At 41.6% G+C, this 60,948-nt stretch overlaps 1 protein-coding gene across 3 annotated transcripts; it reads left to right on the forward strand.

Annotated features, from left to right (window-relative positions):
• Positions 1 to 17,344: 17,344 nt before the first annotated feature.
• Positions 17,345 to 56,776, forward strand: ncalda (neurocalcin delta a). 3 transcript variants are annotated; one of them, XM_052065605.1, is made up of 5 exons: positions 17,349 to 17,641; positions 43,981 to 44,387; positions 47,826 to 47,931; positions 55,233 to 55,352; positions 55,974 to 56,776. In XM_052065605.1, the coding sequence occupies exons 2-4, from the start codon at positions 44,010 to 44,012 to the stop codon at positions 55,328 to 55,330; spliced, it is 582 nt and encodes a 193-aa protein (XP_051921565.1). In that variant the 5' UTR covers positions 17,349 to 17,641; positions 43,981 to 44,009; the 3' UTR covers positions 55,331 to 55,352; positions 55,974 to 56,776. The 3 variants fall into 3 exon arrangements, with proteins under 3 accessions (XP_051921567.1, XP_051921565.1, XP_051921566.1); XM_052065606.1 differs by lacking the exon at positions 17,349 to 17,641 and adding an exon at positions 40,400 to 40,559; XM_052065607.1 differs by lacking the exon at positions 55,233 to 55,352 and having other exon boundaries at positions 17,345 to 17,641.
• The last annotated feature ends 4,172 nt before the right edge of the window (positions 56,777 to 60,948 follow it).

Consider the following 60,948-nt stretch of genomic DNA (forward strand, 5'->3'; position numbering starts at 1 on the left):
GCAAGTTAAAGATAAGGTGCTTGTCAGAGATTAATCCAGTCCTGCTTGATTGTTTTCTTTAATACCAGACCTGCTACAGCAAGCGATAAGTTTGCTGAGTAATTTGGTTTTCTAGGGGACAGGCAGGGACTGGAGTGGCGCGGGCTGGCTGCTCGAAATAATATTCAGGTGTGCTCTATAATTGATTTCTTTTTTTTCTACACCGTAGTTCTCAAAGAAAAATGAGATGAAGCTCAAAACTGCTTTGACAGGCTTTTTTTCGTTCAGCCCGCTACCCCCTTCTTTTCTTTCTTGTTCACTTTCTCTATTTCTTTTACGTCGCCTTCCCCCGTTGGATTAATAAACTGGCTTTGTTGAATACAGTAAGGGAAAAGGAAGAGCGTGCTTGAAGAAACATTATCTTCTTCACTAGCGCCTCAATGTGATTTCGGGGTGAGTTGGGGGAGGGGATTGAATCAATGAAACCCACAGCCGACTGTGTCACATTCTCGTTAGTGTTACAAAAATGAATGCAGAGAACAATAGATTAAAATCTATTACAGTAGGCTGGTAATGAAATGCAACTACAGCCACCCAGCGGTAATTGGTCTGCTGAAATAAATATGCAAATGTGGTACAGAAGAGAAAACTAGTTAAAAAGAATATCCAACTCATCAGAAAGGTTTCTTTTCATTTTCTGTAGAAATGTGTCCCTTTCTTTTTGGTTTGTTTGTTTTTCAACCCAATTTTAATAGCAGACAAGGCAAAATTCATCATTCATGTTAGGGGGCGTTATGGCTGTTTCTCCTTATTGCATCCGTGTGTGTGTGTGTGTGTGTGTGTGTGTGTGTGTGTGTGTGTATGCGTCCAAGTGCGGTAATCGGTCACATGGGAGGTTGGTTGCTTGAAAATCTTGAAGATCTTCAGTCCAAAAAGGTTGGACAGTCCAAAAAGGTTGGACAAAGGTTGGTTACGAAAGGAAAGGAGATATATTACCCAGAAACCTTTAGGACAGCAATATTTATCATTTTATGTGGCCCGCAAAAGCAAATCAAACATGTCAACTTCCATGATTGATGCTTGCTAAAATCTTGCAACATTTCAAATTGTCATATGTAATAAAAACATATTGTAAGCATTTTCTTGTGACCAAAGTCCTCATCACAGTCACTTCAGCAATCATTGAATAAACCCATTATGCTTCATATGATTTGACAGTCATAATGGCCCTCCATGAGAAACAGTAACCCCAATGTGGCCTGCAACAAAAATGAGTTTGACACCCCTGATTTAAAGGAACAGACCATCAACGAAGTTTACAGACCACATGGACTGTTTCCAGTCCATGTGGTCTCAAGAGTTTCATGCTAGAGATGTAGATAAATAAAATAAATCAATACATATTTCGCCCGAAGCCCTTTACAGAGGCTCACATTCACCTATTCACACACCAATCGACGGCAGCTGCCATGGAAGCCGCTGCCAGGGACACTGGGAGTAACTAGGGGCACACTGCCGACGGACACTGAATCACTTGCTCTAGCAACTGAGCCACAGTTGGCCCAATGAAACCACTTCCAGATGTCATTTTCCTGGCACAGAAAAAAAAAATAGAATAAAGACTCCATAGAAAAATGGTATGTCACTGCACAAACAAAATATTATACAGTATCCAGAATTAGCCACATCCAGCCAATCAACACATGAAGTCCTGTACCAGCGTTTTGGTTTCTCTTCCCCATAAACAGTACTACTGTACATAATCCACTCAAATGAGCAGTCACACTTTAAACGTTCAACACAACTAGACAGTAAAGATAATTTATTGCTAATTGTTTTTATTAGCAAGTCGAGCACATAGAGGGAATTCGCACAAGTGTGTGCACACATGCATGCGCGCACACACATACACACACACACACACACACACACACACTTCTCGTTGTCTTGTTTTCTCCCAAGGGTCTCTGTTAAAATTGACCTTCTCTGCCTTTCATCACAGGAAAATATCACCCTCAAAGGATAATAAGGCCGCCAGACACATTAATTAGAGGGCGTCTATTTAGATAAATGTCTAAGAGAGAGAAAGAGAGAGTGAGGAAAGAGCCAATGTGGAAAAAAAATGTATGTCATTCTGCATACATAAAATACATCAGGGTGCAATGTAAAGAATTCTTTTGAAGTGATGGGGCCAATGTTTTACATTAACAGTAGCTGATATCTGGGTTTCATCAACAGCGCACATTTAATAGACCACCAAGGATGGTTTATGCCTCAGCTGCCCTAGTTCAACAGTACCCAAACTAATTGTGTCTGTAATGTAATGTTTAACTGATATTTTCAATTTTAAAATATAATTACAGTATCGTTTCTGTCTCTGTCCTCGTGAATTTTCAAATTTGACGTCAACTCATTAAGGTAAAATTTGAACAGATTACTAAAATAGACATGCATATTTTTTGACAGGACAGGGATGATATAATTGAACATGTACGTTGTCGGCCTTTGCTCCAAATGAGATGTATTCGTGATGTTCACCCTGACTTGAGTCTCGCAATCAGTGGCCAGGGTGGTTGAAAAAAAAGAGAGGAACAAGTTGAAGAATTAAAATCTCGTCGAACACTTGCCAAGGTGCAACTCTTTGGTTGTAGTCTGCTACAATCTTCAGGGCGAGAAGAGACACAAGACAAGGTCCGGCGTCCTGGCGGTGCGTGGAGCCAAGAGCGAGAACAAAGAGGGAACGCGGGCTCTTATCTTTGGCACATTTGGAAATCAGAGGCCCAGTCCAACGTCTTGGGTAACATTTTATGGAATAATTATTCAAAACGTTGCTGTCTTTGAACAAAGAGATTTTAGCAAGGGTTGAAGTTTACTTCATGTATAATAAATCTTTGAAAAAAAAAAGAATCCATCCGTGACTGATTCTGAAAGAAAGTACGGGTAATAAATTGTAATTTATAATTGTGACTCTTACTTAATGCTGACAAACTAGTTTAGATAATGCAATTTACAGACATGAAACACACTCACAATATTTGATCTATTTAAATTGCATATGCATAATATTTCATGATTCCATTGTCCTGTTGCACATTAAGACATTTACAGTTCTAATCGTTGAGTTGGGTGGCGAACGGGGCGTTTGGCTCCTGTCTCTTTCCATGTTGACGGATAACCAACCTAGAGTCTGGTTCAGCAGGGGTCAACAAAAACAAGGGGGCCTCCCCCTACGGCAACCTTTTTTGAGACTTGATTTGTCGACAAATTGATTGAATTACTGGTGGTTGACTGTGGTCACATGTCACTGGAATGTTTGCATTTTGCAATGGGGATTTTCATCGCTCCTTGGAGACGAACCAGACTCTCCAGTCCTCTTTGGAAATGACCAAATACAATGCAATACAATGCATCTTTATTTATAAAGTCTTATTTATCTTAATGAATATCTGGAAAACTGTCCACATTTTTTACAGTTTGAGAAGTTTGTTTTAATTTCTAAAAAAATGTAAATATTTTATAAATTTTGTTTTACATCACAATCATGTCACACTTGGTGGTGATTTTAAAAAATCCAATTTTATTTCTTGAGGTTTGAAACCTGAAATATGGCAAAAGATCAAAGAGTTCAAGTGGGCCGAATACCTTCGCAAGCCACTGTGTTTTTATATTTAAAACACATGTCGGGTAGTACTTATTGTCACCAAATATGTCTATTCATTGTGTGTTAAAAGTAAAAAGAAAAAGGTGACAACATCTAATTTCTATGCGACAGTCGTCTCTCAAGACACAATCTACAGCTCAAGTGTGAGATGTGCTAACAAGACAGTTAAAAATAATGGCTGCTTGCACATGTCACCGGCACGTACTTTGAAAACAATAGAGAATTAAACGCTATGCAGCTCTCTGCTAGCTCATTGTTAAATCACTTGGTGTCTAGAGGCTACGCCTGCTGTCATCGTTTCTTTACTCTGTCTTCAAGTTTGTAGCGTCCCTTTCTGTCTGTTTGCAAGTGCTTCTTTGTTTGCATGAATGTACGTGTGATGTCGTACATCTGTTTGCTAAATACTATTGATGCTGAATTAGTGAGTCAGCTCTTTTATTGCATCCTTTAAGTGTGCGCGTGATCCTAATATCGTGCTGCTGGTGCATGTCAATTATCAATAAGAATGTCAAATATACACAAATTTATGGACAAATGTGAATCATGCATGGGTGATGTGTGTGTCACTGCATTAAAATAGTGACCCTAAATCAAGTCATCCATGCAATTTATCATGAAGAAAGGAAAACCGAAAGACTTTTGCACTCATAAAAACAAACAAAAGGTCCCAGCCGATTGCAGATCACTCAAGCACATCTGATTGAATTACCTGATGGTACCTTTCATACCTTAACTGTGTAAATGAAGCACTTTCGTGCTCACTGATTTTAGCCCATTGCATGATGAATATGACAAGAAATTTGCGATAAATGTCAAATCTGTTTGACCGACAGAAAGTGAAAACCTACCTTGATAAAATGGCTTCGGAGCTTATTTGTGATGCCCTGTCCTGGGTTTAATATATTAGCCTGATGCTTATAAAGAGCAATTTTACCATGTAAATGTAAAATCTATTTTACTCCATTTTCAATTATGTGTGGTCATAGACTTGTTGGTCCAGAAGTTGGCTTTTTGCCTTTTCGATGTAATTTGGTTGAGTGCAGTTTGTTGCCTTTGGGCTCATTAAGGACAATATAAACAGTAATTACTGTGCCTAATTAATTCATTGAGGGGAAAAAAGGCCGTGTGCCTTTGAAGCCTCCAGTAAATCTTTTTGTGAGATCACAATTTAACAGATTCATTATGGCTGACATAATTTGCATGTTCCAAAATAAGCTGTAACAATGATTATTTTTGTCTCATTCAATGCATTTTCCCTTTCATTGTTCAAATTCTATCCCATTTCACTAAGCTCACTTTCTGTGAGTTATCCCTGTCTGATTACGTCACTGTCTGCAGACTTGAATTGCAATCCCCCTATGGGCACGTTCTTTTGTCTTTTAGACCATTTCCATGCTTTGCTTTCATCCCTGAGCTTCACTTATAATAGAATTATTTGCTTCATTCTCTTGGTGTTGTCGAATCTTAAGATATCATTTGGTCCGAAATTATGCAGTCATGTATTATGTTACTGGTCTGCTCATTTTAGTTTTGAGCAATTATAGATTCCTCACAAACAATAACAGTTATTTGTTTTAGACAGTGCATGGTGTACAATGGAAGCAAAAAAAAAAAAAAAAAAAAAAAAAAGAATCAAATCCCCCAAAACAATAGGAAACGTGGTGGGGTTTTGTTAATGAAGTGGTTTCGAGGACAACCCTAGCAACTGCTTTTTAAATGGCTTTCTATTTCTTCAAATGATGTAACCATGTACAGATGCTGTACATATTTTGGTTCAAAATATAGAAATTAAGTAAGTCTCTTCCACAGTAATGCTTGTGAGGTTAGTGTATATATGATAGATTTGTCTTGTAAGTAAATGAAGAAGACGTAAAGAGCCTCTACCCTCCGAAACGTTGAAAAGTTCACTTGCTATTTGTGCAGGATTTTTGTCCATCTTAAATCATCTTTTGTTGAAATTCTCTCTCCTCGTTAGATTTATCGACACATTTCACTTGCGTCTCGTCTTCAGAAGAATACTCTAGCTTTTATCCCCACCTAGTGGTTTTTGTCTCTTATTGAAGTCATGTCACTTGTGAGGTCTGAAAGACCTCTCCATCAACATGAGTCGACACAAATATATTATCCAACACAAGAAATCAACATCAGAGTTAAATTCATTCAAACACTGAATATCTTCCTATGAAACTGGATCATTTAACGTTCTTTGGTGTGTTTTTGTAAGAACGTGTCAATTGTAAACCTCTAAGAAGCAGCAAGGTTTGTACACTGATCAATCGATGGAGCTTCTGAAATGTGCGCTGACAATAGAGAGCAGGTGGACGTTTAGAAAGGTGGAAGCATATGCTAGAAAGGAGAGGAATGCAGAACACAGTATACAGAACCTCACAAAAGTCAATACACACCTTACAATTCTGCAGGTATTCATAATTGTTTAAATCATTTCATGGAACAACACTGAAAAAAAGACACTTTGACACAATGAAAAGTAGTCAGTATACAGCTTATATAACAGTGCCGATGTATTGTTCCCTCAAAATAACTCAAACAACTGCCATTAATAGCTCGGCCCCTGGCAGTAAATATTAAGTACACACCTAAGTAAAAATGCCAAAATTGATCAGTCATTTTCCCTGCCTGGCGTCATGTGACTCATTACTGTTATAAGATCTCAGGTGTGTATAGGCAGCAGGTGTGTTAAATTTGCTCTCCCACGCTTTCATACTGGTCACCCAAATTTCAACATGGCACCTCATGGCAAAGAACCTACTGAAGATCTGAAACAAAATAACGTTTGCTCTACATATACATGGCCTACTCTTGTCAAAGTCAGCCTGTCTGTGCTCAGACCATACGCTGGTCAAAACATGGCTGTCGTCCCAGATGAGGCTCTTCTAAAGATGATGCTCAAGAAAGCCTGCAAACAGTTTTCTGAAGACAAGCAGACTAAGAGCATGGATTACCAGAACCATGCCCTATGGTCTAATGAGACCAAGAGAAATTTATTTGGTTCAGATGGTGTCAAGTGGTGCCAGAGAAGCATGGTGGTGGGAGCGTCAAGGCTGCAAGAGTGCTGCTGGCATTGGAGAGCTACGGTTCATTCAGGGAACCATGAATGCCAATGTGGACTGTGATAAACAGATCCAGTCCTTCCAGGGAAGTATTCCAACATAATAATGACCTCCGACCATACCTCCAAGAGGACAACTGTCTTGCTAAAGGGGCCAAGAGTCAAAGATGACTGACTGGCTGGCTTCCGCAACACTGATCCAAGTAGGTTGGAACTGGTGGAACAAAGTGTCAGGGGTGTTATGTGATAAGAATCTCTGCTAGGATGAAGGGGAACGTTTATAAGACATGAATGAAGAAAAACAAACAAGATACAAAGACGAGTAGATCACTGAGTTTACTTTCGTGGGAGACCTGGCACAGGAAGGCAGAGGAAGGTACCGGTATGTACTTTTGTAGAACGTACATAGTCATTTTTGCAGGAACATAACCTATTGTATAGCTGTCATGTGCCATTTTATTCAAATGCCGCTCCAGATTCCTTTTCTTTGTCAATGTTGCATTGGAAATCACTTAAACAAGCAAGCTTTGAATGAGAGTGATAAGCGTGCAAGATGTAGTGCACACTAACACATGTATGCTAAATATATGATCAAAAAACAAAACGTGCAATTAAAAAAAAATATTTCCGTTTTAGTTTTTCCTCCTAACAACCTTCGCGGGCTACTTATGATCAGTTTGCATTCTACCAGTAGAGCACGATCGACTGGTTGTTCTCGTCTAGAATATATGAAATTATATTTCATTAACGGTTGAATTGATATCATATACATAAAGTATATGAGTAAAAAATGATAAGTATACCAATGTGAACAGATTTGTGCTCTGAATTTTAAATGTCTTCAAGTGTATAAACTGCTCTGTGAGAACCTGCTTTCCAAGACAGTTAATTAGTTAGTTAAATAGTTTAGTTCGATAATTCCTGAGTTTTGGTGAGACGTTTTTACATAGAATACTTTATTCTTTGTCCAGTCAATTTTTTAATTATAAATGTGTTGCATAATGCCTTGAGTGAATGTATTTATTTTATTTTGGAACAGTTAATGGCCAATAGAGGACGCCGCAGACTAAATATGGAACTCAACCCACATGCACGAACAATAAACTGTGGATTGGAAAGACAACATGATGCTAGTTTCGTGAGTCTGTTGGATTAGGCCTCTTTGGGGCAAACAATTAGGTTATTTGAGCTAGAATGTTGTGTCCGTCCTTTCCTCCTGCCTTGGCAGCTTCCTATCTATCCGCAAACACACTACCAATGAAGTTGATTTGCAAATCATGTTGAGCCTATATTACTGTAATTGGATACATAAGAAAGACAAGATATTAAATGTTCAAACTGATCAACTTTAGTGTTTTTGTAAATCACGAACATGTGGAAATTCCTCAGGACGAATAAAAATGAGGCTCAGTAGTGTGTGTATGGCCTCCTCGTGCCTGCATTACCTCCCTACAATGCCTGGGCATACTCCTGATGAGATGGTGAATTGGTTCATGAGGGATCTCTCCCAGACGAGGATTAAAGAGTCAGCCTGCTCCTGTGGTGCAACGTGGCGTACAGAATAAAACATGTCCGGGTGTGCTCAATTGGATTCATAACTGAGGAACGTACCTGCTAGTCCCTTGCATCACTGCCTTCATCATGCAGGAACTGTCGACACACTTAACCCACATGATGCCTGGCATTGCCATTCATCAGAAGGAACTCCACTGCTCCAGTATGAGATCACACAATGGTTCTGAAGATTGCATCAGGCTACCTAACGTCAGTCAAGGTACTCTGACTCCCACAAGGAGAACTGTGCGGCCTTCCAAAGAAATGTCTCCTCAAATCACTACTGACCCACTGACCAAGTGGTAATTCATTCATTCATCTTCCTAACCGCTTGATCCTCACTAGGGTCGCGGGGGGTGCTGGAGCCTATCCCAGCTGTCTCCGGGCAGTAGGCGGGGGACACCCTGAATCGGTTGCCAGCCAATCGCAGGGCACACAGAGACGAACAACCATTCGCACTCACACTCACACCTAGGGACAATTTTAGAGTATTCAATCAGCCTGCCATGCATATTTTTGGAATGTGGGAGGAAACCGGAGCACCCGGAGAAAACCCACGCAGGCCCGGGGAGAACATGCAAACTCCACACAGGGAGGCCGGAGCTGGAATCGAACCTGGTACCTCTGCACTGTGAAGCCGACGTGCTAACCACTGGACTACCGGGCCGCCCCCAAGTGGTAATGCTAGATCATATTGCAGGCAGCATAACGTTTCCCCACGGCGTCTCCAGACTTTAAATTGGGCCGGCAAATTGCCGCCTTTTGTTAAAGTCTGCTTCGTTCATTTTAAGCAGCTGGCTAAAGTAAAGACTCTCCTTTCTCAAGGGCACTTTGAAACCGTCATTAATGCCTTTGTCACATCTCGGCTGGATTACTGGAATGCACTCTACTTTGGAGTCAGCCAATCCTCCATTAAGTGTCTCCCGTTGGTCCAGAATGCTGCTGCTCAGCTCTTGATTGGCACTCATAAGAGGGAGCACATAACTCCTACTCTGGCATCTCTTCATTGGTTCCCTATACATTTTAGAGTTCTTTTTAAGATCCTATTATACGTTTTCAAATCTTTAAATGGCCTCATCCCATATTACCTGTCAGAGCTCCCACGCACCTGCGGAGTGCCTTAGGTCGGCGGACCAGACACTTTTAAAGGTACCGAAGAAATGAGCGGAGGCTCAGAGGGGATCGAGCCTTTTCGGTTGCTGGTCCCCCTCTTTGGAATGACCTCCCACTGAATGGTTGGCCAGCCCCCTCGCTGCACATCTTATAAACTCATTTTGACACTTTGGCTTTTGATTCAGCATGAGGCTTGATTTTTAGTTTTAGCGTTTTTGTGATTTCTACTGTCTTTACTCATTTGTTTTGTTTGTTGTTGTTTGAATTATTTTTGCTCCATGTACAGCACTTTGTATACAGCGGTGGTTGTTTTAAAGTGCTCTATGAATCAAGTTGAGTTGAATCACTTCAGTCACATCTGCTCAATGTTGACCTGCTTTCATCCGTGAAGAACACAGGGTGGCAATGGTGAGCTTGACAATCTTTATCTTCTCTGGCAAGTGGCAATGCTGCTGAACCGTTTTGGGCAATCAGCAGAGGACCCATTTGTGGCCACCGGGCCCTCATTCCCCTCATGGAGTCTGTTCCTGACTATTTGACCGGAAACATGCACATCAGGGGCCTGTTGAAGCTCCTTTTGCAAGGCTACGGTTGTCGTCCTCCTGTACCTCCTTGCGCAAACGTGGTAGCGGTTCTGCTACTGGGTTGCTACCCTACGACAGTATGACCATTTCCACGTGTACTGACCTGCCTTCTGGTATCTCCTCCTTGCTCTGGACACTGTGCTGGGAGACACGGCAAACATTCTTTCCACAGCTAGCATTGATGTGCCATCTTGGATGAGCAGCACTACCTGAGTGATTTCAGCAGTTGGGTGGACACCGCCTAATGGTACCTCCAGGAATGGGACACTTTTTCTGTCTTCAAGGAAATTGTCTGTGGACACCACAGGCAGTAGCCTTATAGGGGTTGTCTTCAAAAGTGCCTTTCATTTCCACCTGTTGGCTGTTCCATTTGCAGCATGGCTCAGGGTGGGTCATTTCCCAACCCATAGGTTGGTGGTTTGATCTCCACCCATTATGGCCATGTCAAAGTGTTCTTGAGCAACGTACTGAACCCCCAGTTGCTCCTGATGTTGTCATCAGGAGGTAAATAAGGTAACAGTGTGAAGCGTTTGGAGTACACAAGGTAGAAACATGAATATGTGGCATCTTGTCATTCTGTATTTGAATCCACATTTTGTTTTTAATAATTGCCATTTTAGATGTGATCATCCTCACGTTCATTATTTTTCCCCGCAGTCAGCTGCACTCTCCATCTGGTTGATTTGTCTCCACTTACGAATGTGCTTGTGCGCATCTCAGCCTGTAAAATTCCGTCTGTGTCCATCTGCTTGATTGGCATCCTTATTACCATGTCAAACAATGAGGTCGTGCATGGGTTTTGCAAAATGGAGGACACTTTTCTTCTCATACATGAGTAAAAGTCAGTGGATCATTTATTCAGCTTTAATGTTTGCAAAACAATTGTTCCAGTACAGGGGTGCCCATTAGGTCGATCCTGATCTACCGGTAGATCTAAGACAGATCCCAAGTAGATCCGAGGAGTAAAAAAAAAAAGACAACTTGTGTGTCTTTGTACATGTTAGTAATGTATAATTTTTTTTGTGTTAATGTACACTGCACCCTAACCATCTTATCAGTCTCATTTTCACCCAAAAATATTTAAAAATAAAATAAAGCAGGTAAATCTTGAATTTACGATGGCGCGTGATTACGTCACCGGATGTTGTTAGCTCTCAGCAGTCTGCAATTGCAGCTTGTGATCAGAATTGTTGCGCTCTATCTTTTATCGTCATTATTCTCATTCAGAGTTTGCTTCATGTACAATTCACAGAGGGCACAGGCAAAGAATAGGAATCTAGCAGGGCCCAGGGAAACACTTTAAAACGGTACGTTTGAGCTACGATAGTTAACAGGCTGCAAAAGTGAGTCGCATGCCTCAGTTTCAGGCTGTTTCTCATCATGGCGTGCTTGTGTTTGTGTGTGTGTATGTGTGAGTGTGTGAGTGTGTGTGTGTGTGTGTGCGCGCGCGCGTGCCGGTAAGTCTAGATCACGGGAGGTTATTTGATCGAAAAGTAGATCTTCGATGGCTTTAGTGCTTCAAATGTAAACACCTGTACATATTACCATCATAATACCTCCATTGCACATTCGATTAAAAAAGATTTTAGTATTCTTAGCAAATAAAACAAGTGTAAATATAAGTGAACAGCTGTCAGTTGAGAAACTTGGGGGGGAAAAAAAAAAAGACTTGGGGCCTCATTTTCATGGCCAGCACAAGCCTTCGAAGGGGCGCCCGTTTTTTTAGGGTGGTACATTTTATCAAAGTTATATAAGACAAAGGCAGGTTCATTCTTATTTTGATTAAGGTTTTTTGTTATTTTATTTTCAACATACGTTATTTCATTCATAATTTGAGTTTAAAAAAAACTAAAGAATTTATGTGTTCAAATAAAGGAATCAAATACATAACATTATACTTTTGGAGAATCATCAACACGTATGTGAGGGATTTACTCATGGTATGACAAAAAGGTTCAGGGGCACACAAGACAAAAATGGTTAAAACGTGTTTTTTTTTTTTTTTGGTTTTTTTTTTGGGTGGGGGGAGATTGCCTTGTCCAGTTGGTTCGAGTGAACAGACTACAAAGCTCCTAATTTTTGGTCAGAAATTGAAGATGGATGAGAATAGCTCCCAAAAATTGCTGGATTGCTGCCAGTCATTGCTTTCAGCGCTACATACCAAGTGTCAACAGTTTCCTCCTCCACCCAGATTGTGCTGAAGGAGTGGTGGGTTGAAAGCGTCTTGGAGCGATCGTTATATGAGGGAGCAGCAGCAACGAGTGGGATGGTGACTGTGACTGTCATTTTGCCGCAAGTGATTAAGCGAGTGCACAAGAGGAAGAGGTTACATGTGGGAGTATACCACTGTGGAAATGCTAGCGAGACAACACATTGCACTGCCTAGATTTATTAAGTGGATGAGCCAATGCGCAAGTAAGCATGTCTGGTTCAGACACACACACTGCATGGGATGGTGTCCTAGAAAATAAGCAAAATATGGTTGCCTTGAGTTTTATCTGCTGAACAGTATGCAATGCGTTGTTTTCACCCTTTCGCTTAAAATCATGAATTGCCTAGGATAAATCTTGCTGTATATTTCCTAATAATGGACACATTTCAATTTAGAATACAGGAGGTACTGTACATTTAATTGTATTGACACATGTCTGAGCATTGAGACTCTCTTTGTAGCGGTTCAAGACTGACTTTTCTTGGCGGCGGACACACAGTTGCTTTTATGCAATATTCTTTGCTTTGACACAAAACTCGACTCAGCAGAAGAAAACAAATTAACAGACATCAACACAATTACACAGTCTGAGAGATTAAACGTACAGTATGTTGTTGAAAAATGTTAGAAAGATAAATGCCTGACTTAAAAGCAAGAATGTTCGATGAGACGTTTATCTGAGAATTATATTGAGTCGCCCTTCAATATCGGTCAAACCTTGTTTGTTCCGGTGGAGAAGACTGCTCAAGTGATTGAGCATGCAAAACATGCTCGAGAGCAGGTTAGGTTCACGGAATCTGTTACGGCACAGCCCGAGTTGGAATTTCGTTTACCCACCCTTCGCGACAGCAGTGAAGTTCACACAATGTCATTTTTATGACTATTCATCCACTTTCTTCACATGAGGACTGAGCAATTAATTTAAAACGTTTTACAAGATTTATAGCACTTTTATGCAAAATACAGTAAAACAACCATTCCAGAGTCGAGAACACCTTAAAGCAGGGAAGCTGTAATTCCAAGGATCCAAGAATGCCAACAACACATATCATTCCTGGAAATCAATGCTCATTTTCTATTAGCCTGTCAATGAGATTTTACATTGCTGGCTTTAGCACTGGCGACAATTTGTAGTCTTCTACTAATTTACCAAGCTTGTCTTGAAATGATGGAGGAAACCAGAATCACTGGAGAAAGCTCGCACAAATGCCACACAGGAAACGGACTTGGGTGCTTGACGTGCTAACTCATAGGTGTCACATTCAGGTCCTGGAGGGCCGCTGCCCTGCATTTTCCAAGTCTCCCTGTTACAACACACCTGATTCAAATGAACAGGTTCAATGTCAAGCTTCCGCAGAGCTTGCTAATGATCTGATCATTTGAATCAGGTGTGTTGCAACAGGGAGACTTGGAAAACATGCAGGACAGCGGCCCTCCAGGACCTGAGTGTGACACCTATGAGCTAACCAGTCAGCTACTGTGCCGCCATATTAGAAACAATCACTGAAAATGGGAAGCACTATAAAAGCATCCACTACGATATATCCTTATTGGGCTACTTTAAGGCGACAGATTCTTAAACTGGCTGTTGTGTTCCATACATTTAAAAAAAATCTTTACTTCCACGTTGTCGCTGATCGGTGTGGACACTTAGCTGCCAAAATGCTATTTGGGCATCGAGACACGTGGATTGTTTCATGTGTAGAGTGACTGTGCCCACAGTGATGAGTCATTTGAAATGTACATGTAAATCGATGGATATACAGTAAACCTTAAATAAGAATTGATCATTTGGACCTGCAATTTAAGCCCGGCCTTAGTAGTAAAGGAAGAAAACGTAACTTGGAAATAGCCCGGAGAAGGTAGTCTCAGGCAATGCTCGCCCCGATGTTTTGTGTATCTTTCTCCAGAGAGTTTAGTCATGAATCCACAGAGGCCTCGAGACTCGCAGCATGGCGGCGTGCCAGTATGGTCATTTGGCTGAAAAATTTTCCAATGTGTTTCTGTCAACTGTGAAGGAAGACAGACGGCAGAAGATGAGAATATGATAGAAGTTACAAGATTAAGTCTGAGGTGAACGCATGTGGACAAAACTTTCATTAAAGCACGTCTGGGCATTATGCAGCACAGCCCGTCCAGAATGATGCTACAGAGAGTAATGTAAGATTTATTTAGTGGATTTCCTTCATTGAAGGGAAGTTGGGCATTTGCCCTGATAATGAATGGATAATGATGGAACAACTAGTGCTAAAATGTATATCCACTCTTTGTTACAGCTGCCGCTGTTGTGAAAGCGCTATATAAATCAGCATGTATTGTATTGTATTGTATCTTTAAGATCTGGTTTTATTTGCAGGTTTTACTTTGAGTAGACAAAGTTAAGTGTTACATAACCTCATCCCACACCGCCACGATATTTTCTCACTCCACACTAGTTATTTATATTTCCTGCCTAAGGAATGTTAAGTTAAAATCAAGGCTTCACACTTCATGAAGTTCCCAGATTGTTTTTTTTTTTTTTCGCTCAACTCATTTCAGTTGCATTCAGACAATAATGTCATTCCCTAGGCGTGTGCTTCTAACAAAGACACCGCATGAGACTGTTTCCTTTTTCAAAGGAACCTCTAAATGATTTGCTTTGGAGAGACAAGTTGTTTTCTCTTCCGCCCAGGCTGTTGCTTCCTGAATCTTCAGTGGGGAGGAATTCCCTCTTGTGACTGTTGCCCACTCTCCTTCCAAATGTGCACGCACACACGCAGAGCAGGCAATACAATACATTGTAAATTGCATGTATTGAGACATTGCATGAACTTAGATTGGAACCTTGAAGACAGAAAATATACAATTTGGAAACACGCCACACATTTTCCAGCAATAATGCCAAGTACAATTGTTTTCAAAATATACAAGACTTATCCTTGCTTTATTCAGTAAACAAACTGTCAGTGCATATATTTTACCAAATTCCCATACCTTAGTTCACAGTACCAAATGAATTGATTATAGAAGGATAAGTGCATTATACTGTCATCCGCTGATTAGCAGGGTTGGATTCCAGGTTCCGGCCTCCCTGTGTGAAGTTTGCATGTTCTCCCCGCGCCTGCATAGGTTTTCTCCATGTACTTCCAAAAACATGCACCGTAGGTTCATTGAACCCTCTAAATTGTCCCTCGGTGTGATTTTGAGCACGAATGGTTGCTCGTTTATGTGTGCCCTACGATTGGCTGCCAACCAGTTCAGGGTGTCTCCCGCCTACTGCCCAGAGACGGCTGGGATCGGCTCCGGCACGCCCACGACCCTCGTGAGCATGTGCGGTTCTGATAATGGATGGATGGATGAAGGTGCATTATAGATTGTTTTTAATAATAACGGGCTATTTAAAAATAGCAGGGTCTGTATTTTTTTTCCAAACTCAAATTTTGACTGTACAAACAGAAAAATCATTGGAATTTAGTATTTCGATGAAATCATTTCAAAGAACGTGCTTCAAATCGTTGGATTTAGGCAATCAAGAGGATTTGACAAAATTTAATAAATCCTCTGCATTTCTTGATTTTGTCTCAGAAATGTTATTTCTGACATCATCCCGCAGGTTTTCGGTCAGAACTCATTCAATGACAATGATATACAGTATACTGTATTTGTTTTTTAAGAAGACAGACATTCAATCTCCAGTGTATATATATTCCAGTGATTAAGGAGCTAAATTTTCTGGGGGGGTTTTACCTGCAGCAGGGTCACCCCAGGCAAACAGGTCCTAGATGACGGACAAAGCATGGCTCAAAAAGATCCTATGATGAGTGAACACTTTGGACCTAGTTTTTCCTCGCCTGGGACATTCCTCTGGACGTCACACACAAATCTCCTGACTTCAAATACACACTCATTGATAATAACCATAGAACTGTAAATGGAAAAGTTGTAATGTTGTAAGTTTGTGCATTCTTACCATTCTTATCATTAATTGTTATTTGTACATATCTTGGGAATGTCAGAAAATCGCCTATTCAGATTTTAGGATGCTCAAAGCTTAATGTGCACTGTTTATTCCTGTCATCCCTTCAAACTCTCTGTGTCTTAGAGAGAGTAAAACATCCTCACATGCAATCAGTCAGCCATCTTAAATCCCAGAATTTGTTCAGCCACAGTCTTCGCTGACTTTTAACATGATCAAGCACTTTATGCTCTCTGTGCTCTGTATATGGCTTTAATCATTTCTGCATCAGCATCGAGCAGGACACTTGGCAGTCACACCCAAGCTGTGGGTTCATTTCCACACTTCACTGCACACTGTCGATTCTCTGCTCTGCATTCATTCCATCTCAGGTCTCTGAGCATGAGTTTTTCATACAGCTTACTCTCTCTCGACGGGGGGAGGTGGGTGGGGGGGGGGGGTACTGTTCACATGGCTGACCTCGCCCCCACCCTCCACACTACCCCACCCTGGCCAGGCCCCCCACCCTCTTATCCACATTCGGTTGACCAGCAGATGCTATTCAGATAATAAAACTGTTGGTTGAGTGGAGGATGGGCTAAGGAGATGTTTTATTGGTTTTCCAAGTGCTGATGGACTCATGCATTACAAATAGAAGTTGAGGGACATATATTGTTGTATATTTTACCACTTTGGAAGTTACTGTGCTCCACATTTTCATTTCAGCTGTGCGTTATGCGTTACGGATGCTCTTTCATTTATTATTCATTATGCGTTGCATTAAACCCTGGAGTTAAAAGTGTGCCGTGTAAAAGAGTGTAGACAACATTTGACATTTAACTTTTATGGAATAGCAAAAATGTTTTTAATTTTGGTGTTAATATGTTTTCATGGGTGCAGTTCATCACACTCTTCGTTGTTCCATTGTGTTTTGGAAAATGAACAGAGGAATCAATTCCAATACCTTTTTCAGTTTATTCATGTCTTCTTTCTCTTACCACTGCCAGCCCCCGTTTTCTTCACGGGTCGTGTCATTTGTGCCACTCAGTTTTGCGTGTTTGTGTGGGAGCATGCGTGTGTTTGTGTGCGTGTGTGCATGTGTGTGTTGACCTATTGAAATAATTTCAGAGCAGTGTTCCTGTTGCCATGGCAATGCGGGCTTCTGTGTCGTTTTTTTCTTCGCGTTTCCCCTCCCATTGCATTTCCCTTCCACTCCAGAGTGAGGTCACGTGACTGTGCTGACGTCAAGCCGAACAGGCGAGCGAGGGAGAGCGTTAGCGTGTGCGTGTGTGCGCGCGCGCATTTGTTCTAACAAACCAGCTTGCTGCAACGAAGAGTATCTGGACGTCTCTGTGTGTCTCTGTCATCCAGTTATCCAGTCAGTTTTTCGTTCAGCCCATATTGGTCTTAAATCGCTCTTTGTTTTTACCGTTACTATTCTCGCCTGTTGCTTCCTCTTCTCCCTCCACGAACTTGGTGTACAGAGTGTTGAATGATGGGCTGCTAAACAATTTGCACATCGCTACAAAGTGAGGTAAGCGCCATGGGTATTTATTTTTATGATGCATTATTCGAGTGACTAGTGGTTGCGTCTAGAACCACTGCTGAGAGCACTGAAAAGGTTTCTGCGTTTGGTTCCATAGCAAGAAGATTCCTATACTTGTTCGGGGTGGGGGCCGGGGGGGCATTCAATATCTCGTTGTTAACCTGCTTTTGGTAACCTGCAGATAATACGATTAGGAAACATTTAGTTATGATAAATAAAATCGCATACTGATTACAAGACGAGTTGCATTCTATCTGATCTTTTTTTCAAAGCTGCTGCAGGGAAGTTATGAGGGGGAAAGCAGGGGGTATGCCCAGGCGAGTGCGATCATTACGGAGGCTGAGTGTTTGTGCTCTCGAGCCACGAGTGATTCGCTGCGCCACATGGCTTTTCCTCTCAAAGCATTCTAATGTTAGTTGCAGGCTGGCAGTTGTGGGCCGGAGCTGTTTCTTCTGCATGCGAGAGATTTAAAAGACGGGGGGGTTGGTTTGTGCAGCTGCCACCTGCCCCCCTTGGAGAGAATGCGAAACAATGAGTGGCATGAAGTGTATGTCTCCTAGTCTTCATATCAATTTTAATTATGATTTAAAAGCGCATGTCACGAATATGGTAAGAATACCCTCGAATTTGTCTTGATGAGGGTCACACTGAAGAACCCCCTCCCCCATCTTTGCAACACATTCACACACAAACCAACTCGTCTAGCTGCAAGCTTTAAAGGGATCATCCGGCCGGGATGGTCCTATTCACTAAAAAGCTCAACTTCAGTTTTTTAATCGGCAAAATTATATTAGCTAGCATTTTCAATTTGGTTTTGGAGAAATTAGCAAATAACTGACTACTCACAAACCACCCCTTTCTCGTCAGCACTATAGCCACGCCCCCCCCATCGCCCTCCTTCTTCCCATGTCTTGGTTGGAGTCAGGAAATTAATCGGACCTAAATGTGTTCATTCGAAAGCATTGTCAAGTCAAGTCTGACTTGAACATAACATCTTAGAGTTCTTCCAGTCAGGTTTCAAGACGTTGCATAGCACGGAGTCAGTCCTGTTACGCGTTTCTAATGACATCCTCCTGGCAAATGACTCTGGAGACCACGTGTGTCTGGTTTTATTTGACTTAACTGCAGCATTTGATACAGTGGATCACAGTATTCTGCTGACTCGTTTGCAGCACTTGGTGGGCATTGGCGGCAGTGCTCTTGAGTGGTTTAGGTCCTATCTAGCTGACAGGACCTTTGGTGTTAGCCTTGGCTGCTCTGAGTCACGCACTGCTCCCCTGTCATGTGGTGTTCCACAGGGCTCAATTCTGGGGCCTCTGCTGTTCTCGCTGTATCTGCTCCCATTGGGTTCCATCTTAAGGAAACATGGTATTCCCTTCCACTGCTATTCAGATGACTGCCAGATCTATGTCCCACTGAGCAAGAAAGACGCCTTCTCATTAAGGCCACTCCTATCCTGTCTGGAAGAAATCAATACCTGGATGGCACATAATTTCTTGAATTTCAACGAAAAGAAGGCAAAGGTCATATTGTTTGGTCCCAGTGGCCCTTGTACATTCCATCCTGTAGACTTGGGCCCCCTGTCTTCTTATCTGAAATCAACGGTCTCAAACTTGGGCCTTAAACTGGACAGTGATTTCAAACTCAATCAGCAAATTGGTGCCGTTGTTAAATCCAGCTTCTTTCACCTTAGACAGCTGGCCAAAATAAAACCTCTCCTCTCACATGAACACTTTGAGACAGTAATTCATGCCTTTGTCACATCCCGGCTCGATTACTGCAATGCCCTTTACTTTGGAGTCAGCCAGTCCTCCATTAAGCGCCTTCAGGTGGTCCAGAATGCCGCTGCTCGCCTCTTGACTGGTACTCGTAAGAGGGAGCATATAACTCCTACTCTGGCATCCCTTCACTGGCTCCCCATTCATTTTAGAGTTATTTTCAAGATCCTCCTCTTTGTTTTCAAATCTCTGAATAATCTCGCGCCACCTTACCTCTCTGAGCTCATCCGCCCCTACACACCTGCCCGGCGCCTCAGACCACACTTTGTTAGAATTACCAAGGACTAAACTGAGGCTCAGAGGGGATCGAGCCTTTTCTGTTGCTGGTCCCTCTCTCTGGAATGACCTCCCAGTGAACATTCGGCAAGCCTCCTCGCTGCCCATCTTCAAAGCCCTCCTCAAAACTCACTTGTATTCTTTGGCATTCGACTCAGCATGACTTAGATTTGTTCTTGATTTTACTGTTTGGTGCTTTCTACCGCCTTTATTACCGATTTGTCTTACTGTTTATTGTGCATGTTAAATTGCTCCATGTACAGCACTTTGTATGCAGCGATGGCTGTTTGAAAGTGCTCTATAAATACTGTTGACTTGACTTGACTTGATTGTACATACATTGCTAACGATTTCCAAAAATGCCGCTCAATCAGCACCCAAACTGATGTGAATATATCTACTTATGCCCACTTCAACCTCAGAAAATATCACAAGGATGAGACTTTCCATGACTGATTTATAAGAGATTGAGGAAATGAGCAGCTAACATGCAGGCTCTTTGATGCCGGATCTGTTTTCTCCCATGAGTCACCAAGATATGCAAACACAATGCTTTCCCAAAGGCTTTTCGTAAGCTGAATTGTTCGTAGGTCATTTTTATTAGATTGCAATCAAGTGTTAGCTTGACTTCTTAATTCCCACATCCACTTCCAGGGGGTACACTCACACCACTCATCCGAAAACAACGCGTTGAAAGCGACCACACTCGGCTGAGGAGGGTCGACGTCTTGGTTGGAGCTCTGTTCCATCCATCCATCCATCCATTTTCTGTTTCGCAAGTAGTCCTGCTAAAGTTCTGAACTAAAATTCATCAGTTGTGAATTCAAAAACTGTAATCACAACAGTTTTTTCAAAGGGGTTAATTTTAGTGCTGACATCATTTTTACACACAGAGCTATTATATAAGTGCCAATGTTCAAGCAAACAAAAGCGTGCCAGCCCACATTTAGCTCAGAGAGAACGGAAAATAGGAGAAACAAGTGTTTCAATTTTCCTATAAAACTCCCCACTTTTGCTTACTTTTGTCTTTGCTTTCTTCATTGCTGTGATACTTTTTTTTAAATCGCTTTCTCCCTTTCCCCACTCCAATTTTGTGAGGCCAGACCAAGTAGCAGGTCATTTTGTCTTGTTGAAGGTTTATATTTATATTCACGTTCCCTAAGAGGAGATTTGGGGCTTGTAATTTACTGTGTTTGTCTCATAGTAGCCACTGCACTGGAAGTATTCTTGTTACTTACTGTAATTGCAGGTAGTAGGTTCTTCAGAATCACATAGTCATGTAAAAATGTTTTTAATACAATGGACTGACTACATACTCCTAGATAGATGGATAGATATATTGTGAAGGAGTTGGCGTGGAAAAAAAAAACAATATACAGTACTGTCGGTGAGAATATAAAGAGCAGTTGTTCTCCTGAATCCACCACCACTGCAGGGAGATAGCTTACTTTTAGCCTTATCTGACATCCTGCAGCCTACCGCAACAAGTGTGTGTGTGTGTGAGTGTGTGTGTGTGTGTGGGTGTGGGTGTTTGCACACGCGCGCTGTCATTTGTGCTAACTTATGTAAATGCAAAATCCAGTTCATGACCATTTTCTTTTGAACATCTTATTTTAGCTGCAGAGTGGTAGGCCACAAAAACTAATTTAGTGTAGAAATGTCAAAAGATAAACCTACTTTTTATTTTCCTCTGTTAATGCAGTAGTGTGTACAAGATCTTTTACCCATAATTATATTCAGCCGTCCTTCCATTCTCTGGACCTCACTTACTTTAATCCTAAAATATGCTGTTCATGAATTTCAAATGTAGTGTTTTCCCTGAAAAATGACAGAAAACAAATACACTCTAATTTCTTGATCAATATGCCAAATTATTTACTTGCTTTGCTGAATAGAAAACAATGTTTTATTGGTTGCTATTATAACATAACTGTGTGAATAATTTATGACTTTTTTCGAAGTTGATTTTTTCCATATATAATTGTACATACGCTTTTGATGCCCCCAAGTGCAGCGGCTGGCTACTTTAGCTCCCAGGATGAGGCCCTTTTACAATGATATCAAAGGCGATTTCAGAGCCATCTCAATGCTCATCCCTTGCATGAAGTATAGCTCGGATTAAGTAGAAACCAATTTAGAGAGAGTTCAGTGACGGCTATTTCATCTGCATTGAAAAGTACTTCCACCTGACTGCATCTCCTTTGAATAGAAAGATACACAGCACGGGGAGACAGGGACAACTGAAAGCATTGCTCGCGCAAACAAAAGCAGGGTAAACGTGCTGGAAGGTTAGCTCAACTGAAGGCTAACACGCCACCAATACCGTCAATCTTCCTAGCTAACGCTCACTCAATGGATAAGAAAACAGATTTAATTTTGTGGTCCCAGGGAGATGCAGACTTGTTTCTTGCTTTGTTTGATGGAAACGTGCCCAAATGACAACATGCCCGACGCAGTCTTCAAGCTTGATGGACTAAAACTATTTGATATTCTGAGCTGACTGTGATGCCCACTTGGGGGCGCTGTATCGATATCAACAAAGGTTGGCGCACAAACAGAGGACTTATAGCGAGGGAGCCATTGCCCTGAGGAAATCGAGAATTTGAGTCTTAGAAGCTGGTCACAGTACCTGCATCACGAATTCACGTCTGTTTACATCATTGCAGTTTGCATTGGTCCCAGAGCTCATGCTAATACGAACACAAGCCAGGCATAACCGAACGACTCCAATCGTTCCCTGCAATCCAAGCAACCAGTGGTATTATATGTGGTTGCAGGTGATTTTCACCACACAAAACTGGCGGGACACTCTCAACAGCATGGTGCCATACCAACATGGGCTAATAACATCCTGGAACTGTGTGCATACAAACTCACGTGGTGCAGACAGATCCCTCCTGTGCCCTCACATGAGCTGGCCCAAGCTACCACATCACCATACTGATGGCCCCAGCCAATAAACCAATGGGGAAATGGTCCAAGCCCACTGTTTAGAGCTTCTAGGTGTGGCCCAGTGATGCTGCATCTGTGCTTCAAGACTTCTTTTAGTGCACAAATGTTCAGAGAAGCAGCTATTTTGGAAGTGTAATAGACCTGGAGGAATATGCTTCATCCATCCTGCGCTGCATCTCAAAATGTACTGATGATGTCTCCCATCACAATGTACCCGACCCAGAAACCCGGCTTGTGGTGTTTTTTAAATTGATGTCACTTAGTGGTGAATTTTATATCCTGACGGACTAGGAACCGTAAGGGTCATAAGGGTCGCGGGGCATGCTGGAGCCTATCCCAGCTGTCTTCGGGCATTTGGCGCAGTACCCACTGAACCGGCTGCCAGTCAATCGCAGGGCACACAGAGACGAACAACCATCCACACTCACACCTCGGGACAATTTTGAGTGTTCAGTCAGCCTTCCACGCATGTTTTTGGAATGTGGGAGGAAACCGTAGTGTCCGGAGAAAACCCACACAGACACGGAGGGTACATGCAAACTCCACACAGGAAGGCTGGAGCCGGAATCGAACCCTGCGCCTCTGCAATGTGAGGTCAACGAGCCGACCACTGGGCCACCTATTAATGTTTAACCTTGGATACTTGATAGAATTCCATAGTTTCATTGCTATATTGCTGTTAGGTTCAAAAGACATCTTGACTGAGTACACATATTTTTGAGTAAAAAAGAAGTTATTTGTTATACAACTTTGTTGAAACGTAATTTGTTTGAGAATTAACATATTAGTAAAAAACTGTGTTTTGTTGCAGGCGGCATGGTACAATCAAGTTTACCACATCCGTCTCACAGTGCAGAGGTGCACGGTTTGATTCCATGCAAACTCCACACAGGAGTTCTCCCCGTGCCTGCGTGGGTTTTCTCTGGGTACTCCAGTTTCCTCCGACATTTCAAAAACATACGTGGCAGATTAATGGAACACTCTAAATTGTCCCGAGGTGTGTGGGTGAGCGCTAATTGTTATGTGTGGCCTGCGATTGGCTGGCAGCCAGTTCAGGGTGTCCGCAGCCTACTGCCCAATGACAGCTGTGGTCGGCTCCAGCATGCCCTCGTGAGGATAAGCGGGTTAGAAAATGGATGGATGTTTTTTGTTGCCTGTAGTTCCCCAAGAAAAGAGATGCATTCAACCTGTCGACACAACTTTCAATTTCCAATGCTGCATCCTTCTCGAATGTTGACAATGACAATGTTATGTCCCATCCTCACTAACAAGAAATGGGAGACAGTGCAGTGGGGGGTTTTCCCCAATATTTTCTTCATAAGGTGATTTTTCGCGATTTGTGGCCACGTCCCTATACCACACAAATAGCAGGGATCCACTGTATTTATTTATTTATTGGTGGGAACTAAATTGCCGTATTTTCACTACCATTCGGCGCACCGTATTGTTGGCCGCAGTCTCCGTACGGGTGCTATTTCTGTATTTGACACATACACAAAACGCACTGTATTATTGGGCGCAGCCAGGCATGGCAAAACATATTCCAGCTTAAACATACGGCATGCACGCACGCTAAAAACACGTTAGCTTGAAGCAAACGGTAGCATGCATGCACGCTAAAACATACCAGGTATGTTAGCTTAAAGCATACGGTAGCGGCGAAGACATACGGACACACGCTAAAAACATGTTTTTAAAAAGGCAACGGAAGCAAAACTGAGTTCGGTTGTACTTTATTTAGCAATTTTACAAGGCACTCACACGACTGGTACCTGTTAGGGGCATGCCATTTAGCGTCCTCTTACACGCCCACCTTTCACTCATTGGCGGACTTCCGCATGCCTGTCGTCACTCACGTCCGCTTTTTCTCTGTATAATCAGCGTGTCGGCCAGAAGTGCTCTCAGTCAGGCTTTGGAACTCGGCGCATACACTACACGATCGGCGTTATAAGGCGTCCTGTCCATTTTGGAGAAAATTTAAGACTTTTAATGGCGCCTTATAGTCGTGAAAATACAGAAACAAGAAGTGAATGCATAATGCAGAGCTGCAATATTAACTGCACATAATGGTTTGGATGCTACATTTATTGTAGTTGAACTTTCAAAGTTCTAGGAAGTAAAATATCATATGTTCAGCTGAGCTTCTGAAAGTACTGTATCTTCAACATCCTGTTTTGTACTTAAGAGGGCTCATGTAACACTAGTGGAAACTAACTTGAAGGCAGTTTATTTAACCAGTGATTTATGATCACAGATAGAAAGAGATGGAAAGAAAATCCAAGTGAGAAAGAAAGGAATTTAACAGATGAGAGAGCAGACAAATATTGCACGAATTAAGTTTGAATCAGATTCTTCTCAAACACTGAATGGTTAGTCAGGCTTAAATAATCTTTTATTTAATAATAATTAAACAATGTATTAAATTATCTTTTAAATAGTCTTTTATTTTGACAAAAGTAAGCTGGACTCCACAAAATATTCCTTGTTATGTTGAACCTCTGAGGCCAACCAGATTCCATTTCACGATGCTGGTTGATCTCTTATCATTCAAAAAATGAAACATTCCCTATTGGAAGTAAGTAATGGGAGCGAAAATTAATCCAGGGTTGATCTGGCCATTGTAAAAATTTTAATAACCATACAGGCAATGTTTTAAGTAGTATTGTTTCCTTCTTAATGTCCAGAAAAGTGTAAAAATAAGTTAACCACTGTTGGCATTAAGTAGAAACAACAAAAGTGCTCAAAATTTTAATGACCAAGGTTTCATATAAAGCCAATTTGAGTCCCAATTGAACATCTGTGATGTAGTGTGCTAATCATAAACATACCTAAAGTGTAATAATCTGATCCACAATTTTTTTAAAAAAAACAAACGTTCATGGGGTTGCGGGGGATTAAAAATCTCTACTCATCAGGAATCGCACAGTGACCACTCGGTTATGTCAGTTACCAGGGGGAAGGGTTTTTAACAATCAAATATAGTCAAACTTCGATTTTCGAACGTCTCTGTTCTCGACCAATTCGGTTTTCGACCAAAAATTTAGAGTTTTTTATGCCTCGGATGACAAACAAATTTTGGTTCTCGAACAAACTGAGCGCACTTGATTGCACCAGTTGACTCCTCTCGCCCTCCTTACACGAGGAAATGACGCTTCCTCGTGTCGCTTTCCATTGTGAGGAGACGTGTTCAATACTTTTTTTTTTTAAAGAGCGTGGTTTATGTTTTCGAACAATTCGGTTTTCGAACAGCCTTCTGGAACGGATTATGGACGAAAACCGAGATTTGACTGTATTAATCAACAAATAATGTCCATCCCTCAGATTGAGACTATTTTCAGTGGATTCCACAAATGTCAAAACTTACTTGTCTGCCATTGTGTTAGTTACTTAGCCCTTTGTTAACCATACGATTCAACACAATTCACTGACCTTTAATAGTTTCCTTCCTATTGTCAGCCAGGTCATCTTTTTTTAAGAACTTTTCAAGCTCTGTAGCAACCGGGGCATTGTGTGTCGGTTGCCAAATATTAACTGTTTCACCTGTTTGAGGCAAACGCTATTAGGTGTAGTTGCATCACAAACTTGCAGTGTGGCTCACTTATGTGCTTTTACACATCAACTTAAATGTGCAGTTCAAACCAATTTTCAAAAATAAATGGAAATGAGGCGTAGTTTGTTTGTTTCTGTATGATTCACGAGTATGAGGATCATGTGGTCATTCCCCCCCAAAAAACTGTTGGCTGGGATCCTGAAAGTGTCTCTGGAAGGGAAAATGTAATTTATAATCAGGCCATCGGGTGTATTTATGGGAACATGAAGAAATGTACAGTTGATTAACTGACGAGCTAAAATTTGCTGGTCTTGAGTGTGGCGCAAGACAGGAAATATGGTGGATGCAGTACATACGACAGAATTTGAGGGCGCTGGACAAGTTTTTATTAGTGAATATCGTAACGAATCTTCTCAGTTTGCTTCTGATTAACACAACTCTGTTCACGATTACCATTACACCCTTCATCATTACACCCTTGTGAAACACTGCACAGAAATGTCAACCCCCAAACTGACATTGGTGTGCGGTGTTTTAAACATCCAAACATCCTCCACACAAGTCCATCCAACCCTCCATTTTCTGATCCGCTTAACCTCACAAGGGTCGAGGGGCGTGCTGGAGCCTATCCCAGCTGTCTTGGTGCACCCTGAATTGGTTGACAGGGCACACATAGTCGAACAACCATTTACGGTCACACTCACACCTCGGGACAATTTCGAGTGTTCAGTCAGCCTGCCATGCATGTTTTTGGAATGTGGGAGGAAACCAGAGTACCTGGAGAAAACCCACGCCGGCATGGGGAGAACATGCAAACTCCACGTCGGAAGGCCAGAGCCGGATTTGAACCCTGCGCCTCTGCAATGTGAGGCCAACGCGCTAACCAGTTGTCCACCGTGCTGAATGTTTTATAATTAGATTGTTGAAAGTAGGCACCTTTTTCCCAGATAACAGCTTTGCACATCTTAGTATTTTCTCAGTCAGCTTTATGATGTTGAGTATCTGTCGATATGTGGTTCAAGTTTGGTAGCAATCGATTCTAAGTTCAACTTTGATGCCCACCTCAGTACAGCCAGATCCACCCCTAAAGGACAGCTGCAAACTCAAATGGCCAACTTTACGACTTTCCAGTTTGTGTTCTTGAATTGACACCTTGAGATCCTTCGCGCCACATGCATGAGCACTAATTAAACAAGCGCTCCTCTGTTGCCTCTCTTTACTCTTTCTCCTCTTTGCAAAAGGCGCCGACCATGTCACCTGAAATTGATGAGTTATGCATGCCGAGTGACATGACATGGATGCAAAGGAGAGCTGGCCTGCCTCAGAGTTTTGCCACTTTGCAGTTGAGTTCTTGACAAGGGGGGTCATGGGTCATTTGAGTGAAATCCCACTTCATGTGGTTGAAGAATGCACAAAGGGGTCGTCTGCAGCTAAAGACTGCATGCATGGTGTCATGGCTCATTTGGAAAGGAAAACCCTGGCCTATAGGCTCTCATGCATTTGTGGGACCTATGGGAAACAGATGTTCTATTTTTGTCCTCAGAGTGGAATTCCCACTCACTGAAAAGTCATGCTGGCCACAAGCAAATGATAAAAAGGAAGATGATGTCTCTGTTGCTACTTTTTGGACTATTAAAAGTGACACCATTTCATCAGAAAATGTTACTGTTTGTGATATAAATTTTTCTAGCTGCCATAAATTATCATGTCTAGAACAAAAAGTATTTTTTTAACCTAAAAGTAATTTTTAACCTAACTATACCTAAAACATTTTTGTGATTTGCTGTGATTCCTTTCAAAAACAGATGTGACATTGATATTGATAATACAAAATATACGATGGTGACCCGGTAGTGCAGTAGTTAGCGTGTCGACCTCACAGGGCAGAGGTGGAATGTTCGATGCTCCGGCCTCCCTGTGTGGAGTTTGCATGTTCTCCCTGGGCCTGCCTGGGTCTTCTCCGGATACTGTGGTTTCCTCCCACATTCCAAAAACATGTAGGACGGGTTAATGCAGGCATGTCCAAAGGCCGGCCCGGGGGCCAAATCCGGCCCGCGGTCGAATTTCATCCGGCCCTCGCCCCCTGTCATAAAATCAGTGCCGTCTGGCCCGCAGGTTGGGCGCAATGGAACACGTGTTGCATTGACTGAGGTCTCGTAGACTGGTCAGTGATGTTTCATAGAGTACTGCTTCCCTCTAGTGGCTAAATGAGTAATATCATTCACTAAATGAGTAATAGCATTTAGACACTAGAGGGCATCACTCACGAGTTAACAAGACATCACTCCGTGTTTATATTGACTGACATGTCATATTTCAAATGGTCCTTGCAGTTGTGGATATGTGTATTGCTTGTTCATTTCCCTGTTGTTCGAGTCAAAGGTTTTGTGACTATTGAAAAGTCATGGTGATACATTTTATGTTTAAAATCAATCAATTTGCACTCAGGAGACTTCCGTTTAAGAAAAAGTCAAGTGAATAAGCAGTTGCATGTGATATACCTGTTTCAAATGAACCAGAAGAAATTCTTAAGATTGTTGAAATTAAAATAAAAATGGAAATGTGAAACAGACTTTGTTGAACAATATTGTTGTTCAATGTAAAGAATGTCAGCCAAGGTCGGCCCCCCGACATTTTACCACATAAAATCTGGCCCCCTTGGCAAAAAGTTTGGACACCCCTGGGTTAATGGAACACTCTAAATTGTCCCTTCGTGTGAGTGTGAGCGTGGATGGTTGTTTGTCTATGCGTCCCCTGCGATTGGCTAGCAAGCATTTCAGGGTGTCCCCTACCTACTGCCCAAAGACAGCTGGGATAGGCTCCAGCATGCCCCGCGGCCCTTGTGAGGATAACCGGATCAGAAAATGGATGGATGGAAAATATAAGATATTATTCAACATAGATATTTAATAGTTATTAGTATTTTTAGATCATTCCTGGGATGAATGAAAAGGAATTCCAATCATGATTGTTTTTGTTAACTTCAGATTAATACCCTGGTAAAACTCAGCCACCAACATGTAGTGGGGGGAAAAAATGCTAACTCAGAACTGGCCTGAATTTTTTTCAAAGCCTTTACATTCCTCCACCCTCAGCGCCATTTTCTATTGACCACAATACCGTCCAGGCAGTTTGATATTATAGGAAATTTGGCCTTAATATCTATCTTCCTTTTTAATTCAATTCAATTGTATTTAGATATATTGCTGCTTAACATCCAAAATTAAAGTGAAGGCACTTTAAACGGGTCACCTCAGGGCCTAGAACCATGCTTCCCATACGGAACCTTGTTTGTGTTGCTCAATGCTTTCAAGTGTTGTGTCTTTGCTTTTGTGAAGTACATTGAGTGGCCGTGTGTATGACGTGCTCCAGAAATAAAGCCGCAAGGCCTTGCATTGCCTTGCTTTACCTTTACTCCACATGTCAAGTCAAGTCAAGTCAACAGTATTTATAGAGCACTTTCAAATAGCCACCGCTGCATACAAAGTGCTGTGCATGGAGCGATTTAACATACACAATAAACAGTAAGACGAATCGGTAATAAAGGCGGTAGAAAGCACCAAGCAGTAAAATCAAGAACAAATCTAAGTCATGCTGAGTCGAACGCCAAAGAATACAAGTGAGTTTTGAGGAGGGCTTTAAAGATGGGCAGCGAGGAGGCTTGCCGAATGTTCAGTGGGAGGTCATTCCAGAGAGAGGGACCAGCAACAGAAAAGGCTCGATCCCCTCTGAGCCTCAGTTTAGTTCTTGGTACTGGTCCACAGACCTGAGGCGCCGGGCAGGTGTGTAGGGGCGGATGAGCTCAGAGAGGTAAGGTGGCGCTAGATTATTCAGATTTGAAAACAAAGAGGAGGATCTTGAAAATAACTCTAAAATGAATGGGGAGCCAGTGAAGGGATGCCAGAGTAGGAGTTATATGCTCCCTCTTACGAGTACCAGTCAGGAGGCAAGCAGCGGCATTCTGGACCAGCTGAAGGCGCTTAATGGAGGACTGGCTGACTCCAAAGTACAGGGCATTGCAGTAATCCAGCCGGGATGTGACAAAGGCATGAATTACTGTCTCAAAGTGTTCATGTGAGAGGAGAGGTTTTATTTGGGCCAGCTGTCTAAGGTGAAAGAAGCTGGATTTTACAACGGCACCAATTTGCCGATCGAGTTTGAAATCACTGTCCAGTTTAAGGCCCAAGTTTGAGACTGTTGATTTCAGATAAGGAGACAGGGGGCCCAAGTCTACAGGATGGAATGTACAAGGGCCACTGGGACCAAACAATATCACCTCTGTCTTCTTTTCGTTGAAATTCAAGAAATTTTGTGCCATCCAGGTTTTGATTTCTTCCAGACAGGATAGGAGTGGCCTTAATGAGAAGGCGTCTTTCTTGCTCAGTGGGACATAGATCTGGCAGTCATCTGCATAGCAGTGGAAGGGAATACCATGTTTCCTTAAGATGGAACTCAATGGGAGCAGATACAACGAGAACAGCAGAGGCCCCAGAATTGAGCCCTGTGGAACACCACATGACAGGGGAGCAGTGCGTGACTCAGAGCAGCCAAGGCTGAGACAAAAGGTCCACTCAAGAGCACTGCTTCCAATGCCCACCAAGTGCTGCAAACGAGTCAGCAGAATACTGTGATCCACTGTATCAAATGCTGCAGTTAAGTCCAATAAAACCAGACACACGTGGTCTCCAGAGTCATTTGCCAGGAGGATGTCATTAGAAACGCGTAACAGGGCTGACTCCGTGCTATGCATCGTCTTGAAACCTGACTGGAAGACCTCCAAGATGTTATGTTCATCCAAGAAAAGTTTCACCTGCATGTGCACCACTTTTTCCAGAATTTTGGAAATGAAATGAAAGTACAAACACTTTGACACAACTTCATCAAGCACTGAAGTGCAGCACTTCTCAGAAGTTAATGTTGTTGGCTAATGCTAACCATCTGTGCAGTCAACAAAATTCAATTTAACCTTGCTTATCTTTTGGGTATTGATGTAGTGTTTCACCGTGTTGCAAATGAATGCCACCAGGGCTGGACTGGAACAAAGAAATTGGCCCTGGCAATTTTGGCTTAGACAGGCTCGCATACACACCTATGCATTCTTGCAACCCTCTCTGTAATTAAGAAGTCATTGTATATAGGGCTGTCAGTATCGAACATTTTCAGGATTTTTTCAATTGTTCAATTGATTAATCGAATAATCTGATAAAATGTGATTTGGCATTTAAGTGTAAAATAAGAATATTTTTCCCCTTGATTACTGTTTATGAAGAAATTATTATTTATAATTGGTTAGTAATAAAATAAATAAAATGTAAAAAAACAATTAAGCAACATCACACAAGAGGGACTGTTGTACTCACCAACCTTTTTGAAAATGATTCTGTTGCTGGTTTGGTCACTGATTTTCAAAACAAAAGGAGATGGTTGAAAATGTCTGATTTTGATTAAACACAGAAGATAATTCAATATGCATTCATGAAGGAACTACAGAAATCAGATTAAGAGGGTGCAACAATTTGAAGTGAAACAATGTCTTCTAACGATTACTGTACTTGATTTTTCAAATAGTTGTCAATGCATTTGATAATTGATAAGTTGTCAATTAAACGAAACATTTTGACCCCTTAAATTATTCATCACAACACCCACTGTCATGAATACGGTGTTGTAAGAATCAGACGCTTGTGAGGATGGATTGATGACTCCTGACCACCCGAGGCGACCCAATAGCTCTGCCACTGATGTTGATTCTGTATTGTAAATTGGTTAATGGGCTCCTACCTTACTGTGCCTCGGTCTCTTGGGGGAAAATGGAGGAAAATAATAGTTAAATAGCACTGGGTCAGTCCCAAAAGACGCCGGGTTACCGGGCATCTGCCCTCTTAGCCAGATGGCCAATCTAGCTCTGAATGTGCTAGGCCACCACTATTATTTTAAGCATACACAGCCCCAAGAATTATGTCAGCCCCCTCCCACAGTTAGACACATGTATGTTAGGTTCATTGAATACTTATTCTAGATTAGTAATCATGAGGTGGCACAGTGGTCGACTGGTTAGCATGACAGCCTCACAGGGCAGGCATTCCTCTGTGGAGTTTGCATGTTCTCACCGTGCCTGTGTGGGTTTCCTCTGGGTACTCCAGTTTCTTCCCATCCAGCCATCCATTTTCCGATCAGCTTTGTCATCACAAGGGTCGCGGTAGGGTGCTGGAGCCTATCCCAGCTATCTTCGGGCAGTAGGTGTGGGACACCCTGAACAGGTTGCCAGCCAATCACGGGGCACACAGAGACGAACAACCATCAATGCTCACACTCACACCTAGGGACAATTTAGAGTGTTAACTCCACCTGTCATGCATGTTTTTGGAATGCGGGAGGAAACCGGAGTACCCAGAGAAAACCCACGCAGGCACGGGGAGAATATGCAAACTCCACACAGGAAGGGCAGCCGGGATCTAACCCATCACCACTGCATTGTGAGGTCGATACGTTAACCGCTGCACCATCGGGCCGCTCGGTTTGCTCCCACATTTTAAAATCATGCATGGCAGGTTAATGAACACTCAAAATTATCCCTAGGTGTGAGTGGGAATGCAGATGATTGCTTGTCTATGTGTGCCCTGCGATTGGCTGGCAACCAATTTAGGGTATACCCCACAGACTGCCCAAAGACGGCTACAACCTTGCAACCCTCGTGAGGATTAGCAGCAGAAAACGGATGGATGGATAGTGAACACTGTGAACGGCACAAGGACTTGCCTCCGAGGCCAAGGCCAAGGACCAAGGACTGATTTTGAAACCGAGGCCTAGCCGAGGACATGTATAAAACAATGCTATCATACCACTTGGCAGGTCTTGATGGTTTGCAACACCCCTCCATCATAACCCTTTGCACTCCCTAACGCTTGAATGAAGTGTTTTTATTCAAAGAGTAGAACAGTCAGGGTACGTGTTATTTATACTGAGAAAAAAAAATCATGGTATACATTTATGAATTAATGCTTTAGTGCAGTAGTTTCTTCATATGAAGTAAATCAACACTCAACAGGCATGACATGGCACGGAACACAAGTTGAGAAATGACTTTGCATAGAAGTCAATCACTGACTGCAAAAAAATTGGTAATCAGTGAAAATGTTACAGTTTACCGGCAGAGAGTCCCAGGGACTCGCTGATCAGAAAAGTATGAGTGGCATAATGGATTGAGAGAGTCCCAAATTTCAAATTCTGAAAGGGTCTACTTATTCAATTGCATATGATAATAACACAAACAACAACATATACATACAATGATAAACAAATGCTGCAAAAATTTAAATAATTCAGGAGCAGGCCTGAGGATTTCGGAAATTCATGGTAACCGTTTTTCGGTTCCGTCGGATTACCCAATGGGAAACCACGATAACAAATGTTGGGTTCCGTAAACGTTCATCATGGGAACCCATTTTTCTATTTTGACTGATATTGATAATCAAGAATTCCGAAACTCAAAAGTATAATGTTTCAAGTGTCAATGTTTGAAAACTATGCATTAACAATGAACATGACATCAGCAGCTGTGTACTCGAGGTTTATTCCAAAAAATAAATGGATCAAAAACTGGTGTACTCATGTAGCATCATCAGAGTATTTTTTCCAATCTCATGCTGCAAAGATGAATTGATTGGTAATCATTAATACAGGTAAGTATTGATGTGGCTTGACATCCTCTTCCCATGAGGATGCATGTGTAATCTACGATCAATTTGACGAAAGAATTTAACACACGTCATCCTTAGTTCTACCAACAGTTAACATTAGCATTACTACACCTTGGGACGAATGTTTTATTCATAAAGTTACCATGCTACAACCAGTAAATTATAGAATAACCAATACTGTTTCATATTTTTCACAGTGATTAGCCTACGAATGACCAATTTGCCTCGTAATCGTGCCTCGCGTCGTATTTCGTTCTCGCGTTCTGTGCATACGTCACAGGTGAGTTTAGTGATACGCCCTTTGGACAATTCATATGAAAAATCAGACAAGCATTCCCATTTCTTAAATATCGTAATTAGTAGACCTTGTGGAATTTTTCTCGGCGCCATCTCAAACTTTAATCCGCGCGATTCCTCAGTTTGCGGATTAAAGTAACAACCCGCATGTGCACATAACGTCATCTGTTCTGCCCCCCCAACACTGAAAACAAAACAAAACGAAAGTAAATTAGAAGAAACACACTCACACACCACACCACATCAAAAACGCACATGCAGGCGCAGTGAAATCGCGTGGATCACACAGTCAATTCAAATGCGGTGACTTTTAGAATTAAACTATTTTTCGGTACCGTGAAAAACACGGAAACGACACGCTACCGGTAATGATTGTTACTGTGAAATCCTCAGCCTTGCCATCGTTTTTTTGTTTGTTTCTTTGTTTTGACCGAGAAATTTCCTTGCGTCCCAAAAACCCACATTGTTTGGAACTGTGCGTCATGTGGGAAAATTATGCGTCGAGGACGCGGGACGCAGAGGTAACGAGATGGCTGAATCTCTAACCATTCTCTGAGTACGATTATTATTACCACGACCACTAATTAATTAACTAAATTAATTAATACCTTCAACTTCACAATAATAATAATAAATAATTAAATCAACCCTGATGTTAAACGACGTATTATCAATATTCATTATTCCAAACATGAGAAAGCATTCGGCAAACATAACTGGAATCGAGCAAAAGGACTCCAAATCCCAACGGGCAAACCCAGAAGTGAAGTGCCGACATTATTGACTCCAGCTGTAACGCAAATTACTTGGTTCAAACAAACATTCTAGTGCGACCGCACAAACGTGACGACTGTGCAAAAATAATTAAATAAAAGACACCACTGTTACAGAAAGGCTTTACACGCTATTTAAACTACCGATCGTGAACGCAACAAACCGTGATTAAAACCAACTGTGATGCCGCTCTTTATACGTTGCGCTTATTGTTACCTGTCAGTGGCAGACACGCCCCTCTTAAAGCGCCAGTTAATCCATCAATATGGGTTTCCTTGGATGGAATTTATTAGATTCCTTCGTGATTTTTGCGGTCCTTATACAAGGGATTCGATGCTCTAATCCCTAATTGTGTCCGACGACCGGCAATCCGAGGCCAAAGCCAAGGACTTGACTCCCGAGGCCAAGGCCAAGGACCAAGGACTTGACTCCGAGGCCAAGGCCAAGGACCAAGGACCGCCCCTCGGTCCTCGAGCTGGTCCTCGAGGCCAAGGACCGGCTCGAGGAACACATCTCTGGTGTTTTGTACTGCAGAGGTCGCAACCTCTGTCTTAGCTGAATTTGAAGGTCGTTTCCATCAGGCATGGGCAGTTTAGATTGTGCTCCTTCTTTCTCATGAGAAAGTATCTGTTTTATAATCTATTCCTGATATGATTTTTGATTATATTTCTTGACTATTATGACTATTTTAATTATTACCATACGTTTTGATTGATGTCTGTTTTTCATGCTTTCAAAAGACAACGTTAAGATATACAGTAAATCATTATTGGGTGAGCACACAACTCTCATACCACTAAGTTAAACTGTCCAGCGGTCTGTATTTTGAGAAATACTTTTTTAAAAACCTTTCACACACATCCTAGCTCCTTGGAGTCATCCTGTCTACTGACCTCTCCTGATGTGACTTCCGTTCTATTGGTTATTTTCCATGATGCTGTGTCCTGTTTCTAATTTTTTCTGCACAGGAAGCAAAGCGAGCTCTGGTCCATCCCTGGGGGGCATACTTAATGAGAACCATCTCCCGATTCAGGCTTTGCCTCGAGACTGCTCTCACTTACTGCCATAATTCATACACTGTAGTTATGAGTGGCATACACATCTCAATGTCTGGACACTCGCTCCGGTTGTTCTAATTATAGGTGTCAGACTAACAACTTTTTAACCACCATTGCATTGCACACTCCTGATCATTTTATGAATAAGCAGGTGTTATTACGGGCACACTGTGACGGTCACACACGACACTGTAAGTTGTGTTCCTTTCACTAGTGTCAGCTTTTCTGTGGCCCCAACACATTTTGGAGGTGGTCACTCTGAAACAACACAGAGTTCTAGATATGCACTGGCACCCAGACTGAATGTGTTGTAGAATCTGTGCGATCACTCCTGTCACCAATTATCAATGTGAACTGTCTTGCATAAATATAACCCAAATTACCTTACACCATAATACAGTATTGGTGTACCTTCACTGTGCATACATACCTGTATGCATAATTTTAGATTAGATCAAAAGAACAAAAATATTATTTTTCAAATTAATGTATGTATTTTGTATGTTAACGGGACAAGAACGGTTCATAAAAGTTTACCGAGAGTAGGTCTGTCTGCAGAAACTGCAGAAAGTGTTTGCTGGTTTTACTGCACACTGTTTTTGCAGGTAGAGCAATATACATCTATGTCTCTTGCATTACCAAAGGGAGTGCCTCAAGGGTCAGGCCTGGGCCCACTCCTGTTTATCATCTATATAATTGATCAAAGCCTATGTAATGTGAAGCTTCAGTTATATTCTGACAACACACTGATGTACTTCATAGTCCCGACCGCAAATCACACACTTTTTTTTTTTTACAACTGTCTTATATTCATACCCAGAAAAACGTTTTTGATTGAAAACATGCTAGATGCAGACTAAACTAAAATCATGATCATTGATTGGTCTGAAAAATATTGTAATTGTCCATCTGAAAATTTCTTAACTGTCCCGCTGCCTGGACATTCTTAAAGTATAAGGTTTTCTTGGTTTATTAACGGTGAACTCAAAAAATCAAGTGTGTGTAAATTTCAGATTACGAGTGTAGGATTTTGAACTGATGAAACACCTATATAGTTTATGAAGGCCTTGAGGTGTGGTTGAAATATTTCTTGCATTTTCCCCCATTGTCAAAAAGAAAGAAGGACACATTGTTTTGAGAATTTGAGCAGTTCAAAACATGCTCATGCTCATCTTCACAGCAAATGTAGTGTCATTCCAGGCAGTGACATTCCTAGCGTTTGCCAGGTCCTTTTGTTATGTCAGGCCGACCAGAGCCCTAACGACATGTTCAACAAATTCACCATGAACAATATTGGAAGTACAAAGCAGTGAGGAAGCTGAGCTGATTACCTTCCAAAATAGTTGTCAAGTGTGTCTCACTTGAGTGGGTGCTGAATCCACTGCCCTTGTACCCTTCACACCTTTTTTTCTTTCCCATGACATAATCTTTCTGGAAAATACCACACATCTCCTACAGTATTGTTTTATGTTCATTTTTTATTACATCATCTTTAGCACAAGAGAAATACTGTAATATTTTTTGTGATGACGAAATTGAGTTTATCGTCTGGCTGGTTCCATCCATTTTACTGAATCAGTGATGCTCGATCGCCTACTCATCCTTTTGCGAGGTCTGTTACTGTGGCAACCTAATGAAGGAGGGAGAAAATTCGAAGGTATGTTCACCCTCCATCCAGATCTTGCCTGGTCAACACATTCTCATCAATGTTTCAAGGAGTTTGACCTTTATGGGCCTACAGGAACATATGGGATTACAACATCATTATCCAAGTCTTGGTGAATAGATGCAAACACTGTGGCATGGGATTGCAGGCAACTTTTTTTAAGGATTTTTTTTCTGGCGGAACATTGAGGGGAACAAAATGGTTCAATTGAAACAACCAGAATTAGGATAGACACTGTCACAGTTTAATCTTCAGAAGGTTTCTTTACTCTTCTTATTTTTATGGATGCGCATAATTTTGCTGCCTTTCTTGTTTCAGTGCTCAAAGTACATTAGAGATGTGTCTTATATCTCAGACAAAGAAACATTTATGTAACGTTTATAGATAGAAGAGAGAATAGATCGTGGGCCTTATGTTCTCAAAATATGACCAATTTTGATTAATGATGACCTTGGACCCGTGAACAGCATTCATCCCATCGTGTCACAAAAGTGATGATTGGCCCTTAAGTTCACAGGTACAACCCGTAGGTGTCATGATTCGGTGTGGGACCAGTAGGTGGCACTGTAGGGCTCCCCCCTGCAGCTGCAAACCTGTTGGTCGTTAGGTAATTCTATAAAAGGACTCCCGCCCGAACACTCATTGTCGGGTCATTGTTGCTGATTCTTTGTTGCTGTCATGTCTGTTTGTTTGCTGTAGCTGTCATGTTCTGGATCATGTTTTGTTGACTGTTAGTTTTAGCTCCAGCCTGGGTTTTGTTTGATACTTTGGATTCTTTCTGTTTTTTGGACAACGTTGTGGATGTATTTTTCTGTGTTTTAGCAATACACTTCAAGTACACCATCTCCTCCCTCCTGCCTGTTTTTTGGGGTCCACGATGCAACGTGACAGTGGGCATGGATGAATGAACATACTTACGACTTCTCATGTCTGTATCAGAAAACGGCAAACAAATGTATGCAACAAATGTATACAGTGGACCCCCATTAATCATGTGGGATATGTTCCAGACCCATCTGCAATATTTGAAAATCTCTGCTATAGAGGGACTGTATACAGATTAAAAAAACATGCAATGTTGAATGCAGGCAAAACCCTGAACGGTAGCAAGTGTATTCAATAATGGGATTTTTATTCCTCACTTCATTTTGTTTTGCTGTTTCTGACATTGTAGAGCCTTCTTCCATTTCAACCATCATAAGGACTGTATTCATCACAATAGGCTGCCTGCTACTCACCTCACGTACCTTCACCCACACATAGCCTCCACACCACACAGTAGACACACGAATCATGCAGTCCCAGCCTCTGTTTTAGCTAAGAGTAAATCCATGTATTTGCGGATGAACATATCAGTGCATTCAGGCAGAAAGCTCATCAATGAACACAATGTTGCTATGGTAACTGTTATTAGATTTAAAAAGAGTGTCGGTTGCAGTAAAAGGGCTCCTGTGTATGGAAATAAGGTGCAAGAAGGGAAAGAGGGGTAGCATTAATATATTTGTGTAAGTTCCATGACACGGCATATGTGACTATTATAGTGGAATCCCAAAATTGTAATTCTCTTTTCTGGGGTGATAGTCGACCTCCAATTTGTTTAGGAAAATAAACAAAACATCTGTAATGAAAATGTAACTATACCTCTTGATTGAAAGTAGTCGATTTCACTGTTTGGATTTTGCCATCTTACCCGCATTTTAATTTGCATTACATCTGCATTGGAGTCTGCGCCGACCTAATTGATGCTTTCTTGCATGCTGAACCAAGCTCAATTAAGGTGAAATCTTCTGCTATGGTCAAGCTGATGGCAAAACATTGCTTTAATTCGCGTTTGGTTTGACCATAGGATCTTATTCAAAATCATGCATGCTTACAGTTCAACCTCCATATTTTTGTGCATTTTCTGTGAATCCAAGATTCAAACTACAATTTTCCAATTATTATACTGCAACACTAACATTCCACAGCCATCGACTTTCACAATACTAAACCAGGCAACATTACAAAATGTTTTTATGTGCGGTTACCATAATTTTCACATCCTTAAATGATCATTTTAACTGGTGAATGTGCGAATGTGAGGTTATGTCATCGAAAAGTAAGTCAGATCGCCGACCTTCTTTTATTGCAGAATGACTCGCAGTCGGTCTAGTTTGAATGATAATGTATTTGCTCACTTTTGATTTGAAGAAGCGTGATTGATTCCGCAGATACGTTTCTGTTAAAAAGCATTTGTCAAGGAAAGAAAAGTGTCCTGTTTTGATTTACTTTGCATACTTTATCAGAGCTGTGATGACATTACATTTTCCCTTGTAAAATTGGAAGCTCTTTCACCAACAAAAACATTACCATGTTTGGCTGCTTAGCATGCACTTCTACAAACAGTAAATTTGCCTTTTGATGTTACTTTAGAGAAGGACTAACAGATGTGTTTGGCAAATATGCAGCTATCTCTGGGAGCACTGGCTGGGATTTTACACTTAAGTGTTTCCAAACGTAGCGCTCAATAGTTTCATGCAATTCCATGAATGCAACTTGTTACAGTGCAAGCATTAGCTAAGATCTGGGTGAACATTTGGAAACTGCCTTTAACAAACCGCAATATCTAGCACAGTTCATCACACAGTCTTCAGTTCCCCATCAACAAATGGGTGTCGCTTACTGTGAGTCAACATCAGGAAATGGTGCAGAAGGGCCAGCCCAACTTGGTTATCCTTCCTTTTCACATTTGTAACCCTTGTAGCGGCTGAGCCTGCGAGTAACCTTGTGTGAAACTATGCTGCGGACCGGCGCCAACATTTATTCTGTTCCATCGCTTCCCTGGTACCACAATTACTGTGTCCTTATTGACAGAGGTGGGTAGCGGAGCCAAAAATTGCTTTTGCGTGAACGCCGATACTTTGAAATTATGTGACTCGCGTTAAAGGAAGGTTTCGGCTCACCAGGCAGTTGTCATTTTATGTATTATTACATTGAACTTCGTAAGATGGATTTAAGTTTGTAATAATTGTTCTGCCAACTTCCATCATTGAATCCGTTTTCTTCCTGTTCTTTTTGAATGAACAAAACCCTTTCAATAGCTAGATAGCTGTTCTTTTTTTTTTGTAGTCCATCCGTTTGGTGTGCCACTTATCGTGAGCTGAGGCCTATCTGTAAGCTCAATACAGACTTCTGTAACATTGCACTTTGAGTCTCTTTGAAAATTTTGCTTCTGTGTGTCATCATGGTGCAGTCCTGTGACTGTCTGCCTGGCTCTGTTCGATGGGTCAAATGAAGTCAAAACATCTCACTATTGGATTGGTGAAACGGTCACAGGAGATAAGTCTCTCTCAGGAGCCAAAATGGATGTGGCAAGGAATAATAAATACATTTCAATAAAAAAATAATACAAGTAGCAGGCAGAATTGTCATTCATTTGTAACAGAGTAAAGGTATTGTTTGTTTTAAACAAAAGTACTCGTGTACAAGTAAAAAGAATGCTGAATTAAAACCCCTCTGAGAAGCACGTTTCCAAAAAGCGACTTCGGTAAATGTAATAAAGTATATGGCGATTGTTAATGCCTGCCTCTGATTATTTACAATGTGACCATAAAAAGGAGTCAGTGGGACATGCAGAAGAGACAGCCCATGAAATAGCGATGGCATTATTTCGAATGAGGATTTATCGTGATGTGGTGGTGCAGCCGCCCGGTTCTCAGTCAGTGAGCTGTGAGCGTCAATGGTGACCAATGCGGCTTGTAGTAGTCCTGCAATTCGCCCCAAGTCTGCTGTCATTGACTCCAGATCCCTGCTTCAGTTATCAACAGGATATACGGTCAGAGAAAAAGGATGGAAAGATTCATCGTTAAGAGAGTCTTCAAAGTGTTCTGTATTGTTAAGATTGACTCTTTTACTTTGACTTCTATCTGAATCAAAATGGAAATTAATTTGTAAAGTGTTAAAATGTTGCTGGGGGTGGCACGATTCACTCACCTGACATTAACACCGGCAATGTGGGTTGTGTTCCCACTCAGTGATGGCGTGAATGTGAGCGTGAATGGTTGCCTCTTTATATTCCCTGTGATTAACTGCCGACTCCGAGTCCAGGGTACAACCTTCTTTTCATTGTAATCAGCTGGTAGAGGCCATTGTAATCAGCTATCGTGAACCTGAACAGGATTGGTGGTGCACAAAAATGTATGTTAGTTTGCATTGCCTGCCAAGTAAAGAAAAGTGTTTTCTGATGACAATTTGGGTTCCTGAACAACTTAGTCCAGATATAATGGGAGAAAAAAGGTTTTTAATGATTGATACAATATAAAAGAGCTTAGAGATGTCCTAATCACGTTTTTTTTGCAGCCACGTCAGAGTTCGAGTCATTTGCTTTCTTCTGTCAATCCTGAGTCTTGATGTATACACTGGGAATTTATTATGAAGAAAAAAAGGAACCTATCCAAATTGTCTGATTTATCCAAATTTTTTTATTATTCCAATGAAGGTATCCCGAAAATATTATTGATATTATTTTTATGCGCCTGTAAATCAGCAGTGGTTCAAATGAACAAATCCCATAAAATATTGTAATCTTGATTTTAGAAATGAAGAAAAATAAAATCACATGATTGGCCCCCGTTATCTGATATTCATGCCTCGGATGACGAACGCATTTCGGTTCTCGAACAAACAAAACAAAAACAAAGCCTTCCTTAATGAGGAAATGACGCTTCCTCAGGTTGCTTTCCATTGTGAGCAGACGTGCAATAAACCTTTTTTTTTTTTTTTTAAGAGCGTGAATTCGGTTTTCGAGCAATTTCGGTTTTCGAACAGCTTTCTTGAACGGATTATGGACGAAAACCGAGGTTTGACTGTATAAGTTAGTAGCTTCTGGAAGACTTATTTGGATTATATAGAGCCAATTGAAGCTCTCTTTACCCTCCATCAACCAACTGTCCTGTAAAAGTCAGACGACAGTGACACAATACAATACAATACATGCTGATTTATATAGCGCTTTCACAACAGCGGCAGCTGTAACAAAGCGCTTAACAAAACAGTTAACATAAAGTAAAATAATAAACACAACACATATATAAAACATGGACAGTCGTGCAGTCCTAACCACCTTTCCATCACACGCTTTGTTGTCTGAAGCAGCTTGAGATGAAAGAGGAGAAAATCAAAGTGTCCTTCAACCAGTGGATCAGAGACGTCATGCTCAAAATGCGCACACATCGGCTACAAGCCAAGTCTCAAAGTCAACAAGAAGCTGTAGCATCCATTGCGGAAAAAAGAGATTGGCTCACGAGACTAAACTTCCCTAACAAAACTGCGGAGTAGGTGCTTTCCAACACTTTCTATAAAATAAGCTAAAGCAGGAGTCTCAAAGTTCAATTCTCACACACACACACACACACACACACACACACACACACACACACACACACACACACACAGACGAACAACCCTGCACGCTCACACGCACACCTAGGGACAATTTGGAGTGTTCAATCAGCATGCCATGCATGTTTTTTGAAATGTGGGAGGAAACCAGAGGACCCGGAGAAAACTCATGCAGGCACGGCAAGAACATGCCAACTCTACACAGGAAGGCCGCAGCTGGAATCGAACCCGGTACTTCTGCACTGTGAAGTCGACATGCTAACCACTCGAGTACCGTGCGTGCGTGCGCATGCGCACGCTGTATGTAAAATTACTAAAATGGAGTTTGCATGTTTGGGCAGCACTTCACTAAAGCTACTTAAGAAGACACCTCTTTTGCCTGGAAAACACTGGTTTTGTAAATTGCTAATGGCTACTGTATATATTCACGTTCATTCTGTCTTATTACCGTCAGATTGTTATTCTGATTGTGAAAAGGACGGTATTTACTCTTATACGGTACAATACTACACAGAGCAACTGAATCAAAGTCAATTTATATCTGCACTAAAACCCCGATTATCTGTCTGCATGATTTGGGGAGTTAACGGATTATTCAAAGGAATGTGGCTGTTTAACTCATGAAGCAGATTCATTTTGTTCTTTTACATCTTCTTGCAAAATGTAATGTTTTTAATTTTAATGTTACGGCCGTGCTCGCGTGATGTCGGCAAAAGGTGGACCCAAATGCAGCAAACGGGAGAAGGAAATTGTAAAAATGCAAACCACACTTCCCAATACTCATGTCTGCCTCACCTAAAACTGGGATGAAAAATGTCAAGTCACATTTCAAAGCTCAGTGTCGCTGTCTTTTGCATCAGAATCTCAAACCTACTCATTTTCTGTTTCCTCCAGCAGTGAGTCTACTACTTTAAGCCCCGGCAGACATGGGGAAGCAGAACAGCAAGCTTCGTCCTGAGGTGATGCAGGACTTGCTGGAGAGCACCGACTTCACCGAGCATGAGATCCAGGAGTGGTACAAAGGCTTCTTACGAGATTGCCCCAGTGGAAACCTGTCCATGGAGGAGTTTAAAAAAATCTATGGCAACTTTTTCCCTTATGGGGATGCCTCGAAGTTTGCCGAGCATGTCTTTCGCACATTTGATGCAAATGGTGATGGGACAATAGACTTTCGGGAGTTCATTATTGCTCTTAGTGTGACGTCACGTGGCAAGCTGGAGCAGAAGCTAAAATGGGCCTTTAGTATGTACGACCTGGATGGAAATGGGTACATCAGTAAATCTGAAATGCTGGAGATTGTACAGGTAAGTCTTCACTATATTGTGTACAAGGGCTAAAATACACAATTAACCATTTTCACTTTCATTTCCAACTCCCATGTCAGCGTAGTCTCTTTCTAAGAGGTAGTTCACCCACGCACAAAGCCCAGCATTAGTCACGACACAGATTGTACCAACAGTAAACCTCAATGTCCATAATAAACCCTTCATGAGAATAGAACAACCACTGCTCATGATAAAGGAGAACAATTCTTCTCCAAGAAATCAATGAAGCTCTTATACCTATGAAAGGGCGGATGTGCATTAAATTAGCACATTACCAGCACTGACAACTTTCATTGAGTATGATGAAGGAAAAAAAGCATTTCTAATATGAAACTGTTTTCAGCAGGCATTCATTCAGTGCACTCTCTTTGATAAATGGCATTGAGGCTCTCATAAAATGGAAGGCATTTCTTCGGTCTGAAGATAAATGTCCTGGGTCTGTTCAAAACAGTCCCAAGTTTCGTTCTAGAATGGCTTGGAGATCCCAAGGGGGGATGAATGGCAAAGTACTGATTCGCTAATATTCGTGGATATTTGGATGGTGTTTCATTTTTCTAAAAATGTCTGCGTTTTTTTTTTAAATGTAATCTTTCGGGAGCAGTGCTCCACTCACCTTTGAACAAGAAGTTGAAGGAAAGGAGAGAGCTTGAATGGCATTTCCTGCACTTGCACTCCAAATGTAAACACCATCACATGCAAGAGTCTTCCCGTAAAACATGTTAAACACACTGTAACGGCAGCTAAGTGGCCCACTCCGGCTTAAGTCAAGAGACGCATTGCCCCGTGCAAGTCTTAACGCGTGATGCAAATCTGTGCAGCGACAAGTTAGACTGGGTTTTGCAATTTTCGCAGACACGCACCTTGGCACAGTTAAAAGTGGCCGTTTTACGCCATTCTGGGTGCGAACATAGGGAAGAAATTGATTTGGTGGACCCCAAGCAGGTCGAAGCACATAAATGATGTTGGTAATTCTGCGGCCAGCCAGACCAAACACGGATTCAGCGTTCATAGCAGGTTAGGTCCTCAACTGACCGGCTGTCACCAAGAGCTTGTTGCGATGCTTTGCCAGGACCTTAACGTCACTGGTCATCCAAGACTTCTGGTCACAGCACACTGATGCGTTTCTCAATCGTGACTCTGGCATCGCAGGGTTTGATGTAACTGAGCACATCAGAATAATATGACTGTTGGTCTTGCGAAGCAGTCTTGGTGGCAGGCATCCTCAGGCCACTTTTTTACAGACTTTATGACCAAGAAAGCTTTTTTTTTTTCCACAAGGTGGGTCTATGCTTAGGTTACTTACTTCGATTACTTATCTATGGTCACATCAGATGTTTCATTCAGAGTGGTGTTGCTCTGAATCCATTTTTACTAGCTTTTTCCAGAGTATTTACTCCACTGGTGGCACATGTACTTGTGGAATTTGAGGAGAATTGTTTTTAGGTCTGCATGGTTAAGATCACCACAGACCATGTGGACTGTATCAGGATAAATGGGTGGACGGTTGTTTATTTCAGTACGTAGCAGGCTAAAAAAGTGCTATCTTTAGTACTGATGAAGGATCTACAGCAGTTACCATGACAACATTAAACTCACAGGAAAGGTCTGCTATTAGTACTAAAATATTAAAGGGAACCTTAATTATAGTCTGTTTGTACAACACCTGTTTTTAATACAAATACTCAATTACACGGTAGCCCCGTTTCTGTACTGGAGTTGTGTTGTGCGGCCTCTTAGCTCAAAAGCATGACTGGGTGCAGCCACATCTCTGTGATCAGTAGAATGGAGGAGGACCTGACAAAATTGTCGCTGCGGTGAGTGGCAGTGCAGTCGTAGGTGTCGAGCATGAAGAGTACCGGTAATATTTCCTCTCGATCAGCGTTTTTCTTCTCTTCTTATTGTGTTCTTATCTGTTTTCCTAATGATTGATTTTTGATTGGAGAAAAAGATGCTGCAATCATTTTGTGTGGTTCTCTTCTTGTCCTCCATTCTTTTTCTTATTTGACTTAGTTTTTCAGTTGTCTGTCTGCTATTGTGTGATCTGCAAGTAAAAATAAAATTAAAAAACGGAGTCGCTGGCTGCTCCAAATTTGTACTTTACATTTTTAGAGTGGCATTATTCTCTTTTAATGCCTGCTTTTGTTTTGTTTTTTTTACCTCCAATTTGCTTGCAGTTATAAAAAAAATAGGTATAGGCATATCACCTCGATCCCCAATGGATATTTATTCATTCATTCATTATGTGAGCACTTTAGCCTCACGAGTATCGTGGGCGTGCTGGAGCCTATCTCAGCTGTCTTCGGGCAGGAGGCGGGGTACACCCTGAAGGGATCGCTAGCCAATTGCAGGGCATACATAGACAAATGTCCATTTGCGCTTGCACTCACGTGTAGGAACAATTTAGATTTTACAGTGTAGTATTGATGGTTTTGTTTACCTTGGGCCCCAAGTGTCGAGCCCTGGGCTGAGCCAGTGATGTTGTAAACCAGCTGACGTACCTTACCCATAGTGTGATTAGCAACTCCGGACTTTGACGAACAAACTGCGATGCAAAACTGCTCATTTCCAACCTTGATGTATATTTACAGAAAAACAATAACAGGAACAGTTTTTCTTGGTCATCGGTTTTGTGTTGCTCCGAATTACAGCTAACGAATTACAGCTACATATCTTTGCTGAATAAATATTGAAATATGTCGTTGTTAACAACAGATGACGGTAACTTGCTGTTGATCAGCTGTTCTGTGACCCAGAAGATGACCTGCCCGGACACTTTGTAATATGAAGCATAACCATCACCAATATAAAGCACTATAATCACGATCAGGTGTGTGTGTGTGTGTGTGTGTGTGTGTGTGTGTGTGTGCATTATTGGTGATTATCTCAAGGTAGAGGTAAATTAGATGTACTGTAGACGATTAGCAGCAAAAAAATAATAATTTTCAAAGTCATCTCAGCCATTTAATGTGAGATGAACAGCTTTCTGCTGATCCATCTACTGTTTGATCCCGATACTGTATTGCAAATTCAAAAATCATAGCGCATGCCATTTATGTGAGTTAGTTCAATTCAAAGAGCAAAGCCATCTCTTTCTTTCCTGCTCTTTCTCTGGATATACTATACATCGATCTCTTGATCAAGCTAGCTATCCATCTCACTCGCTATCCATCTCACCCAAAGTCAGTTGAGATTGATTCCAAATATTTGGCGTTCAAGTAAAAAATAAATAAATCAATAAATACAGTTTCGAAACACATCTTTTTAACCATGTAATGGTAATCCCTAAAATTGAAGAATGGTTTGTAAAATTTCATTTATGTCATAAATGACTTGTTTCTTATAAATGATCAAACGGTTTACTTTCTTCAAAGTAATTTGGAAAAGTTACTAACCAACTATTTGTTTGCCTTCATGCAGGCTATTTATAAGATGGTGTCCTCGGTGATGAAGATGCCGGAGGATGAGTCAACGCCTGAGAAAAGGACAGAGAAGATCTTCAGGCAAATGGACACCAACAGAGACGGTAGACTTGCTTTACGTGCTGCATTTTTTGAGGAGACAAAATTTCTAGGGGTTTGCGACATGCTGTAGTGCAGTCAAAATACCATCAAATATAAAGAATATTAACTCGCATTACAATGCCTCTTTTTGGTCTTGTTGAAATTAGTCTCTTTTGAATGTTCTATATTGTCTCATGCAAGTGACCCACCCAACACATTTCATTGCTGGGCCAATGATGCTTACAGATTTCTTCGGCAAAACAACTCAAGACTAAACTGGGAGAGGCTGTACTTTGAGCCCCAAATATATCTTTTTTTAAAAAAAAATAAATACATTTTAAAAAGAGACTGTAAAGCTCATGCAAGTCCCCCAAAAAACAAAGACAATTATATTTTTCCTCATAGAGGAAGCAAGTCATCAGCTGCCAAAATACACTTTATCAATCAATGGTCAGTGTACTGTATGTGACACATGCGAAATGCAAATTGCACTTCAGGAATAAGTGCCCAGTTATGCGCAATATTCAAGCAATATTTATTAGTCTTTTACATTTTTTATTATTATTACTGTTATTATTTCTCACTTTAGGATTGTTTAGGTCTGTCCATGTTGTACATTGTCCATCGACTTTGCAGTTGCATTGGCACATATCCAATTCACATCTGAATTTTATTCACTTTTTGAAACGGTTATCTAATTCATGCCTTATTCTATTTACAAAAAAGAAAGACAAAAGATTTGATTTGTATGATTTGAACAATGTAGTGTAAATCCAGCGTTATTGTTGAATCTAGGTGCAATGAAAAGCATGTATTTTGGAGTGCATGTGTGTCACTGCCAGGTGGTTTACCGGCCGTCAGCCGTCTTCTTCTGATGAACTCTTTGAGGGGCCCCAAACAGATGGAAATCAGAAGTCGCAAGGTCTTGACTGTAAAGGGGATGGGGAAGCAATTCCCAAACCAAATGGTTGATGGGTTCCACTGTTTTGGCTGCTTCATTTTGAGAACCCAGCGGCAGCTGACATTAGAGTGAAGAAAATCTTCATGAACAATTTGGTGTGCTATTCCAACAGAGATACTTTAACTGCATTGACCATGGTTGGAGTTCTCACTTCTGGCCTGTCTTCGTCAAGATTATTATTCCGCCCTTCCTGAAATAATCTAGAGTCTAGACGTAACGGGCACCTATGGTCTAGATTCTAGAGTGTAGAATCTAGCCCATAGGTGCCCGTTACGTCGATCGTGATCGACCAGTAGATCAAGGACTGGTCTCAAGTCACTCCGGGGGGGGCGGGGGGGATAAATGTGTCTCTGTGCATGTGAGAAATATATTTTTTGTGTTAATGCACACTGCTCCCTAATCATTCTGTCAGTGCCACTTTCACAAAAAGTATATATAAAAAAAGAAAAAAGAAAATAAAGCAGGTCATCGTTAACCGGAAGTTGTTAGCGCTCAGCAGTCTGCAGTTGCAGCTTGTGACCAGAGTTGTTGCGCTATATCTTGTATCGTGATCATATTCTCATTCAGAGTTTGTTTTGTACAATTCACCGAGGGGACGGGCAAAGAATGGGAATCTGGACGGCTGAGAGAAGCATTTTAAAACGGTACGCGTGAGGTGCGATCGTAAACAGGCTAAGTGCGTCTCATGCCTCAGCGTCAAGCTATTGCTGATCATGGCATGCGTGTGTACGTGCGTGCGTATGTGCGCGTGCGCGGTAACGGGACGCTCGCGGGAGGTTGGTTGATCAAAAAGTAGATCTTCGGTCAAAAAAGTTTGGGCACCCCAGATCTAGACCATTTATATACTTTTTTTCAGAATTGTGCTGCTCCATACAGAACAGACATTCTTCTAAAAAAAAAAAATCACTTGGTTTGCACTGTTCTGATCTCGGTTCAGTCCTTGAGCACATTTTCATGTCAGCCATTATATATCATTGGAAAACTGATTACAAAACAATTATCACGAAAAATAGATACTGTGAATAGGACACTTTAGGTTTGAACATACACACAAAGGTGCACATTGCGTGCACAAACATTTTTCCAATTCAAGTTTTATTTTCTGCCTTCCCCGGCAGGTTTTATGCATGTCACCTGAGTAAGAGAGCTAATGGTCAGCACTAATAATAATAATAATAATAATAATAATAATACATTTTATTTGTGGGCGCCTTTCTAGAAACTCAAGGACACCTTACAACAAGCAGTTAAAATCACGAGTACAATGTTAAAAACAACATCAAATAAGATAAGAAAAAATACAACAAAAATAAATACATAAATAAAATGATGGCTTTATGGTCTGAGTGAATAGGCTTGTCGAAACAGATGTGTTTTGAGGCTGGATTTGAAATGTGTTAGTGAGTCTGAATTACGAAGGTCAGCTGGGAGTGAGTTCCAAAGCTGGGGAGCAGAGCGACTGAAGGCTCTATTTCCCATGGTGATGAGGCGAGCAGGGGGGACGGAGAGGAGGACAGAGGAGGAGGAACGAAGAGAGCGGACAGGCGTAGGAATATGGATGAGGTCAGATAGGTATGGAGGGGCTAGGTTATGAATGGATTTGAATGTGAGGAGCAGGATTTTATATTGAATGCGGTGTAAAATGGGGAGCCAGTGGAGATGTTGGAGGACAGGTGTAATATGGTTTATGTATGGTGAGTGTGATAATGCGGGCGGCTGAATTTTGGACCAGCTGAAGCTTATGGAGGGTTTTTTGAGGGAGACCAAACAGAAGGGAATTACAGTAATCGAGTCGCGAGGTGACGAGGGTGTGTACAAGTATAGCAGTGGACTGAGGAGTGAGAGAAGAGCGGAGCCGGTGGATGTTTCGAAGATGATAATATGCAGAACGGGTGATGTGGTTGATATGTGAGGTGAAGGAGAGGGTGCTATCAAGGATGACACCCAGACTCTTGACCTGAGGGGAGGGGGAGATGGAAGAGCTTTCGAAGGGAATGGAGAAATTGTTTATTTGGTTTAGAGTGGATTTAGTGCCAATGAGGAATTCAGTTTTATTGCTATTCAGTTTGAGGAAATTTGAGGTGAACCAAGATTTTAATTCCTGCAGGCAGTTGGTTAGGGACGATGGTGGAAGTATGGTATTAGGTTTGGTAGAGATGTAGAGCTGGGTGTCATCCGCGTAGCAATGAAAGTGAATGTGATGTTTCCTGAAGATATTACCAAGGGGAAGAAGATAGCTTAGAAATAGCAATGGGCCAAGGACAGAACCCTGAGGAACACCTGAAGTGAGGGGAAAGGGGTGAGATCTAAAACGTTTGAGCTGGATAAACTGGGTGCGGTCAGAAAGATAGGAGCGGAACCAGGAGAGGGGGATGCTGGTGATGCCAATGGAGGAGAGTCTGTCGAGGAGGATGGAGTGAGAGATGGTGTCAAAGGCTGCACTGAGGTCAAGCAGGAGGAGGATGGCGAGTGAACCGGAGTCAGCAGAGAGAAGAAGGTCATTGCATATTTTGAGGAGGGCAGTTTCGGTACTATTGGAGGAAAGATGGGTGTGAAGTTAAGCAGCTACTGTTTTTTCTAGAAGTTTGGAGATGAACGGAAGGTTTGATATGGGACGAAAGTTGTTCAAGTCGGAGGGATCAGAGCCAGGTTTCTTCAGTATGGGAGTGACAGCAGCAGTTTTGAGATGGGATGGTACAATGCCAGTAGAGAGGGAAGTTTGAATAATGTTAGTGATGAGAGGGGAGAGGGCCGGGATAGAAGCTTTGACTAAAACAGTAGGGAGAGAGTCAAGTTGACAAGTAGAGGATTTCGACTTCTGGATTAAGATGGAGATTTGGTGGACAGATGGGGATGTGAATGCAGAGAATAGCTGGGTAGGAACCGGGGAGAATGGAGAAGGAGGGTTTGGAGCAGCTGAAGGGGTGAGTTGCTGGTGGATAAGTTGGATTTTGGATGTAAAAAATGAGGCCAGAATCAGTGGAATAGAGATGTGAGGCAAGAGTGTCAGCAGGTTTAGTGAGTTTAGAAATGAGTGAAAAGAGTGATCTGGGGTTGCCTTCATTGGAACTGATGAATCAATCCAGGGTAGAAGATTGATTTGGCTTTGGATATTGAGTCCTTGTAATGGAGAAAGTGGGTAGTGTACATTTCTTTATGAATGGCGAGTCCAGTTTTTCTATATAATCTTTCAAGTTGACGGCCTTTTGATTTAAGTTGTCTGAGGGTAGGGGTAAACCAGGGTGCTGTTTGGTTGAAGGAGACAGTTCGGGTTTTGAGTGGGGCCAGGATATTGAGAATGTTATGGAGATTTGTATTGTAGTGTGTCAAAAACTCATCTGTTGTAGAAAGACAATCAGTACTGGGGAGGTTGTTGATAAGTGATTCTAAATTGTCCGGGTAAATGTCCTTGATTTTACGGAAATGTATAATGCGTTGTGGGTTGGATTTGAAAAATGACAGGTTAACTTTGAATTAAAGCAATGGATGATCTGTGTATGGGAGGAGATCGGTTTTACAGTTTGTTGGTGATAATCCAATACAGCAGATCAAGTCCAGAATATGTCCTTTACTGTGTGTGGGAAAGTTGACATATTGTTGAAAACCAAAACTGTCCAGACAGGAGGTAAAGTCTTTGGTGAGTGAGTTATTGATATTGTCCATGTGTATATTAAAATCTCCTAAGAGAATCACATTTGGTGATAGTGTATACAGATGAGTGAGGAGTGTAGTAATGTCAGTGATAAAATTCTTGTTTGGTTTTGGTGGACGGTAAATAGTGGCAATCAGTGTGGGAGTTGATCCAGAGAGCTGTATAACTGTAGCTTCAAAAGATAAAAAAGCAAGCACATTTACAGGTGCAAATTTCCAATCCTCGCGCAGAATCATCGCGAGGCCGCCTCCCCTCCCAGTCGTGCGCGGCACAGCGTGATAAACAAAGCCCGGTGGAGTAGCTTCATTAAGAGTACCATAATCATTTGGCTGCTGCCAGGTCTCAGTCAGACACAGAATGTCAAACTCACGGTGTGTCAGGAGGTCGTGGACGAACTGGCCCTTGCTCGTAAGGGAGCGGATGTTCAGTAGGCCAACGTTGACCGCAGTGCAGCTGCGAGCGACCGCGATGCTATCCGACCTCGGGACGCGTGTCAACACAGAGGCATCCGCACGGCGTCCGGTGTTCTTCCGTGGGCGGCGAGCGGTGGACCAGAACGACCTGATGGAGCTGGAGTTGTCGTATTGATAGTTTCGGCGTTGGCCCCGGTGAGTGCACCTTCGCCGGGGCACGTAAAGGATGTCCGGGTGTTGGAGCAGAGCAGGCGGTGGTGGACCGTGTGAATTAAAGTTGAGTTTGAGCTCAGTGGCTGCATATTGGTGAAGCGCTTCCAATGGGTGGTGGAAAACACACAGAGCGAACCAGCAGAAAGCAAGCCACTCACAGCTGATCGACATAGCCGGACCGGAGTAATGAAGTCGGGAAGCAGCAACAGGTAGCAGGTAAGCTAGCCGCTAGCCGCAACTCAACGACAACTCAATACTCGATGACAGGTAATGACAGTTCGGCCGATCGAGTGTGGATTGATCATTGTTCACTCGGTGACCATAAAAGCAGGTCTCCATAAAATATGTCGGCTATAAAAGATCAAAAAATTGACATAAAAATGGACTAAAAATCAAAAAATCACGGGGAGTAGCGGCGTCCAAAATCCGCCAGCGTTCACTCCGGAAGTGACGTGCTCAACAAGGTGTTTGTTCCCATTCCTTCCAGGCTATGGAATAAACATTTTAAACTAGGAGTGACACAACCACTTACATTGTTTGTTGACTAGTCAGTGATAGTCGTTGCAATTAGCCGACTAACCGGATCGTTTAAATTACGATAACAGTCCATCCAACTTTGATGAAACTTCCCTTCCCTAAAATGTGGTATTTGGTGTTGTAAAATCATAATAAACAAATATAACTAGTTTCATCCCATTCTGAGATAGTCAGATTAACTCCTTCTGTCGAATTGAAACAGAACATCCTAATTCTGGTTGATGGCAGCGTAAAGAGGAGAGAAGGCATGAAATGCTCAGATGGGAATCAGGCCTCTTCCGAATGGGGATAAAAATCTGATATGTATCAGATATCTGCCGCTGCGCCTGCAGCGTATCAGACAGATTTGACACACCCTGCCAATGTGACCCTGACCTGAAAAAACACAAACACATTTTACAAGCACACCTGAAAATCTCAACTATAACAGTGGTCACTGGCACAGACTATTAAAAATGGTCTGAATATGGAACATTAAATATGCATAGATTATTAACAAAGAATCATTCATTCTGACAGTGTCCGACAGAATAATGCCAAGGTTACTCATTTGAATCAAAGTCAATCCAGGCAAGTGGTGCAGTATTCAATTGTTGTTTTTTAAACGTTGCTTTTTTAACCGTTTAAACCTTTCATCCACCCTGTAACCTGATAACATGATAAACTATCCACGCTAGTAACCACTGTCCATGAAAGGGCTAAACATGTTTTTCTACACCTTCAACTTTATTGGATTTCATTCCTCGCACTACTACTTCCATCTTTTACAACCGATTGTCACCATTCTAACTTGAACATATTGCAAAAATTAACGCCACATATGCTTGCCGCTTTCTCTTTCTAAAAATTCACGTTTTTCTCCAAATTCCAAATTTTTCCCCATTCATTCCCCAATGACACATTCTACATTTTCCACCTATTCAATTCCTACAAAAACTCACCAATCATTCTCATTTCAATAAAACAGAGTCACGTCATTCCCCTTCCAAATTCGAAATGTTTAGCTCATTCAGTTCACCTTGAAGACACTAGTCAACATTCCAAAAATTATTATTAAAAGTATTACGATTATTTATTGCTTATTGTACAGGATACACGCATGGAGGAGATGGAATTAAATTGGTCTATGGAACGCAATGTGTGTTTAAATAGTGTACAAACAGCATGCAGAATTATGATGGTTGTAAGCTGTAAACAAAAATTAGATAAAAATTAGTTAATTTCACTCTAGTTAATTTCACATTTAATGTGAACGCCGCAATCTGGTAACTAGACTTCACCGAAACACGCCTCTTTGGTGGTTATCCACTAGTTTCCATCGTACACATAGTGGGTGTGTCAGAAGCCTAGACGGGAGAATCACTGCACCTTGAATGTGTGCAAGAAAGGCGTGTGAGAAATCGATTTACGCACGACCGGAAGAACGTGCACTCAAAATGTTACAATACTGAAATGGGTTACATTGTAATATGCTTTAAAATAAAATCATGACATGAAATTCAAGCCAGTCACGTTTAAACGCACTTTTCTAACACTGTTGTGTTCTAGGCAAGCTGTCCCTGGAAGAGTTCATCAAGGGGGCGAAGAGTGACCCCTCTATCGTACGCCTGTTGCAGTGTGACCCCAGCAGTGCCGGACAGTTTTAAAGATGAGGCATCAACTTGACTTGTAAGGCTCAGATGAATAATCCACAAATGACATCAGTCTGTCAAATAGATTTCAGAAGATAGTGAAGTGCATTTGTGACCTTCAGTGTATCCTGCTGCAAGATTTTCCCTTAAAAAAAGGTAGCAGTACTTTCATCTAAAAATATTATGGAAGCACTGTCCAAGCACAGGGCGGCCCGATGTTCCAGTGGTTAGCGAGTCGACCTCACAGTGCAGAGGTACCGGGTTCGATTCCAGCTGCGGCCTCCCTGTGTGGAATATGCATGTTCTCCTCGTGCCTATGTGGGTTTTCTCCGGGTACTCCGATTTCCTCCCACATTCCAAAAACATGCATAGCAGGCTGATTGAACACTCAAAATTGTCCTTAGGTGTGACTGCGAGCATGGCTGGTTGTTCGTCTCTGTCTGCCCTGCGATTGGCTGGCAACCGGTTCAGGGTGTCCCCTGCCTACTACCCAAAGACAGCTGGGATAAGCTCCAGCACGTCCCGCGACCCTTGTGAGGATAAAGTGAATCAGAAAATAGACGGGATATCCAAGGACATCTGAACTGTCAACGGTTGTATTTGATTAAAAAAAACGTTCCTATTCTCATTTCTGAACAGTTCATGTTGTGTCTTTTAGAACTTGTCTTGGTGATCCATAATGCCCTTCACTCTCCACTTTGGAGAAGACTAATGATGAAGAATGTCAAGCAAGTGACGACGTGACGAAGACGACAGGCCTTCAGTATACACTGAAGATGTCAAAGCTGTGCACAACTCCCGACCCACTAGTAGTTTTTCTAAATCCAGGCAAATTCCAACTGCCTGACCTTCGATTGGTTTTGAGAACCAAGTGATAGCTGTCAACAGGCTCGTAGAGAAGATTTCCACTCAATGTATATACACGGGTGTTTCTGTATCAGTGTCCTTGCTTGGCTCTTTGTGGACCCACACAGAGGCACAAATGTGCATTATAGACAAGGGTGTTCAATAATGAGAACCCCAACCATGTTCTGTAAGCAGAAGAATTTTATCTGCAGGGCAGACTTGTGAAGTATTATGTTTGACTTCTTCTTTGCTGCATTGTGTGACAATGTATTTGGTGAATTCCACAAATTAGTGTTTCTTTGCAAAAACAAAAAAGAAAAAAAAACAACACACCCACAATGATATGCTCATTTGCCTTTACTGCACTTGCAAGAGCTCAATGAAAGCATGGTTTGAATGTAATTGAGTATCTTGAAAAGGAGTGTTGGATAATTTCAGCTCTCTCCAGATTTGGGGAATGTAGGGGGTAGGGGGGATTTGTAAAGCAGATCCATCCCAAGGTGATTGTCATCGTCTTTGTATTCATGCTTCTGTGCGATTTCCATCTTTAAAAAAAAAACACTTCACTCACTTCACTTTCGATGTTTTGAAATGCTGCATGTTAGATGGGATCAACCAGTACTCAAACACATATGCATGGAGCTTATGCCTGTGTGGAGTTACGACTGATGTGTGAAGATGAGTGGCTGAATGGCCAGTCACATATGCGGTTCTGTGATTCTGTTCTCAAGTACAGTGTCGCCAGAATCAGTACTACCAGTAGTCAGTATTATTGAGACCACTCTCGGATTTTCCTTTTAAACAGTTGGACAAACGTGACCCGGAGTGGTGCCTTGCTCACCTTGATCGTGGAGGAGCTAATTCACTTAGGCTTGACTTTGGGTCTTATATTGAAGAACTGCTGTTTGTATTTCATACATTCAGATTAAAAAAACACACACACACAACTACTCCATAAACTACTGCAATGACATTATTGTATTTTTTATTGTAATGGTGAGATTTTTTTTTATCAGGACTGCATCAGGTGCAACTTTTCTGTAAAATGCAAAAAATGAAGTGGAAAAAAAACGTCTTGTGGTCAAGTGCCAAATAAGCAACAAAAGCAGTATTGTATGAATGTATACTGTACATTTGTTGTTCAATGGAATGTTTGTAGGTGTTACATTTTTTGTAGGTTTTGTGTGGTATCCTGTGCTAAATGGCTACAATTTGAAAAATACAGGATTCTGATTTTAGTCAGCCTTAAATGTAGAAAATTTAATTTTAGCTTTTGTGTCTGGTGTTCGTGATTTCGTTTACAGGCTGGTCTCGGAATCCTTCTAGCTTTTCCTAAAAATTTGGGTCCCGGCATACCACTCAGCAAAAATGTTACAATAAGTATGGCTATTGAAATAATTATATCGTCTCAATTTACTCAGAAATTGACTTTGTGTGAAATCTGGCTGTCTAATTGAAAACAACGCTGATGTACTGACTTCTTCTATCGTAAGCACACATTCACAACAAAAAAAACACTGCAAATAACAGCGCTGGTGCAAAAGTGACAAAATATAAAGGCAAGCACTGACGATGGTAATGACGTGTAATTGCAAATTGTGACAAGCAATAATAGAGCTCACCATGTTCCTTCGGCTTTACACCCAAATTTGTAGAAAAAAACAAAACTGACGTCATTTCAAAAGGCATCTTTGTGGCTTTCATGAAAACAGAATCACATTGTAAATTTCCATTCCCAACACTTAACACCTGCATCAGATAAGGTCTGCTCATTAGTCTGCAGTTAAACAGGAGCGATCACACCTTGGAGAGCTGTTGCACCAACTGGACTGACATAACTCATAGCTCCCAAGACGAGAAATGTCAATTGAAACAAAGGAGACGATCAAACTTCTTAAAGGTAATCATCAGTGTTGGAAAAAGATTTTTTTGTAGTTTCATACCTTATTCCTTAAATTAAGCAACTCTAGACTTGTTCCTATGCTTGATCTTAAAAAAGAATTTATACTGCCTACGACTTTTTTTGTGTTTCTCAAAGCCAGGAAGTTGAACATTTGAAATGACTTCAGTTTGGTGTCATGTCTGTGATCAGCTTTGTTTCGACAAAATTAAACAACTGAATGCATATACTCTGAGGCTTGTGATTCTCGCATTTTTGCCAGGAGTTCTGAAAGGTTTGTCCATTTTATTTCTTGAAACTATGATAAACAATGAATTAGCCATGTTCATTGCCTACTACTGTGTGAAAATATTGAATAACTTTGACTGCAACAATCAAACATTCTATTCTAAAGACAAGTACTACTACAATATATATAGAGAAAGAGGGGGAGAGACATTTGTCACAACCACCCGTGTGGCTGAAAGCACGAATTAAAGTCTAATTCTGAATTAAGGCTTTTCTCAAAATGTGAAATTATTTTATATCAAACGGCTGATAACGCTTCATGTGATATCCCATAAAATTAGATTTTGACCCCTCTCGTCCGCTTTTATCCCATTAAGAACAGATCATATGTGCATGTGCGCTCATTCAAATGCATCGGTGGTGGTGTTGTGTAGGCCTATTGCAACCGAGTGTTTGTATTTTCTGAAACACTAAAGTTTAGGGGGGGGGGGGATCAATTGTGCCTATCTTGACACAATTAAATAAACACTGAATTAAATTACTGTTTATGATGATATGCTCATTAAAAAAAGCTGATCTTCTCCACCAACACACAGCACGTTCCTTAATAATGGTTGTTGTCAAAATGTAACCAAAACAAATAATTTACTCCAAAATATCTGGTTGGTATGGAACACGTATCAGGCTAATTATCGGTAGGCATCCAGACTATAGTAGTCTCATTCGTTGCACAGAGCTTCACAAAAACTTCAAACTCGCGTTTCAACCAACCTCTCACAAACACTGTACTGTTTACACATAACAAAAAAATCAGTTTATGGCAATTCCCTCTGGTGGTGCATGTGAGTAGTGGGAAATGCTAAATAAAGAGAGTAGTCTAAATGTGGACAATGCTTCACAGCATGCGCCAGATGTTAAGTAAGTCTGCCCTCTAGCGGAGGAGCTGTGAACAGAAGCACAAATCAGGCGTAGCCGCACTGGGCATGGATTCCCTGAATTCCTACGTCAATGACGGTAGTGTTTACACACACAAAAATGGACAGAGACTTGGCCAAAAATAAAGAGCTAATTCATTCAGACCTTTGAAATGTGACCAATAACGTACAATTTTAATTAAGAAGAAATTGTGTATTTTTATAACACAGTGTATGGTTAAATCCAAAACACTTCACGTGCATTAAAAAAAATCAGATGCGTGAATCTGTGCAAACACGTGAATTCCATCATATTCCTTTCGTATATCTCAATCGATGTCAAAATGTTGGAGTACCAGAGTCCTTTTCCACTCCTCTGCATAAGTATGCAAATTAATATAAACAGGGCCTGAAAGTGGGTCTGCATGATCAGATAATCAGATTATGAAGTGTGTCACCAATGAAAGAAGAGGAACTTCACAAATGACAGCCGGAGATCCTTGTAAATGAAGACGAGTCCCCCTAAATTATAAGGGCGGGTTTTAGCTCTGAGCTCCCAAACCGGATAGATGGTGCCCGGAGACACCTCTCCAGCTCGCCAACGGCTCAAAAGAAAGAAAAACATGCACAGACCAGCCAAGTAGCTGTGTTTTTAGTGCCGCACATTCCCACGATCAATTTCACGCGATACTTCCAAAGGTATGGGGAAAAGTGTGTTTCTGTGTGTGTGCACCTTTTCTACATGAAGACCCTTGTTTGTTATTACAGTGGAGTTCCTTGCCACATTGCTTAAAACATTGGTGTCACGCTCTGGTCCTCGAGGGCTGCTTTCATACATGTTTTCCATCTCTCTCTGCGGCAACACACTCGATTCAAATGATCAACTCATCAGCAAACTCTACACCGAGTTGGCTAACTAGCGTGATCATTTGAATCAGTTGTGTCACAGCAGGGAGAGATGGAAAACAGGCAAGACATCGCCCCGCGAGGACCGGGTTTGGACATTTGTGGTTCAAAGCAATGTATATCTGTCGACACTGTCAGATGACAGCTACATTCTTCATCAGTTTGCATTCTGTAATCCGGTTGAACGAGGCTCTAAGGAACAGTTCTATTGCAACCGCACAGTCCCCTAAAAGTATACTGTACTAGGAAAAGCCACCACACAGGCTGGAACCAGGCTGATTTGGGGGTACCATGGAAATGGACCTCAGGTTTATTTATTTTTATATTTTTTGTTTGTTTTATTTTTTTTTACTTTTCCAATGACGTCCCCTTCAATGCCTTTTGTTTTCATTCAAAGAGTTGAGAGCAAAATAGTGCAATCAGTTTCGTACAATGACAATTGTACAGATGAAGCCGAGAATTGTCGCACAATTTAAAGTGACCAGTATTGTTGTAATTGTGATATAAAGATGATACAAAGAGTCCTTCCTTGAGCACTTTAAAATGTCCGGTGGGGTGCATTTACAATTGTGAGTTGTCCTGGAAAATTCAGTTTCCTCCCTCTGCTTCTCCCTGCCTTGTGGGTGAACGCAAACGGGCTAAACAGGCATGTCTGTCTGTTCTCGGTTGCCTTCAATGGGCAACATTGAGGTGTAGCGCTTTTCTGCTTCATCTCTGCTACGAGCTGGCGCAGTTCACCATATGATTTTACCAACCAATTCGATACAGGTATTGTATGAGAACAGTTCTGCTCTTTGTTGGTGGATTTACAGATTTTTCAGACACAAGTAAGGATTTTC

Source organism: Hippocampus zosterae, chromosome 5 (assembly GCF_025434085.1).
Source record: "Hippocampus zosterae strain Florida chromosome 5, ASM2543408v3, whole genome shotgun sequence".
Taxonomy (NCBI): Eukaryota; Metazoa; Chordata; class Actinopteri; order Syngnathiformes; family Syngnathidae; genus Hippocampus; species Hippocampus zosterae.

Coding starts and splice junctions, on each gene's coding strand:
- ncalda (XM_052065605.1), top strand. CDS start 44,010: ATGGGGAAGCAGAACAGCAAGCTTCGTCCTGAGGTGATGCAGGACTTG. Junction 44,388..47,825: donor AAATGCTGGAGATTGTACAG/GTAAGTCTTCAC, acceptor GCCTTCATGCAG/GCTATTTATAAGATGGTGTC. Junction 47,932..55,232: donor AATGGACACCAACAGAGACG/GTAGACTTGCTT, acceptor GTTGTGTTCTAG/GCAAGCTGTCCCTGGAAGAG.